This window comes from Bos taurus, chromosome 24 (genome assembly GCF_002263795.3).
Source record: "Bos taurus isolate L1 Dominette 01449 registration number 42190680 breed Hereford chromosome 24, ARS-UCD2.0, whole genome shotgun sequence".
Lineage (NCBI taxonomy): Eukaryota > Metazoa > Chordata > Mammalia > Artiodactyla > Bovidae > Bos > Bos taurus.
This window is the reverse complement of record NC_037351.1, coordinates 62,165,387-62,237,475: the sequence shown is the minus strand read 5'-3', so window position 1 is coordinate 62,237,475 and position 72,089 is coordinate 62,165,387.

Here is a 72,089-nt window from a genome sequence, read left to right as displayed (position 1 = left end):
CAGTTCAAAATCATCAATTCTTCAGCACTCAGCTTTCTCAATATTCCGACTCTCACATCCATAAATGACTACTGGAAAGCCATAGCCTTGACTAGACGGACCTTTGTTGACAAGTAATGTCTCTACTTTTTAATATGCTATCTAGGTTTGTAATAACTTTCCTTCCGCGGAGCAAGCATCTTTTAATTTCATGGCTGCAATCACCATCTGCAGTGATTTTGGAGGCTCCAAAAATAAAGTCAGCCACTGTTTCCACTGTTTCCCCATCTATCTGCCATCAAGTGATGGGAGCGGATGCCATGATCTTCGTTTTCTGAATGTTGAGCTTTAAGCCAACTTTTTCACTCTCCTCTTTCACTTTTTTCAAGAGAGGCTCTTTAGTTCCTCTTCACTATCTGCCCTAAGGGTGGTGTCGTCTGCATATCTGAGGTCATTGATATTTCTCCCGGCAATCTTGATTCCAGCTTGTGCTTCCTCCAGTCCAGCACTTCTCATGATTTATCTGCATATAAGTTAAATAAACAGGGTGACAATATACAGCCTTGATGTACTCCTTTTCCTATTTGGAACCAGTCTGTTGTTTTATGTCCAGTTCTAACTGTTGTTTCCTGACCTGCATACAGGTTTCTCAAGAAGCAGGTCAGGTGGTCTGGAATTCCATCTCATTAAGAATTTTCCATAGTTTATTGTGATCAACACAGTCAAAGGCTTTGGCATAGTCAATACAGCAGAAATAGATGTTTTTCTGGAACTCTCTTTCTTTTTCCATGATCCAGCAGATGCTGGCAATTTGATCTCTGGTTTCTCTGCCTTTTCTAAAACCAGCTTGAACATCTGGAAGTTCATGGTTCACATATTGCTGAAGGCTGGCTTGGACAATTTTGAGCATTACTTTACTAGTGTGTGAGATGAGTGCAATTATGTAGTAGTTTGAGCATTCTTTGGCATTGCCTTTCTTTGGGATTGGAATGAAAACTGACCTTTTCCAGTCCTGTGGCCACTGCTGAGTTCTCCAAATTTGCTGACATATTGAGTGCAGTCCTTTCACAGCATCATCTTTTAGAATTTGAAATAGCTCAACTGGCATTCCATCACGTTCACTAGGTTTTAATAGATCATTATTAAGGATTTCAGTTCAATGAAGTATTCAATGGACAAGGCTGGCAGAGAGATAACAGAGCAAAAGGAATTACTTTAATGTTCAGAGATCACATAACACACACACTTTGAGAGAGAGAAAAGGAACAATTAGAATAATGGGCAAAGATAAGTCAATTCACTGAAGGGAAAACATAAGTTTAATATGTTCACTTATGTTACCAATAAGTGAAGAGATGATTAAAGTCAACAGAAGTCAGAGAAATCCAAAGGGAACACAGTAGCACATTACATATATCAGCATAGCAAAAATTCTAGAGGGATCATATTGTTAGTAAGGTTGTGGGCAAACAGAACTCTGAGGCACAGCAGATAGAAGTAAAACAGTGCAGTTGTTCTGGAGAGAGCTTAAGAACCTGTTGAAGTTAAGTGTGTGACTAGCCTATAGTTTAACAGTACCTTGTCTGGATACCTACCCCTAAGAAACTTTCAAAGTCCATGTTTGACATGTATGAGGTTCTTTATTGCAACTTTTTTTTTTCTTTTTTGTATTAGTAGTGAGTTGGAGGTAAACTTGTTAAGAGAATTGATGACTATAATATGGAATATGCCTACAGTCAGTCAGTCAGTTCAGTCGCTCAGTCATGTACGACTCTTTGCTTATATACCAACGATAAATTTTAACTTAGAAATTAGGCACAGTAAGAGATTAAGAATAACTAACAATAAAATAGAACAATTATAACAAAAAAGAGAAAAAATAGTTAAAATCACCTTATTGCAATATGAGAACATTTTCATCTCAACAACTGTTCACTTTTGGCTTTTAAGAATTTTGTGAAATCCAAAAGTCTGGGAAGGTTATGTTTTTCTATCTTGATGTAGATATTTTAATTTTTCTTACCACTTGGTGAAAGGAGCAGGTTCTAAAGGATTTCCTGGTTTCTGGTGCTCTTTCATAGTAAGTATTCTCCCACTAAACTTTTGAATGAAAACAGAAGCCAATATTCAGAGCCTTTATAAGCTAGGTCTCTTTTAGTTTAAATTAACTTGATATTTAATTTCATAACTTTTCCTAACTTCATCAAAGACACTTGGCTTATTTGATGAAGGCAAGTAAAATCAGGTCAATTCTGATGCAGAAAACAGCTGACTCTGGGAAAACATCTAGGAGACAATTTAAGAAAGCCAAAAGAAGTTGGTGCTATACACATGTGGCAGGAGGCTGTGTGTGGAGAAGAGATTATTTTTGGAGTTGTGAAATTATATGATTGGTCTGGAGGAAGAAAGAAATTAATAGGGGACATTTATAGTGCTTATAAATTCTTTAATAGATGAGTATTTGCAAAGTCACTGCTCTGTCCAGTGGGAAATGGGTTCATAACTGAGCCAAAGTGACTCTCTGCCTCCAACCCAATACTTTATTTGAGTTTTCTTGCACCTTTCACAGAAAGAGCTTACTTTCAACCTCTCTTAGGGCTCTTCCTCAGCAGTTTTTCCTAGCCTTAGTGTCCTAGTTTCTTAGGAAATATTTACTCCTTAGCAAGACACATTAATGGAACAAGCTGATTAAATTTCCTCCTTGTTATACTCCTTTGATCAGATGTTTTACTTGCTTCCTCTTTTTCTTAAGTTTCGTTTCAAACTGAAGGGAGGGGATTGAGACTGCACTGTTCTTCAAAATCTTTAACTACACTGTTAGACCCAGGTCAGCAAACTGTAGCCATAAGACCAGATCAGATTATAAAATAAGCTCACCAACAGTTTTTTTTTTTTTTTTTAATGAATAAAGGTTTATTAGAACACAGCCCCATCCATTCATGTATATACTATCTATGACTGTTTTCAGGGCTTCCCGGGTGGCATATGGCATCTGTGTTATCCAGCGTATGTTAATGATGTGAGTTAATCCACATTTAGGATGCAGATATGTTGGGAGGGTACCCTTAGAACTGACAGAAGCAAATGCTATTATTTGGTCAATAGTCTGGTTCTTGGAAACTACTATTTGGGTTCTAGTCATGTACTGCTAAGAGGACAAAGACAGCTTCAGGCTCTAGACACTTTTCCCTCCTTCACAGATGTTTATGAAGATATGTAAATCTGATATGTATGACTAGTCTTTACAAAGTTAAGTTTAATTCAGTTCAGTCACTCAGTTGTGTCCGACTCTTTGTGACCCCATGAATCGCAACACACCAGGCCTCCCTGTCCATCACCAACTCCTGGAGTTCACTCCGACTCACATCCATTCAGTCAGTGATGCCATCCAGCCATCTCACCCTCTGTTGTCCCCTTCTCCTCCTGCCCCCAATCCCTCCCAGCAGCAGAGTCTTTTCCAATGAGTCAGCTCTTCACATGAGGTGGCCAAAGTACTGGAGTTTCAGCTTTAGCATCATTCCTTCCAAAGAAATCCCAGGGCTGATCTCCTTCAGAATGGACTGGTTGGATCTTCTTGCAGTCCAAGGGATTCTCAAGAATCTTCTTCAACACCACAGTTCAAAAGCATCAATTCTTCGGTGCTCAGCGTTCTTCACAGACCAACTCTCACATCCATACATGACCACTGGAAAAACCATATCCTTGACTAGATGGACCTTTGTTGGCAAAGTAATGTCTCTGCTTTTGAATATGCTGTCTAGGTTGGTCATAACTTTCCTTCCAAGGAGTAATTTCATGGCTGCAGTCACCATGTGTAGTGATTTTAGAGCCCAGAAAAATAAAGTCTGACACTGTTTCCACTGTTTCCCCATCTATTTCCCATGAAGAGATGGGACCAGATGCCATGATCTTCGTTTTCTGAATATTGAGTTTTAAGCCAACTTTTTCACTCTCCTCTTTCACCTTCATCAAGAGGCTTTTTAGTTCCTCTTCACTATCTGCCATAAGGTTGGTGTCATCTGCATATCTGAGGTTATTGTTATTTCTCCCGGCAATTTTGATTCCAACTTGTGCTTCTTCCAGTCCAGCATTTCTCATGATGTACTCTGCATATAAGTTAAATAAGCACTTTACAAAGTTCTTCAACACAAATCCCATGTGTCATTTTTGAATAGCAATATCTCCCGAAATATCATCCTTTAAATGCTGCTGTTGTCTTGTTGTGACCATGTCTTCACTCCCTCCTCAGTCAAATATTCTAGTTGACCCATGACAATAACTTGGAGTTCATGGGAGATAAGTCCTGAGTTCTGCCTGGGGACAGTCTGCTTGGTTGTGTTGGTACACAGGCCCAGCATGAGTCTCTTGTTTCCTGCTGCTTGATGAATCCCTGCTTTCATGTTGATTCCTAGCTCCACCTACAACAACAATGACCACCACCACTACTACTACAACAACACCTACCACCACTACTCCAACAACCACCACCACTACTCCAAGAACAACCACCACTACAAGAAGGACAACTACCACCACTACTCCAAGAAGAACCAATAGAAGAAAGAGAGCTGCCACCACTACTCGAAGAAGAAGCAATAGAAGAAAGACAACTCCCACCACTACTCCAAGAAGAACCACTAGAAGAAAGACAACTCCCACCACTACTCAAGAAGAACCACTAGAAGAAAGACAACTACCACCATTACTCCCAGAAGAACCACTAGAAGACAGACAACTGCCATCACTACTCGAAGAAGAAGCAATAGAAGAAAGACAACTCCCACCAGTACTCGAAGAAGAAGCAATAGAAGAAAGACAACTCCCACCACTACTCCAAGAAGAACCACTAGAAGAAAGACAACTACCACCATTACTCCCAGAAGAACCACTAGAAGAAAGACAACTGCCATCACTACTCGAAGAAGAAGCAATAGAAGAAAGACAACTCCCACCAGTACTCCAAGAAGAACCACTAGAAGAAAGACAACTCCCACCACTACTCGAAAAAGAAGCAATAGAAGAAAGACAACTCCCACCATTACTCCCAGAAGAACCACTAGAAGAAAGACAACTGCCATCACTACTCAAAAAAGAACCACTAGAAGAAAGACAACTCCCACCACTACTCCAAGAAGAACCACTAGAAGAAAGACAACTCCCACCACTACTCCAAGAAGAACCACTAGAAGAAAGACAACTACCACCATTACTCCCAGAAGAACCACTAGAAGAAAGACAACTGCCATCACTACTCGAAGAAGAAGCAAAAGAAGAAAGACAACTCCCACCACTACTCGAAGAAGAACCACTAGAAGAAAGACAACTCCCACCACTACTCCAAGAAGAACCACTAGAAGAAAGACAACTGCCATCACTACTCGAAGAAGAAGCAATAGAAGAAAGACAACTCCCACCACTACTCGAAGAAGAAGCAATAGAAGAAAGACAACTACCACCACTACTCAAAGAAGAACCAATAGAAAAAAGACAACTACCACCACTACTCCAAGAACCACTACCACCACCTCCACTACTCCAAGAACAACCACCACTACTAGAAAGACAACAATTACTACTACTCCAAGAACCACTACAACCACCACTACTCCAAGAACAACCACCACTACAGGAAAGACAACCATTACCACTACTCCACGAATGACTACCACTATTCTAACAACTACCACTAATACCCCCAAAACAACAACCACTGTGACTCCAACAACCACCACCACCATCTGCACTACTCCAAGAACAACCACCACTAAAACAAAGACAACTGTTACTACTACTCCAAGAATGACTACCACTACTCCAACAACCACCACTACTACTCCCAAAACAATAACCACCACGACTGCAACAACCATCACGACTCCAACAACCACCACCACCACCTCCACTACTCCAAGAACAACCACCACTATGAGAAAGACAACCATTAATACTACTCCAAGAAGAACCACTACAAGAAAGACAACTACCACCACTACTCAACCACAATGGTCACCACTGCTCCAACAACCACCACCACTGCTGTGCCAACAACAATCAATACCACTACTCCAACCATGACAGTCACCACTGCTCCAGTGACAGTGAGGTCCTCTACTTCTGCTCTTCCAATGCCAGCACCCACAGAGGACCTCCAGCCAGGTAAGCAAAAGTACTTCTAAGCACAGAAGTTTGTAAAGTAAGGATATGCACCATTCAGGACACTGTGTTAAGGCAGGTGTACAATCTAGGGTAGGGATTCTTAATAGGTTTCCAAACCTGGCTTCACAGTTTGGAAACTGTGAACCACTTGTGCCCTCTTATATTCATCTGTTGTATCTGTAAGAATTTTCAGAGTGAGAGGGACCTATGGTTTTTATTGGATTCTCAAAGGAATCATTAATAGCAAAAAAAAAAAAAGCCAGACCACTGGTCATGGACATCTTAGAAGGATGGTGCATTCGGCCCAGTTTAACATAGAATTATGACAAAAATCTGAACAGAGATCATTTAATCCATTTTGAAGCCTAACCCAAAACTTGAGGATAAGATTTCAGTGAAGTTAATGCTTACTCTGTTTCCTGTGTCAGGAAACATGCTAACTGCTTTATACGTATTAAGCCCCTTAATTCTTATGACAACCCCAGGACTAATACTAAAGCTGAACCTCCAAAGCTTTGGCCACCTTATGCAAACAGCAGACTCATTGGAAAAGACCCTGCTGCCGGGAAAGATTGAAGGCAAAGGGAGAAGAGGGTGGCAGTGAATGTGATGGGTAGACAGTATTGCTGACTCAATGGACATGAGCTTGAGCAAACTCCAGGAGACAGAGAAGGACAGGGAAGCATGGCATGCTGCAGTCATGGGGCTGGAAAGAGTAGGACACCACTTAGCAACTGAACAACAAAAGAAGTATAAAAAGTGAAATAATTCTGTTGTTAGGCTCTCAGATCATTATCTAGACCAGATTTATTCATGATAATGAAATGCCTTCATATCAGGGTAATACCTCAAGGACATATATTAATACATTTCTAAGAAAGAGTCAAAGGGTAATTTCTGATTTAGTTTTGTTTGTTCTTTCTGCTGCGGGTGTAAATTTTCCTCCACTAATTGAACACCACTTTTCCATTCTTGTCATTCCTATAGCTTCTTTGTCTTCTCCAACTCAGACAGCAGAAAGCCAGCCTACTACCCTGTATGAAACAAACATAACCAGCTCACCATGGCACTCTTGTTCAACAGGTAACTTCAGTTTCTTTCCTGAACATCTGGGAACATTCAAATTTTGATAAATATTAGCACATTGTTCAGAGCACATATTCTGAAATAAGACAAGCATGACTTGAATACCAACAATGGCTATTCCACTCAGCTATGCAACTTGAACAAATGTCTTATTACCCTCTTTGAATCTGTTTTTATCCTTTGGAAAATGGAGGAAATACTACTTATTCTTACAAGCGTTATTTGAGATAAAGATCTAGTGACACAGTTACAAGATAAATGATAGAGTGGCAACTATGACCGTTACTTAGAATGTCCAGAAATATGTATTTTGAGTGACATAGGCAGGTAGTATGATTTGGGGCCATCCACATGCATATTCACATTTTTCTAAATAAATGAATCAGCCTTGTCTTTAAACTTATTTCTAGGCATACTTCCCTGGACAGAGCCTTAAAACAATTAAATCCAAACTGGTCCAGATGGAACTGGTCGCCTGTTTATGCTTCCTCTAAGCCCCAGAAACTACACACAGCCAGGAGTCTCCCCTGCTGCCTTGTCGAGCTTTCATTTCACATGGACACTTTGAGTTGGGTTGAGGACATGGACACCAGAGCCAAAGAGGCATGGCCGACTAGGATTGTGCTATTTCACTCCAAAAGTCTCCCAGTTCTCCCTAATTTTGGAAAGTCCATATTCTTTTGAGATGTAAAATTAGTTTGTTTTTCCTATAATGGAGAAACATGATATTGAATTGTCATCTTTCCAAGCTAACTCTGTTACCCATGGTGGTAAATTTGGAAAGTGCCACATGTGAACCCCTTTGTAATGCAGAACTGGCTTATTTGTCCATGTACCTGTAAAGCATCCAAACAAGGTCAGATTTTTTAAGACTTGTGCCTATGATTCATCATGCTCAGGAGTTGCTAATCTGTAGCAAACACCCAGAGTGGCCTACTTTGTCAATCATTCAAGGAAGCTCTTAATTGAAAATGGACATGCAGCGGGACTCAGAGAGGGACCGGTTTACTTGAAATTAGCTAATAGTGACATTTGGTTTTGAAAGTGGAATCCTTGGTGTGAAGTGTTTCTTGGCACAGAAACAAGGAGAAAGCAGATAAAAATACAGGTAAGAGCAGTTGGGGCAACTGCACCCCACACTTTTAGGCTAAAAGGAAGATCAAAGTAGAAAATGGGAAATTGTTCTCTAAAATATGTCACTAAAACCTGGTCAAGTAGACTTGGCAGCATGGAACAGACATTGCAGCAGCTGTGTCCCCACGACTTCTGTGACTGCTGCCATCTTGGCAGCATCTCTGAGGCCCTTCAGCTAAATCCTCATAGTGCCTGAGTCACATTTCAGTGGGTAAAAGCCTCACAAAGCCAAGAATGTTAGTCCAGAAGGAATTTTGGTTTTCATAGAGTCTGCACCTACTTTTTCAGATGCATGTGCCAGCAAATTGTTGTGCATTATCTCATTTAATTCTTTCAGGGCAGGTTTATTTCTTGCCATTGCCAGACTGAGGAGGACATTTGTCTACTTTGGACAAACAGCTTCCAATTCAACTGCCCGAGTTTCAAGCTGCATGCCCATGGGCAAGTTGTTTCATTCCTCACTACATGTTTGTAAGGAATGATGGACATGCTATTTGGAAAACCCATTGCATGGTGTCCCTTCCCCTTTGCTCCTATTATTATATAGCAACATAATTGTGATACCTGATATTTGTTTAATATGGTGTTAAGCACCTTACATGCATCATCTAATGTGATAACTTTATGAGACGGGTGCTATCAAGAGCTTGTAGTTCAAGGTTACCCCAGCTAGAAATATAAATACATACATTTACATGCATATATATGTAATGTGTATGTAAAGGACATTGATCGAGGTCACATTGGTAAGTGACATGTCAGAACTGAAGTCAGGTTTCATCAGACTCAAGTCCATGCTATTTTTTTTTACAACATCACTTATTCTATAGCTTAAGGATTTAAGGTTATAACATAAATCGTACACAGAGACTAGACTGTAGACACTGTCTTTGTCTCTTGAAGAAGTAGTGTTGGAATGTTTAAATTGTAGATACAGTAGTGTAAAGTGTGAAAACTTGGGGGGAATATGGTTACTTCATTTTCACTATCATTAGAAAATGATGGTTTTATAGCTCTGTCAGTACGACGGGAATCTCTGAGACCTGCAGAATTTACATTGGATGGGAACATAGTGTGTGCGGTGGTTATGAGCTGAGGCTCTTGTCCTTCAGTAGAGTTGGAAACTTCAACCATTTCAGCACCTCATCTAAAATTTCGGATTAAGAAAATGGGTATAAGGATGTAAAGTGCTTGTGTGTAATAGATACTCAGTAAAGAGAGAATCCTGTATTTGACCTATGGTTGCTTAGAAGGGCCAAAAGTATATGTTCAGTGGGACAAAAGAGATATATCAAAACACTATTAAAATTTGGACATTGAAAACTTTAAGGCATAGTATCCTTTTATATTGGGAGTTTAGGTAGTATAAGGTATACTGGCCTTGGGAGTGATGTAACATATTTTCTAAAGCACGTTTGGATCAGTGTCTGGGCACACTGGCATATAATGTAGGAGTTGGATGCCACCTGTTTGAGGTATCTTAGTGCATTTCATTCACATTTTGAATGTAAAATCAATGTAATGTTCATTTTGAACAGAGTGGTTCTGCTCTTTGGATGTGTAATGACCTCTGAGCACTCATTGCAAGTTTCTCAGTTGCCATGAAAATATTGATTATTTATCTGTAAGTGGTAATTTTTAACCTAGTTCTGAGAATGGGTCACTCTGACTTGTCTAAAATTGTCAGTAAATTTTCTGTGAGCATGCATTTCCCTCTCCCCAATAGGGAGAAAAGAAAAAGGGTTCATTTTCAAAGGGTCCATGACAAAATGGTTAAGAAACACAACCTTACTACTTAAAGTAATAAATTTTATTAACTTGGTATTATTCCTGGGATGCCTACAGCATTAGGCCATATGATTATTCAATGTTCCCTTCATTACCAGAAGGCAGTGTGAATATATTTGGTGCTTGCAGGAAAATTCAATATCTTTTTGTAATTCGTATTAATTTTCTTTCTTGTTGAGCAGATGGAAATGGCACTGTGACACCGTCTCAAGATCCCCACTGGCATAACAATCAAGCTAAGCATATTCCTTCCTATTTTATTAGCCTGATTCACTTATATGTCTCTTCTGGAATCAAGTTATATTTAGAGATTATTATTGTCAGACTAGTCCACAGATTGATTCTTTCTAATTTAAGAAATAAAGGAAGAAAAGAATTTGACTCTTAAATAGGGGTCAGATCAGATCAGATTAGTCGCTCAGTCGTGTCTGACTCTTTGCGACTCCATGAATCGCAGCACGCCAGGCTTCCCTGTCCATCACCAACTCCCGGAGTTCACTCAAACTCACGTCCATCAAATCGGTGATGCCATCCAGCCATCTCATCCCCTGCTGTCCCCTTCTCTTCCTGCCCCCAATCCCTCCCAGCATCAGGGTCTTTACCAATGAGTCAACTTTTTGCATGAGGTGGCCAAAGTACTGGAGTTTCAGCTTAAGCATCATTCCTTCCAAAGAACACCCAGGGCTGATCTCCTTTAGAATGGACTGATTGGATCTCTTTGCAGTCCAAGGGACTCTCAAGAGTCTTCTCCAACACCACAGGTTCAAAAGCATCAATTCTTTGGTGCTCAGCTTTCTTCACAGTCCAACTCTCGAATCCATACATGACCACTGGAAAAACCATAGCCTTGACTAGACGGAACTTTGTTGGCAAAGTAATGTCTCTGCTTTTGAATATTCTATCTAGGTTGGTCATAAATTTTTGTCCAAGGAGTAAGCATCTTTTAATTTCATGGATATTTTAATTAATTTAAAAAGTCTATATAGATGTACTACTTTGTTAGAAATACCTGAAAAGTGATATTTTTCTCTAGACACACATATACACCCAAGACAGAATTTCCCCTGACCAGAAAATAAGAAAAAAAGAGTGAATTATTCAGGCATAGTGACTTAACATTACATACCAAAAAAGACTTAGATCATTGTTAGAGAAATAACAAGCCTTGAATTGATGTAGTGGAATGGGAGCCATCCCCACCAAAAATATTATGTCAGTGAAAGTGTGGTTCCTTAAACATAGGCCCCCTAATATCCTTTTCCAATCCAATTTTCCTCTTATAGAGAAATTTTGAGGCCACTGCTGAGTCTTTCTATATATGATCCTCCCCATATGATGACATATTAAGGTCCTAAGGTCTTTAACAACTTTGTAATCTAATTTGTTCTTCCACTTTTCCCACAGTTAGCTTGGGAAAAATCCAAGGGATTATAGTCTTATGATGTGCATCAAAGCCTCATCTTGTGTGTAAGTTAGAAGAATTTATCAGTGAGATTTTTCACTTTTGGCTCCTTTGGGTGAAACAACTTTCCTTTCACTATGTGCAAATAACTCTTAAAAGCAAAAAAACATGAACAGATTCAGGTATGAGAGTAATCTTGATTGCAAGTAGTGAGAAATTGCAGCATAGACATTGTAAGAGATATTCAAGTTCAAGCAAAGTGGGGTTAATGTGACGTCAAATGGCCTTCTGTTGCATAACTTAGTGACAATGAGAACACTACCACATAGGAATGATATGAAAGATTTTAATCACTCTGATGATATGGGTACTGATTGATCTGATGGATATGAGCTGAATTTGTTGTGTTTGTTAAATAGCAGAACTGCCACCATGTAAATGTTATGTCAGTCAGACTTGTGATAGTTTAAAAAAAAGAAACAAACACTCTGAATGAGAAGATTGTTTTTGACCTCAGTTACCTGCAGGACAGGTATATTCAGTAGCAATTAATCTCTCCTATATAATGTAAGCAATACAGAAGCAAGTTCACAATAGGTGGTAGCACAATCGTGGGCTTTTTGTGTCTTGACCGTGAAGATATCAAGGTGTCTCCCAGGTATCTTGAAACCAAGCAGCATATATTTCCACCCAGTAGGTCAACTTCTTGAGCTGTATCTTAAGAGGAGAATGAACATATATATAAAGATGTATAAAACAAGATACACATTGCTGCTGTTTATAATCATGAAAATGTTATAAACAACCTAAATGTTCAATAATAAGAGATTAATAACTTATCAATTAAGCATGCCCATTTATTGCCACTAAAAATGTTGTCACAGCAGTGTACTTACTGCCATGAGAAGACAGTGTCAATTGTTAAATGAAAAAACTAACTTTTCAGATAGCATTGGGACCTCCCTGACAGTCCAATGATTAAGACTTCATGCCTCCAATGAAGTAAGTATAGGTTTGATGGCTGATTAGGGAACTAAGATCCCACAAGCCATGTAGCATTGCCAAAAATGAAAAAATATATATATTTATTATATATATATTATAGATACAAGGTAAAATGATGTATATACTGTAGTACACATTGGATACAGTAACTGTGTCTGTTAAGAAAACTACTAGAAAGATAAAATTCTAAAAGAGTATGTAATGAAAAATGGTAATAGTAACTATTTCTGGATGTTGAAATTATGGTTGATTTTTGTTTTCCTTTCTTTATCCTGAGCTGCACACTCTAAAATGAACTTCCAGTTTTTATGTAACATAATATTTTTTAAAAAGCAAGCAAAGACTGCTTCCTGTAACCCTGTGTTCCTTCTAACTGCTTTCCCTCCCACAAATAAGGTGATAACACAGCTTTTCCCTCCCAAGGTACTGACTGCTTTCCGTTTAGGCAAGGACAGGTCAGAGGCTAGGTCACCCTCCTTTGTATTCCTCAGAGTGTTTATCAGGAGGTACCTGAAGTACCTTTCCCAAGAACCCTATTTAATCTTCATTTGACAGAAAAAGAGGTTTGGAGAGGCTAAATAACTTGCTAGGGTCACAGAGCAACTAAATAAAAGTTAATCTGGGATTCTGACTCCAGAGATTAAACTCTTATGTAGGAGGAGACTTGAGACTTAATCTTTTTCTCTGATTTTCACTTCCTTTCTATTAAAATACCTACCTGGTGGGACATCTTTAGATTTAAAATTAAGCTATGTAAAGGAGGCAACACAAGAGAAGACTCTACACGTGAACATCACCAGATAGTCAACAATGAAATCAGATTGATTATATTCTTTGCAGCCAAAGATGGAGAGGCTGTATACAGTAAGCAAAAACAAGACTGGGAGCTGACTGTGGCTCAGATCATGAACTCCTTATTGCCAAATTCAGACTTAAATTGAAGAAAGGGAAAACCACTAGACCATTCAGGTATGACCTAAATCAAATCCCTTATGATTATACAGTGGAAGTGAGAAATAGATTTAAGGGCCTAGATCTGATAGATAGAGTGCCTGATGAACTATGGAATGAGGTTTGTGACATTGTACAGGAGACAGGGATCAAGACCATCGCAGGGAAAAGAAATGCAAAAAAGCAAAATGGCTGTCTGGGGAGGTCTTACAAATAGCTGTGAAAAGAAGAGAAGTGAAGAGCAAAGGAGAAAAGGAAAGATATAAACATCTGAATTCAGAGTTCCAAAGAATAGCAAGGAGAGATATGAAAGCCTTCCTCAGCAATCAATGCAAAGAAATAGAGGAAAACAACAGAATGGGAAAGACTAGAGATCTCTTCAAGAAAATTAGAGATACCAAGGGAATATTTCAAGCAAAATGGGCTCGATAAAGAACAGAAATGGTATGGACCTAACAGAAGCAGAAGATATTAAGAAGAGGTGGCAAGAATACACAGAAGAACTGTACAAAAAAGATCTTCATGACCAAGATAATCATTTTGGTATGATCACTCACCTAGAGCCAGACATCCTGGAATGTGAAGTCAAGCGGACCATAGGAAGCATCATTAGGAACAAAGCTAGTGGAGGTGATGGAATTCCATTTGAGCTATTTCAAATCTTGGAAGATGATGCTGTGAAAGTGCTTCACTCAATATGCCAGCAAATTTGGAAAACTCAGCAGTGGCCACAGGACTGGAAAATTCTGTTTTCATTCCAATCCCAAAGAAAGGCAATGCCATTGAATGCTCAAACTACCGCACAATGGCATGCATCTCACACACTATTAAAGTAATGCTGAAAATTCTGCAAGCCAGGCTTTAGCAGTACATGAACCGTGAACTTCCAGATGTTCAAGCTGATTTTCGAAAGGCAGAGGAACCAGAGATCAAATTGCCAACATCTGCTGGATCATGGAAAAAGGAAGAGAGTTCCAGAAAAACATCTATTTCTGCTTTATTGACTATGCCAAAGCCTTTGACTGTGTGGATCACAATAAACTGTGGAAAATTTTGAAAGAGATGGGAATACCAGATCACCTGACCTGCCTCTTGTGAAACCTATATGCAGATCAGGAAGCAATAGTTAGAACTGGACATGGAACAACAGACTGGTTCCAAATAGGAAAAGGAGTACATCAAGGCTGTATATTGTCACCCTACTTACTGAACTTCTATGCAGAGTACATTATGAGAAATGCTGGGCTGGAAGAAGCACAAGCTGGAATCAAGCTTGCAGGGAGAAATATAATTAACCTCAGATATGCAGATGATACCACCCTTATGGCAGATAGTGAAGAGGAACTCAAAAGCCTCTTGATGAAAGTGAAAGAGTAGAATGAAAAAGTTGGCTTAAAGCTCAACATTCAGAATACGAAGATCATGGCATCTGGTCCCATCTCTTCATGGGAAATAGATGGGGAAACAGTGGAAACAGTGTCAGACTTTATTTTTCTGGGCTCTAAAATCACTGTAGATGATGATTGCAGCCATGAAATTAAAAGGTGCTTACTCCTTGGAAGGAAAGCTATGACCAACCTAGATAGCATATTCAAAAGCAGAGACATTACTTTGCCAACAAAGGTCCGTCTAGTCAAGGCTATGGTTTTTCCTGTGGTCATGTAAGGATGTGAGAGTTGGACTGTGAAGAAAGCTGAGCACCGAAGAATTGATGCTTCTGAGCTGTGGTGTTGGAGAAGACTCTTGAGAGTCCCTTGGACTGAAAGGAGATCCAATCAGTCCATTCTGAAGGAGATCAGCCCTGGGATTTCTTTGGAAGGAATGATGCTAAAGCTGAAACTCCAGTACTCTGGCCACTTCATGCGAAGAGTTGAGTCATTGGAAAAGACTCTGATGCTGGGAGGGATTGGGGTAGGAGGAGAAGGGAACGACAGAGAATGAGATGGCTGGATGGCATCACTGACTCGATGGATTTGAATCTGAGTGAACTCCGGGAGTTGGTGATGGACAGGGAGACCTGGCGTGCTGTGATTCATGGGGTCGCAAAGGGTCAGACAGGACTGAGGGACTGAACTGAACTGAAGAGAATTATTTATGAAAAGAGCTTATTTTTTTTTTTACAGTATGTATAATTTATAATAATAAAGCACACTCATTTGAAGCATACCATTTGAGTATTAACAAATCTGTACCCTTCTCTAAATACACCACATGTAAGATGTAAACATTTCCACCACCCCCAAATACATTTTGAATTTTGAGTTGTCTTAGAATTTCATCATAAGGCTATAACTGTACATCATTTTGTCTTACCCCTCATGATCCAGAAGTAGCCAGGGGCCAATAAACAATAATTTATCTGGGTATATTATTTTCTGAAATGTTTTCTGCCTATAACTCTAAAAAGATTGTTTTATTTTTCTGTTTTGTGTTTGATCTGCTGATGTTTCCGTAGGTTGTGGTGCTGGCACAGGAAACATGGATAAGCACCAACACGGGAGTCTACATTGGAATCTTGGTTACTATTTTGGCATTGTTGGTCATGTTTGTGGTATTCTGGATTAGGAGAAGTAAGTCACCTCAGGACTGAAATATTCAGAAATATTCTTGAGCCCACAGGAGTATTCTTGTGGCAAATACATGTGGCTGTATATTCAATATATTATTTTCACCTAACTTCTTGGTTCTTGCCTTGATCTTTTTTAAATTTTTTATTTATCTTAAATTTATCATTCCATAAACATGATATTTAAGTTCTCCATAGGAGAAATTAAATATGGAGAAATAAGCACTGGTTGTGTAAAGTTGAGATTTGGAAGCCAAAAGCCATTGTAATGTACAACATTTGTTCCCTCCCATTTTGTTCTTTTCCCATTCCCTCAATAACAATATTTTATCCCTATCAGGGGTAAAACTGTTGATGGTTTAACACCCACTTAATAGAAGAAGCATAAGAGACATTAGGAGGGTACATGATTTCAGAGCTAGGAGAAGAACAAAGGGTTTCAATGACAGTCATCCAGCACCTCGTGGTCTCCTTCCACCAGTTGTGTGTGTAAAACCTGTCTTCTATGGGAGAAGTGCAATATTCAGGGGTTTTTTTTCAGTGAAATATAATGGCATTAAAGTAAGCTAGGGCATGTAGGTCAATACACTAAACCTACGAATCACAAAATACTCTATACCAAGGGGCTTACTTGGCTCCTTAGAGATTCAAGAGAAGTTACCTGGAATTATCAGGTTAGGGTCAGATTAATTTTGTTTTCTCCTTTTTAAAAATATTCTTTCTTCTAAATTATTTTTTTTTTAGACTCTGAGAGCTGTACTGATTTTGCTCATATTAAAGTAATAATCGTAATAATATACTGGTTTAGAAAAAAAATCTCATGAACTCTTTGGCTTGCATGTTTAATTTTCTCTTCATTTCCCCCTCAATTTAGGATATTTTTGCCTGGGGAGCAAGGCGGAGCTACTACGGTAAGTTTGAAATGGTTTGTGTTAATAATGCTTTTTGATGTTCTTAATCTAGTAAACATAAGGAAAATTTCTCTGTCCCTCTCCTCTTTTCCTTCCAAGTTCTCCATTTTATACTCTGGATCCTGAAAAATCTAGTATATAGAGCACCTCCATTGCTGTTAAACTTTCCAGTGATGATTTTAGCATCTCTATGCTGCTGCTGCTGCTGCTGCTGCTGCTGCTAAGTCGCTTCGTTGTGTCCGACTCTGTGCGATCCCATAGAAGGCATCCCACCAGGCTCCTCCTTCCCTGGGATTCTCCAGGCAAGAATACTGGAGTGGGTTGCCATTTCCTTCTCCAAGCACCTCTATATTTCCCTGGAATTGTGTCATAACTGCTACAGAAATAACACCTCAAACCTTATCTCTTAGAGCAAGAGAACTAAATTGCAGATATTGTTTCAGGGGTCATTTGAATGGGTTGTTTAGTTTTTTATTTGATTTTCATTCAGTGCTTTGTTTATTGCATGTGTATTGAATATTATTTTCCGAAAAGATGAGCAGAACAGACAGAAAACATATAAATGAATAAGCAGGGCCTTATAGAATTTCCTGGAGAAGGCAATGGCACCCCACTCTGGTACTCTTGCTGGAAAGTCCCATGGACAGAGAACCCTGGTGGGCTGCAGTCCATGGGGTCGCTAAGAGTCGGGCACGACTGGGCGACTTCCCTTACTTTTCACTTTCATGCATTGGAGAAGGAAATGGCAACCCACTCCAGTATTCTTGCCTGGAGAATCCCAGGGACAGAGGAGTCTAGTGGGCTGCTGTCTATGGGGTCGCATGCAGTCGGACACTACTGAAGTGACTTAGCAGCAGCAGCAGCATAGAACTTCCAGAGAAATACCATGGGGAATACTGGAGCAGGGCAGTAGGCTATGTGAGTGAGCCTCAAAGAAGCAGAAGGCAGCTCTGCAAAAATCTGCAGGAAGATACCTCCAGGCTGAAGACCCGCAAAAGCAGGGGGTAGGGACATGCCTCCAGCTCCCCACGGTTCCCACCATCCCCTATTATTCCATACCCAGACTGCTCTGTTCATTTACATTAGTTGTCTGGCCTCACAGGCATTTCAATTTACAGTTTTGCAAGTTTACCCCTTCACCCAGTCAAAAATTAAGTCTTCTTTGTATGCATCCCTGCAGTCATTTCCCAAAGCCTCTGTAAAGGTAGGAAACCACTACCTACTTCCAGCAAAATAAACTGCTTCATCTGGTCCAGCTTGGGCTTTAAGCCAAGTCTTTCTTTGATTCCGAATTCGTCCCTCTTTAACTGCCATCCATTGTTCTTAGTTCTCTTTCATTGGATGTTTGTACCCAGTCTTTCCTACATCTGAGTTAATCACATGAGCCAGTGCACCAAATATGCCTTGAATAATCTCCAGCATATTGCAAGTGTTCCATACATGCTGGATTTTATTATTGCAGACATGCCCTTCACAGCAATAAACCTGTGAGACAGGCAGTAGTATTATTCTCAGTTTACTAATTAGAAAACAGGTTTAGAGATGTTAAGTGACATCCAAGGTCATATCACACAGAGGTCTCTTAGAGTCCAAAACCAGACTTTTAGGTGTTTTTGACTGTCTTCCAAGAGGGGAAAAAAAAAGTACTCCCTACAGACAGAAAACCATGAATGATAACATCCTTTTATTTTATTTTTGTTTTTTCAATGTTACGTTTTTAAAGTTTCAGTTTTTAATCAACTAAATAGAAAAGAAAATATTTATTGTAGAAGATGCTGTATAATATAGAAAAGCAAACAAAACAAAACAAAAAGGTGTATTTCCTCATGATGTTATTTCCTCACTCAGCTCTGATTCAGTGCATTTCTTTTCTGAGCAGGCTTAGGTAATAAAAATAGTGCCTACAGACAACCTCTAAAAAAGCCTTGATATCAAAACTCCACAGATGACCTTTGTGTACACTTGATGTGTGAGCATTCATGTTGTAAAACTCATCTAACCCATGGCCTTCTAATTTTGACTGTTAAGGCAGGGTGTGATTTTTGACTCTGGGATCTAGAACATGCTTAGGTGAAGCAATACTATTTTACTACATCTGATATGCTCTGATATTTTGTATTGTTATATATATATATTTATCTTAAATACAGGATACATACCACTAAATAACATTCACTAAAGGGTCATAGTCCTCAGGTAGAAAAACACCAGCCAAACCATTTCCTGGCCATCTTTGAGACTGTGCATCCTGGTTTAATACTTCAATTTGATGTGTGGTATTTGTCTTCTTAGATTATAAATTTTTGTGTTCTATTGCACGAGTGTCTTGAAAGAGACCAGTGTGAGATTTTTGAAACCAAAAGGTGTGACTTTCTACCTCATTATTAAAAATAATTTCCTGTAACTTCATATTCACAATTCTGGAAGCTTCTATTCATTTCATAGGATGTTTGAATGGGGCTCTGAGAAATGCAAATACCCAGGCTTGAATGAATATAAACAAATATGCTGCTCATACCTGAGAATTGATCTTCTTTTTTCTTACTCATGTTATTGTTTCTACAGTGTGATTCCATTGAAAGATACTCGCATTGGAGCTTTGAAAAATGCAGCTCTGAAGCCTATCCAAGCAGAAGACTATGTCTACATTATTGATGACTATCACTGAGTCCTGGATCCGGATTCTAAAGTGTTATGCCCTTGACTATAGCAGACAGTGACCAGATACCATGTAAGAGTCCTGTCAATCAGCTGCAGAATTTTTCAGTCAGTTTCCCAGGCATTCCTCTGAGTCAGGGACACTGGGTAGAGTGATGCTAGGTCAACTGTGTAAAGTCAACCTCTGTCACAGAGTCCTAATTTTTTATACTAAATTGGTTCAAACTTTCTGATCATTGTTGAGGTCTCTTCAAAACATGAAACATACTTCTTAGAATTGTACATTCTCTTTAGACCTCATGAATCCTGTTTTCCATCAAGAATTCTCATTGGCAAGATAGAAAAAACACTTCTACCTCAGTTACCAAGGCTGTCAAGAATACCTGAAAACAACTTAGAATTAGGACATCTAATCTGGGACTTAGAGGACTTAACATGGAAGCATTTCATGATTGTCCCCCTGCCTTTTTTTTTTTTTTAAATAAAGTGACTCCAAATGTGATATTGCATAGGGTCCTCAAGGTTTCAAATCATGGTGTGTACAGGTTTCTATTTGTCCAATAGAAAAATGGAGGTGAATGTGATTTTTCCATTATAGACAAATTTGGTTTCTCAGGGTTCTGGAAATACAGGGCATTAAATGCTTTCTTTGGGAGGAGGATGGTATTTTAGCAGTTAGAAGAAGCAATGGTATTGAGTAGACTATGAAGGCACCAGAAGAAAATCAATAGCCATATAATTTATGATATTTTTGCTACCTCAGTGCCACAGTTCTAGGTACTTATATTGACAACTGGAAGGCTCTGATTTTTAGAATGAGTCAGGGCAGAAATAAATACAAGGAAAAAAGAGAAGGAGGGAGTAGCAAAAGAGGCTTTTTTTTTTTAGAAATTAGAGTTTGCAAATATAATAGTATTGTTTGAGAGTGTTACCAGTTTCTACAAAATGCTAAATTGTCCTCAAACCACTTTGATTTTTAGAATTATTTTGGAAGGATAAAAATTTTAGAATTGTTTTGGAAGGATAAAAATTCTTTTTCATATTGAATCAATACCTGTGTTATATTTCTTTTTCACAACTTAATTAAATTTTGGTTTTCCCAGAAGAATTAGACAAAGGCTAAATGTAAGGATAATTTTAATCATTTAGAAGCATTTCTACATGAACAGTTAAAAGACTGGAGATTAATTTCACTTTGAGTAAACCCTGAAATAACTCATGCTTGAGTAATTTGGGGGACATTCAGAGCTACTCACACCAAAGTGGTCCATGAGGGCTGGATGCTTTTTTTTAAATATAAATTTATTTATTTTATTTTATTATTTTTTTTATAAATCTTTTTTTAAATTTTATTTTATTTTTAAACTTTACAATATTGTATTGGTTTTGCCAAATATCAAAATGAATCTGCCACAGGTATACATGTGTTCCCCATCCTGAACCCTCCTCCCTCCTCCCTCCCCATACCATCCCTCTGGGTCATCCCAGTGCACCAGCCCCAAGCATCCAGTATCGTGCATTGAATCTGGACTGGCGAATCGTTCCATACATGATATTATATGTATTTCAATGCCATTCCCCCAAAGCACCCCACCCTCGCCCTCTCCCACAGAGTCCAAAAGACTGTTCTATACATCAGTGTCTCTTTTGCTGTCTCGTACACAGGGTTATTGTTACCATCTTTCTAAATTCCATATACATGTGTTACTGTACTGTATTGGTGTTTTTCTTTCTGGCTTACTTCACTCTGTATAATGGGCTCCAGTTTCATCCACCTCATTAGAACTGATTCAAATGTATTCTTTTTTAATGGCTGAGTAATACTGCATTGTGTATATGTACCACAACTTTCTTATCCATTCATCTGCTGATGGACATCTGGGTTGCTTCCATGGCATGGCTATTATAAACAGTGCTGCGATGAACATTGGGGTACACGTGTCTCTTTCCCTTCTGGTTTCCTCAGTGTGCATGCCCAGCAGTGGGATTGCTGGATCATAAGGCAGTTCTATTTCCAGTTTTTTAAGGAATCTCCACACTGTTCTCCATAGTGGCTGTACTAGTTTGCATTCCCACCAACAGTGTAAGAGGGTTCCCTTTTCTCTAGACCCTCTCCAGCATTTATTGCTTGTAGACTTTTGGATCACAGCCATTGTGACTGGTGTGAAATGGTACCTCATAGTGGTTTTGATTTGCATTTCTCTGATAATGAGTGATGTTGAGCAACTTTTCATGTGTTTGTTAGCCATCTGTATGTCTTCTTTGGAGAAATGTCTATTTAGTTCTTTGGCCCATTATTTATTTTAATTGGAGGCTAATTACTTCATAATATTGTAGTGGTTTTGCCATACATTGACATGAATCTGCCACAGGTGCACATGTGGTCCCCATCCTGAACCCTCCTCACACCTTCCTCCCCATCCCATCCCTCTGGGTCATCCCAGCACCAGCCCCGAGCATCCTGTATCATGCATCGAATCTGCACTGGTGATTCATTTCACATAAGATAATATACATAGTTCAATGCCATTCTCACAAATCATCCCACCCTCACCCTCTCCCACAGAGTCCAAAAGACTGTTCTATACAACTATGTCTGTTTTGCTTTCTCGCATATAAGATTATTTTTACCATCTTTCTAAATTCCATATATATGCATTCGTGTACTGTATTGGTGTTTTTCTTTCTGGTTTACTTCACTCTGTATAATAGGCTCCAGTTTCATCCAACTCATTAGAACTGACTCAAATGTATTCTTTTTAATGGCTGAGTATTATTCCATCGTATATACGTACCACAGCTTTCTTATCCATTCATCTGCTGATGGACATCTAGGTTGCTTCCCTGTCCTGGCTATTATAAACAGTGCTGGCATGAACAGTGGGGTACATGTGTCTCTTTCAATTCTGGTTTCTTCAGTGTGTATGCCCAGCAGTGGGATTGCTGATCATATCGCAATTTCCAGTTTTGTATTTCCTATTTTTAAAGGAATCTTCACACTATTCTCCATAGTGGCTGTACTAGTTTGCATTCCCACCAACAGTGTAAGAGGGTTCCCTTTTCTCCACACCCTCTCCAGCATTTATTGCTTGTAGACTTTTGGATCACAGCCATTCTGATTGGTGTGAAATGGTACCTCATAGTGGTTTTGATTTGCATTTCTCTGATAATGAGTGATGTTGAGCATCTTTTCATGTGTTTGTTAGCCATCTGTATGCCTTCTTTGGAGAAATGTCTGTTTAGTTCTTTGGCTCATTTTTTAATTAGGTCATTTATTTTTCTGGAAATGAGCTGTAGGAGTTGTTTGTATATTTTTGAGATTAATTCTTTGTCAGTTGCTTCATTTGCTATTATTTTTTCCCATTCTGAAAGCTGTCTTTTCACCTTGCTTATAGTTTCCTTTGCAGTGCAAAAGCTTTTAATTTTAATTAGGTCCCATTTGTTTATTTTTGCTTTTATTTCCAATACTCTGGGAGTGCATCATAGAGAATCCTGCTATGATTTATGTCAGAGAGTGTTTTGCCTATGTTCTCCTCTAGGAGTTTTATATTTTCTGGTCTTATGTTTAGATCTTTAATCCATTTTGAGTTTATTTTTGTGTATGGTGTTAGAAAGTGTTCTAGTTTCATTCTTTTACAAGTGGTTGACCAGTGTTCCCAGCACCACTTATTAAAGAGATTATCTTTTCTCCATTGTATATTCTTGCCTCCTTTGTCAAAGATAAGGTGTCCATAGGTGCGTGGATTTATCTCTGGGCTTTCTATTTTGTTCCATTGATCTATATTTCTGTCTTTGTGCCAGTACAATACTGTCTTGATGACTATAGCTTTGTAGTAGAGGCGGAAGTCAGGCAGGTTGATTCCTCCAGTTCCATTCTTCTTTATCAAGATGGCTTTGGCTTTTGAGGTTTTTTGTATTTCCATACAAATTGTGAAATCATTTGTTTTAGTTCTATGAAAGTACCATTGGTAGCTTGATAGGGATTGCATTGAATCTATAGATTGCTTTGGGTAGTATATTCATTTTCACTATATTGATTCTTCCAATCCATGAACATGGTATATTTTTCCATCTATTTGTGTCCTCTTTGATTTATTTCATCAGTGTTTTATAGTTTTATATATGTAGGTCTTTTGTTTCTTTAGGTAGCTATATTCCTAAATATTTACTCTTTTCGTTGCAATGGTGAATGGAATTGTCTCCTTAATTTCTCTGTTTTATCATTGTTAGTGTATAGGAATGCAAGGGATTTATGTGTGTTGATTTTATATCCTGCAACTTTACTAGATTCATTTATTAGCTCTAGTAATTTTCTGGTGGAGTCTTTAGGGTTTTCTACGTAGAGGATCATGTCATCTGCAAACAGTGAGAATTTTACTTCTTCTTTTCCAATTTGGATTCCTTTTATTTCTTTTTCTGCTCTGATTGCTCTGGCCAAAACTTCCAAACTATGTTAAATAGTAGTAGTGAGAGTGGGCACCCTTGTCTTGTTCCTAACTTTAGGGGAAATGCTTTCAATTTTTCACCATTGAGGATAATGTTTGCTGTGTGTTTATCATATATAGCTTTTATTATGTTGAGGTATGTTACTTCTATTCCTGCTTTCTGGAGGGTTTTTATCACAAAGGGATGTTGAATTTTGTCAAAGGCTTTCTCTGCATCTATTGAGGTAATCATATGGTTTTTATCTTTCAATTTGTTAATGTGGTGTATTATGTTGATTCGTTTGTGGACATTGAAGAACCCTTGCATCCCTGGGGTAAAGCCCACTTGGTCATGATGTATGATCTTTTTAATATGTTGTTGGATTCTGTTTGCTAGAATTTTGTTAAGGATTTTTGCATCTATGTTCATCAGTAATATTGGCCTGTAGTTTTCTTTTTTGTGGCATCTTTGTCTGATTTTGGTATTAGGGTGATGGTGGCCTCATAGAATAAGTCTGGAAGTTTACCTTCCTCTGCAATTTTCTGGAAGAATTTGAGTAGGATAGGTGTTAGCTCTTCTCTAAATTTTTGGTAGAATTCAGCTGTGAAGCTGTCTGGCCCTGGGTTTTTGTTTGCTGGAAGATTTCTGATTACAGTTTCAATTTCCATGCTTGTGATGGGTCTGTTAAGATTTTCTATTTCTTCCTGGTTCAGTTTTGGAAAGTTGTACTTTTCTGAGAATTTGTCCATTTCTTCCAAGATGTCCATTTTATTGGCATATAGTTGCTGATAGCAGTCTCTTATGATCCTTTGTATTTCTGTGTTGTCTGTTGTGATCTCTCCATTTCCATTTCTAATTTTGCTGATTTGATTTTTCTCCCTTTGTTTCTTGATGCATCTGGCTAATGGTTTGTCAACTTTATTTATCTTCTCAAGGAACCAGCTTTTGGCTTTGTTGATTTTTGCTATGGTTTCTTTTGCATTTATTTCTGCCCTAATATTTAAGTTTTCTTTCCTTCTACTAACCCTGGGGTTCTTCCTTTCTTCCTTTTCTAGTTGCTTTAGGTGTAGAGTTAGGTTATTTATTTGACTTCTTATTGTTTCTTGAGGTATGCCTGTATTGCTATGAACCTTCCCCTTAGCACTGCTTTTACAGTGTCCCATAGGTTTTGGGTTGTTGTGTTTTCATTTTCATTCATTTCTATGCATATTTTTATTTCTTCTGTTATTTCTTGGTTATTCAGCAGTGTGTTGTTCAGCCTCCATATGTTGGAATTTTTAATAGTTTTTCTCCTGTAATTGACATCTAATCTTACTGCACTGTGGTCAGAAAAGATGTTTGGAATGGTTTAAATGTTTTTGAATTTACCAAGGCTAGACTTATGGCCCAGGATGTGATCTATCCTGGAGAAGTTTCCGTGTGCACTTGGGAAAAGGGTGAAATTCATTGTTTTGGGGTGAAATGTCCTATAGATATCAGTTAGGTCTAACTTGTGCATTATATCATTTAAAGTTTGTGTTTCCTTATTAATTTTCTGCTTATTTGATCTATCCATAGGTGTGAGTGGGGTATTAATGTCTCCCACTATTCTTGTGTTAATTTCCCCTTTCATACTTGTTAGCATTTGTCTTACATATTGTGGTGCTCCTACATTGGGTGCATATATAATTGTTATATCTTCTTGGATTGATCCTTTGACCATTATGTGGTGTCCTTCTATGTCTCTTTTCACAGCCTTTATTTTAAAGTCTATTTTATCTGATATAAGTATTGCTACTCCTGCTTTCTTTTGGTCTCTATTTGCATGGAATATCTTTTTCCAGCCCTTCACTTTCAGTCTGTATGTGTCCCTTGTTTTGAGGTGGGTCTCTTGTAGACAACATATATAGGGGTTTTGTTTTTGTATCCATTCAGCCAGGCTTTGTCTTTTGGTTGGGGCGTTCAACCCATTTTCATTTAAGGTAATTATTGATAAGTATGATCCCAATGCCATTTACTCTGTTGTTCTGGGTTCGAGTTTATACACCCTTTCTGTGTTTCCTGTCTAGAGAAGATCCTTTAGCATTTGTTGGAGAGCTGGTTTGGTGGTGCTGAATTCCCTGAGCTTTTGCTTGTCTGTAAAGCTTTTGATTTCTCCTTCATATTTGAATGAAATCCTTGCTGGGTACAGTAATTTGGGCTGTAGGTTTTTCTCTTTCATCACTTTAAGTATGTCCTGCCGTTCCCTTCTAGCCTGAAGAGTTTCTATCAAAAGATCAGTTGTTATCCTTGTGGGAATCCCCTTTGTGTTATTTGTTGTTTTTCCCTTGCTGCTTTTAATTTTTGTTCTTTGTGTTTGATATTTGTTAATTTGATTAATATGTGTCTTGGGGTGTTTTGCCTTGGGTTTATCCTGTTTTGAACTCTCTGAGTTTTTGGACTTGGGTGATTATTTCCTTCCCCATTTTAGGGAAGTTTTCAACTATTATCTCCTAAAGTATTTTCTCATGGTCTTTCTGTTTGTTTTCTTCTTCTGGGACTCCTATGATTCGAATGTTGGGGTGTTTAACATTGTCCCAGAGGTCTCTGAGTTTGTCCTCATTTCTTTTAATTCTTTTTTCTTTTTTCCTCTCTGTTTCATTTAATTCTAACATTCTATCTTCTACCTTACTTATCCTATCCTCTGCCTCCATTATTCTACTGTTGGTTCCCTCCAGAGGGCTTTTGATCTTTTATTGCATTATTCATTATATATTGACTCTTTTATTACTTCCAGGTCCTTGTTAAACATTTCTTCCATCTTCTCAATCCTTGTCTCAAGGCTATTTATCTGTGATTCCATTTTGTTTTCAAGATTTTGGATCATTTTCACTATCATTATTTGGAATTCTTTATGAGGTAGATGCCCTATCTCTTCCTCTTTTGTTTAGTTTGGTGGGCATTTATCCTGTTCCTTTACCTGCTGAGTATTTCTCTGGCTTTTCATCTTGTTTATATTGGTGTGTTTGGGGTGGCCTTTGCATATACTGGGAGTTTGTGGTTCCTCTTTATTGTGGAGGTTCCTCACTGTGGGTTGGGTTGGATGGGTGGCTTGTCAAGGTTTCCTGGTTAGGGAAGTTTGTGTCAGTGTTCTGGTCGGTGGAGCTGGATTTCTTCTCTCTGGAGTGTAATGAAGTGTCCTGTAGTGAGTTTTGAGATGTCAGTGGGTTTGGTGTGACTTTGGGCAGCCTGTATATTGAAGCTCAGGGCTATGTTCCTGTGTTGCTAGAGAATTTGTTTGGTATGTATTTCTCTGGAGCTGTTGGCCCTTGGGTGGTGCTTGGTTTCAGTTTAGGTATGGAGGCTTTTGATGAGCTCTTATTGATTAATGTTCCCTGGAGTCAGGAGTTCTCTGGTGTCTCAGGATTTGTACTTAAGCCTCCTGCCTCTGGTTTTCAGTCTTTTTCTTACAGTAGCCTCAAGACTCCTCCATCTATACAGCACCAATGATAAAACGTCTAGGTTCATGATGAAAAGTTTCTCCACAGTGAGGGACACCATAGAGGTTCACAGAGTTACATGGAGAAGAGAAGATGGAAGAGGGAGATAGAGGTGACCGGGAGGAGAAAAGGGGGAATCAAAAGGGGAGAGAGCAAGCTAGCCAGTAATCATTTCCTATGTGCTCTCCACAGTCTGGATCCCTCAGAGATGTTATGGAGTTACACAGAGAAGAGAAGAGTGAGTAGGAGACAGAGGTGGCCAGGAGGATAAAAGGGGGAATCAAAAACAGAGAGACAGATCCAGCCAGTAATCAGTTCCTTAAGTGTTCTCCACAGTCTGGAACACAGAGGTTCACAGAGTTAGGTAGAGAAGAGAAGGGGGAGGGAGGAGATAGAGGTGACCTGGTGGAAAAAAAGGAGAGTCAAAAGAGGGAGAGAGCGATCAGGCCAGTAATCTCACTCACAAGTAAAAAATAGGTACTGAAGATTGGATTCTTAAAGGTACAAAATTGATAACAAATACCAAAAAGCAAAGATTAGAAATCTAGAGTAGAGGTTAGATTCTCAAAAATACAATATTAAAAAAAAAAAAAAACAGTAACAAAAATTATAAAATATATGTATATGAAGTTTGCTTTAAAAATAGGGTCTTTTTTTTTTGCAAGGTAATAGTAGGTTATAAAAATGAAAATTAAAGGAGTAATAGAGGACTTTAAAATAAAAAAAAATTAAGAAAATTTATAAAATGATAATAGTAAAAAATATATCTAGGACTTTCTCTGGAGCTGTTGGGGACAGTGTGGGGTCAGTTCATTTTCAGATAGTTCCTTCATCCAGCTTATACTTCTGAAGATTTATAGACCCCCTCCTAAGCAGTTGGTGCTAACTACAGGGTTTTAATCTATTGCACCTGTCACTTCCAAAGCAGTTCCCTCTGTTTATTTTAGCTTCTTCTGTTTGCTGGCCTCTTCAGTGTCTAATTTCTGCCCTGACACAAGGGGCCGGTGGAGGTCACTTTTTTTAGGCTCACTTGTTCAGTCGTGCTGTGGGGAGGGAGGAACACTGCAAAGAAATATCACTGGCATGTGTGGGGTGTGCTCACAGTGTCTCGGCCACACTGGGTTTGCCCCTGCTCACAGCATGTGTGCTTTTCCAGTCTACACTGCTCGGGCTCTAGGTTGCTATGTGGGGAACTGTCTGTGGCAGGCCCTGGGTTGCAAGCACTTCCCAGGTCTAAGCCGCTCAGGTTCTCGGGTAGTCCACAAAGGCTCAGACTTGGTTGGGCCTGCGTTTTGTGCCCTTCCCAGGTCCGAGCAGCTCAGGTGACCAGGTGTTTGTTGAGCTCAGTTCCCACCCCACCCCGCCACGGCCCCGCCATTGGAGGCTGCGTCTTATCACCTCCCCTGTCCCAGTCGCTCAGTTTTCTGGATGTACAAAGGCTGCACCTTCTCAGGTATGCTATCTGTGTCTTCTGGGAAGCTGATCTCTGGTTGTGACCCTCCCAGTGGATGTCAACCATCCAGAATCCCAAGAAGTCTTGGAATGCAGTGAAGCTTGCTTGCAGTTTGGTAGAGGATGCATCTCTGGGATCGCAATTGCCCTCTTCCGGCTCTGCCTGCCCTCGCCTGCTTGTCTCCAGTGGGGGATGGGCCAGTCCACAGCTGGCTAGTACTGCTCAGTCCTTTGTTCTTGAGTGGTGGTGTCTTAGGTTAGGGCTTTTTGCAGGATAGCTATCCCACAGTCTGATTTGCTATCTCAAGCTAGATCCCTCAGATTGCCCTCAAGGCATTCAGGCCCATTCCTTACCCAAAGCAATGCAGCCTGAGCCTCCCTGTCCAGCACCTGCTTGCTGTGGCCAATGCGAGCATCTGGGTTGCTTTTCTGCTGGGAGTTGCCGTTAGGCACGTAATCTCCTTCCAAAGAAAATGGGCTGCCTTTCTGGGTGCTTGATGTCCTCTGCCAGCAATCAGAAGTTTTGTGGAATTTGCTCAGTATTCAAATGTTCTTTTGATGAATTTGTGGGGGAGAAAGTGGTCTCCCTGTCCTATTCTTCTGCCATCTTAGGACCACCTCCCAAATTTTTTTTCCTGGCTCTGATTCTTAACTCTGGTGGTTTAATTCTCAAATGAAAGTTATTTGATGGTGCTTCTTTCTCCCTATGATAAGGAGCTGTTAATATAGGAACCAACCCAAAACTAGGTATTATAATTATTAGGTTTAATGATTAGAATGAATACTCTTTAGTCCTTTCAAACCACAGGATTAATAATAGCTCGTTTTTATTCAGTGCTTACTATGTAACAAGCATGTTTTTATATTTATCATCGTCACCATCTTATAAGGTAAGTAGTACTGTTATCCCCATTTTTTACAGCAGAGGAGAGTAACACTTAGAGACGGTAAACTATCAAGGTTTACGGAAGGTTTCAGAATCAGTAAGTGGCAAAGCTGGAATTCAGAGTCAGGCAGGTTGATTCTAGTACCTGTTTTCTTATTTTGTAAAAAACATAAATCTTTTAAATTCATGAATCAACAATCACTTCTTTCTATGCATTTTCTATCTTATTTATTTCTTAAGTGTGGTTCTTTAAAGATAGGTAGCAGGTTCCTTTAACCCTGGGTCATGGTCAAGGTTGCAGTATTTGTTATTTTCCTCCATTGTGGCACTCAAAAAACTTTTTGCTTCTAAGTTGCTTATGTTTATTAAAAAAAAAAGTATAATTTATATGTGATAAACTGTATATTTAAAATGTGTCCAATTTAATGAACTTTTGTAGATAATTTCACTTAGGAAACCATCACCAAAATCAAAGACCAAACACTTCCATCACTCCAAAAACCTCACATACTTTAATAATTGTAATATACTCTCTTCTCTTTGGGGCAGAGGCCAAGGCCTTATACTGCTATTATTTTAGTAGCCTTTCTTACTCATCTGTAAACATTAACTGTGTGTAGCATTACAAACTATTACAAAATTTCCCAGGACTGAAGGGGATGGGGGTCTGACTATGTGGGTTTTCAGTGCTAAAACTGGGACAGTCCAGGGAAAACTGGGATGAGCTGCTCATCCTGTGTGGCTTATGTGCATTATGCTTCCAAGTGCTTTATGTGCATTAACCCTCGTAATTACCCGGTTGAGAAAGATACTGATATTGTTCTCATTTACCAGTTGGAGAGCCATTGTGTTGAAAAGTTAAGTAACTTTTAGTCCAACGTGACACTGTTAATTGATAGAGGATTTGAAACCAGGGCTATCCTGCTTACCTTTTTGTTATTCTGCCTTTAATGGTAAATGAATTGCTCAGAGGAAGAAGCTACTCACTCCCACTTACCCAAGTTTATGGAGAGGTAGCAGTGGAGTTTGAGAATTGACCACACAAATATGGAGTCTACAGGTTGATAAGGAGCAATGATAACACCCACTTTTTGAGTTCTGCCAAAGCCTGGATATTAGGGACCATTATGGTTTGTTTAAAAGGGTGTGGAAAGAGGTTGATGAGGAATAGAAGTCATGTTTTGTACACACATATGATTACTGCCAAAACTCAAAACATGACTACTTAGAAGAATAGATGGGAAAGTTGTGTACAATTTGCAGTCTTTCCCCTAGAAGCTGCTAGAGAAAATCACACAACGAGGGTAACAGGTTCTTAATCATGACATCAAAGCCATAAATTGGCACTCAGAAATGTGCAGCAATCTTGTATCTTCCTAGTGCAGTGTCTGAGATGAGCATCACATATTTCACTGCTGCTCAAACCTCTCTCTCTTCTCGCTGCACTGATGAATTATTAAAAGCCTGTTTCACCTACTTTGCCATAGCCATGACTTCTTTCTTCCTTTGATCGCTTTCTCCAGAATCATCTCTTTCTCCATTCCTATTTATGCTTTTTTATTAGCATAAAAATAAGATCTAGTTCACACATTTCTCTCCAGCTACTCCCGTTTCTCTCCTCTTCTTCACAGGCATATTTCAGATGAGTTATTCCTACATTTCATTCCTCTGTACTCTTCAAACACCCCCAGCCCCATTTAGCTTCTACACCTGAATTGCCATGGAAGTAGTTTTAGTTCAAGCTCAGTGATCTCCATTTTGATAAACCCAATAGATACCTCTGTCTTCATTGCAGTACATCCATCTTTCAGTAATATTCAACTAAGTTGACCCTCACTCATTCCAAAAAAGTCTTCCTTCTCTTGACTTCTGAAACACCACTCTCACTTTGGCCGCTCCTTTTCAGTCATTTTTATAATTTTCTCTCCTTCAGCATGATCTTTAGGTGTTAAGATTCCCCAGAGCTGGTGTTTTTCCTCTCTCCATACCCTCTGGATGATGATAACCTATATTTCCATAGACTTAAATGTCATCCTTAGTTTCTGTCTTCAGCCCTCAAGGGTGTTGGTACTGACTGTACAGCTGTTCAGGTGTTATCTCCACTGATTTGTCTCCCACCTTACCGTGTCCTAAAAGGAACTCTGGAGTCTATATTCCACCTTTTTAAAACCGTACCTCCCCTCGCTGGGTCTTCATCATAATGTTTCAGTACCACCCAACTAGTTGCCTGAGCTAGAAGCCCTCCTTGAATTCTCTTCTTCTTCACTCCTAACACACAATCACAACTACACACAATCCAGCTTCACTTCCTGCACTTTTCCCAAAACATATCTAAAATCCATTCATGATCTGTGCCTCTCTGTCACTACCTTACTCTGAGGCGGTTCATGCCTTACCCAGTCTCTTTTTCATACCTCCTTTTAGTTCATTCTGCACATAGCAACCAAAGTGATTTTCTTGAAACCCAGTTATATCATATTTCTGGCCTTCAATTATTTCTTATGTCTTAGAATAAAACCCAAGCTCCTGATTATGACTTCTAGGGTCCTATAGTATCTAGCCCAGCCTCCATTTCAGATCTTATCTTGTGCCACTCTTTTATTCCAGTCATGCTTTCAGTCTCAGCCACTTATCACCATCTTTACCAGGGCTTTACTCGATCCAGATGCTCACCCTGGTTCTTCATTTGGCTGACTCATTCTCTTCTTCCAGAACTGAGCTTAAAGATCATCTTAGTGGTATGTATCTGTTCATTCCATACTCCTAATTCATCTCTGCTCCCCTCTCCCCTTTGGCAACCATAATTTTGTTTTCTGTGTCTGTGAGTCTGTTTCTGTTTTGTAAAGCTATTTGTAATGTTTTTAGTTTTCGCATATAAATGATACCATATTTGTTTTTCTCTGTCTTATTTCACTCAGTATGATAATCTCTAGGTTAATCCATTTTGCTGCAGTACTTTTCCTTCTGTCACATCACAGTCTGAACTTATTTTATTTTTTCTATTTAATTTTTTTTCTTAAGTGCCTCCCCACTGGAAGACAAGCTTAATGATGTCAGGGCTCATAATTCATTTTTTGTGTCCCTGGTGCTTAACATACTACCAGATATGTAGTAGGCACTCCCTATATTTGTTAAATATGAAAATACATCTTTATTACTTTCTACCACAGTTTATGTAATAAACCAAGACACACATCAGTGGTTTGATGTAATTCAATCTTAACTGGTAGACCAGATTTCCCTAAACAATCTTGCCTCCCGTTAGCCTGTTTTGTTTTTTACCTCATTTATTTTATTAAAGCATTTTAAATGGACTTTTCTTTGCCTTTCTACTTAGGGTATTCTGATAGAAAAGAGAAGATACAAAATTCAAGGTAAGAATCATGAGTAGGGTAGGATAAGGTGGGGATCTTGAGTGACCCTACAGCTGATTTAGCACCTACTCCACCCAGGTCCTAGGAGGCTGTTGGTTACAGAATTGAACGAGAAGCTCAGCATCTACTCTCAGAGCTTTTCATAACCCAGCCTGGTTCTCCTGAACTCTGTCTGTTAGAATCATCTAGGGCACTTAAACATATTTGTCTACCCCAGAGCAAATACGTTAGAATCTTTGGGGATGAGATCTCATCATAGTGAAAAAGTGAAAGAGTTAGTTGCTCAGTTGTGTCCAACTCTTTGTGACCCCATGAACTGTAGCCCGCCGGGCTCCTCTGTGCATGGAATTCTCCAGGAAGGAATACTGGAGTGGGTGGCAATTCCCTTCTCCAGGGGATCTTCCCAACTCAGGTATCAAACTCAGGTCTCTTGCATTGCAGGTGGATTCTTTACTATCTGAGCCACCAGGGAAGCCTTTATTGTTCAAGAAACTTTCTAGGTAATTGTACAAACAGAGCTGAAAACTGCTTGTCTTTCATATTGCAGAATTAGTCTCCATTCCTAATTACACTACACTACACACACACAAAGGTTATATAACTTTTACTGGGTTACTATGACATTTGGGACATGGGCAGAATGAAATATATTTTAAGAAAAAAATGATTCTGTCCACTGAATACTATCTGAACCACTAATAATTTTAGACTAAGTCTAGGTGGTGCTAGTGGTGAAGAACCTGCCTGCCAGTGCAGGAGACATAAGAGATGCAGGTTCACTCCGTGGGTCAGGAAGATCCCCTGGAAGAGGGCATGGCAACCCACTCTTGCCTGGAGAATCCCATGGACAGAGGAGCCTGGAAGGCTACAGTCCCTAGGATCGTAAAAAGTTGGACACGACTGAAGTGATTTAGCATTCTCACACACTAGATGTTGTAATTATGAAGACAAAGTAGTCTGCAGTAAAAAAGTCAAATAAGACCAAATAGAACATCTAATCATCATGGCTCTATATGATCTATAACCAGTATTTATTAGAGCTGAAACCTGAAATATTATAACATCAATAGGTAATATTTACATTTACATTTACTACTAGTTCATTCTTTATGAAATTATTGGCTTAGTGTTTTATCTCTACTTATAAATGTAAACTCCATAGAAAATTAGGAACTTATCAGCCACATTAACAACTGTATCCCCTAGTGCACACCTGATTCTTCATACACACTTCATAAATATTTGAGGATTGCAGCCTTACAGCAATCCTCACAGCAGCCCTGTGAGAGAAGAGTACTTATTCCCATTGTATAGGTGAGGACCCTAACACCCTGAGTTTACTAATATACAGCCTCCAGGAGCTTTTTGTGTTTTGTTCACTGTTGTATCTCTTGATGCATGGGCTCAGTGTGTAACACACTAAATAGTTTTTGAATGAATAAATGGAAAAGGCAAATCTGACTTAGCCTAGATCATACGGGTGGTAAGCAACAGAGGTAGAATTCAAACTCAAGTCTCACTGGATCCATAACACATTCCTTTTACTTTTTGGAATTGTTTAAACCCACATAATAATTGAAATAACAGTGCAATTTGTGCATGTTATTTGATATTTTGTCACATTTACTTTGTTTCTCTCCTTACATATACAATTTTGTTTTTTTCTGAACCATTTGTACAGGTGTTTCAGACATCTTGACACTTCACATAAACACTTTAGTCTGTACTTACTCAGAATAAGTATATTCTCGCAGATAACACAATTCCACTTTATACCTAAGAAATTTCAGATTAATTTGAATTTGTACAGAATATTCCCCAGATTGTTTCATTGCTATTTTATGTTTTCCCTTCCTAGTCAGTACCTGATCAAGGATCGTATACTGCCTTGGTTGCTAACTCTTCAGCAAAGCCCGTTCTCTCCATTCTATTACATGTTATCCAGAAAATGCTTAACTGCAATACTTTATTTCCACAGCCTCATCACTTTGGCCAACCTTTCTCCTTCAGGGTAGGCAAATACAGCAGCAGAGGGGATGCACCCAGAGGAAAACATCTATATCAATGAGGAAAATGTATATGAAGTGGAGGATCCATATGAGTATTACTGCTCCATCAACAGGGGGCAGCAATCCTAACAACCTCTGGGCTGCTGTCACCTTTCAATGCCACCAGATTCAACCACTTCATTTAGGGGCTTGGTGTTGTCTTTGAAAACATGAGATGGCTCAGCTGACTGATTTGAGAAATTCTGTGCTTGGCCACCGAGCAGAGTTTTTCCATATTTTAAAGATAACTAGCTCACTCGAGGATTGAGCTGGGACCTGTGTGGTAATACACAGACACTACACTGCCTCTGTGTTCCATCCACCCAACTCAAGAGACTGCTAATTGGGACATTAGAGCTCCAGTGGGCTTCTATAGAGAGTAAGAATTCTTAATATGGGATCTCTGGAAATCCAGATATTCAATTACATGGTGTGTCCATGAAAGTCCTGAAAATACAGGGGAAATTATGTGCTGAGATACATGTGTATATATTACACATATTATATATGTGTGTATATATTACTCTTTTTCAACACAGGAAGTTTAAAGGAGTCAGTGATTCTCAAAGAGCTCGGTGATCCATGGAATGGGTTAGGAAACTACTGGAGTAGGACTAGATAGTCTTGATTCCCTCAAAGCCTCAAGGTTTATACTTCTTTGAATGTTGACTCTCCAACAGTAAGTGCCAATGCACATCTCTCCTTGGCCTCAGTTAGGAAGATGACCCAGCAAGGCCTGTGGTGTGGCAGATGATCCTGGAGAAAAAGGAAGTACGCTCAGTGTGTGTTGACCAGTTTTGCTTGGGGGGTACTCAAAGGGGAAGATCTCTAACTGACCTCTCCATTCATGGAGAGAAATGGAGCAGTGTTTTTCATAAAAGAAGGAGCAGTGACTGGGCCACAAGTTCTGTTCCCTGGTGCAAAGTAGGTGAAGGTCTCTAGCCATCTTTATTTGTCAGAGTCAGACCCCTTCATGCTTTGACAATGGTCCTTAAGCTTCAGTGCCAAGATGGTGGAGAGTAGGTCCATCTTGCCTGTTCTTTTCCTCCCCAGTTATGGCACAACTCTGACACATAATAGAGATTTACTTAATATCTTTGCAGTGAAAAAATTAAATAAGTAGAAAGGTAAATTTCTGGAAAAACTTTTCCATTGGAGAGTTCAGATAGAGCTCTGTACCTTCACTTGGAAACTCAAAAATACTCTTAATCCTCTGTTTCTGGTCTTGTCCAGCTCTTAGTTTTTCAGCATCTTCTTCCACCTCACACCCTGGAAGTCTATTACTCTCCTGTCTTCTTTCTCTTTTCTGCTGAATGAATCAACAGTAGAGACCTGCCTGAAAACGGCCTTCTCCGGGTGATGACTAAAGTGCTACTGTGTTGCATGCAGGAGCTGTTGGTCACCAAGGATGCAGGCCTCCTGTTGGTTACAGTGTTCAGGCTGCATCCAGATAGGATTGGGAAGCATTCCTTTTCTACTGGAGATCATTTTGCAGAGTTCCAGGCAGTGGCTTTTAAACAAGTTGGAAAATTAATCTTAAGTGTTTTTAATTTATGAAATTCTGGAGGGAATCAGTTTCAGAACGTATTTATACCAAGTCAATGACTGCACCACAAAAGGGATTCTTATCCTAAAAAAATCTTTAAACAAGTATATATATATAAACAACTATTGCAACAGTGTTTGTGAGAGACTTTTTCCATGAATTGGGGAATAGCTGGTTATTATGGTATTGCCAACACATTGGAACAGTTAAAAAAAAATTAGGTGGTTTCATCACTGAGTTGTTTTGCTAGTTCAACAGATACAAGTGCTTACCTTGTGGCAGGTACTCTGGTGCTGGGATCACAGAGACCAAATAGACACATCTCTGACCCCATGGAACTTCTGACTGATCTGACAGGAAGGAGGATCTGATTCATTTATTCAGTGAACATTTTTTGACACCTAAAATATGCCAGCAAATTTGGAAAACTCAGCAGTGGCCACAGGACTGGAAAAGGTCAGTTTTCATTCCAATCCCAAAGAAAGGCAATGCCAAAGAATGCTCAAACAATGCCACATAATTGCATTCATCTCACATGCTAGTAAAGTAATGCTCAAAATTCTCCTAGCCAGGCTTCAGCAATATGTGAACCATGAACTTCCTGATGTTCAAGCTAGTTTTAGAAAAGGCAGAGGAACCAGAGATCAAATTGCCAACATCTGCTGGATCATGGAAAAAGCAAGAGAGTTCCAGAAAAGCATCTATTTCTGCTTTATTGACTATGCCAAAGCCTTTGCCTGTGTGGATCACAACAAACTGTGGAAAATTCTGAAAGAGATGGGAATACCAGACCACCTGATCTGCCTCTTGAGAAATTTATATGCAGGTCAGGAAGCAACAGTTAGAACTGGACATGGAACAACAGACTGGTTCCAAATAGGAAAAGGAGTACATCAAGGCTGTATATTGTCACCCTGCTTATTTAACTTCTATGCAGAGTACATCATGAGAAACACTGGACTAGAAGAAACACAAACTGGAATCAAGATTGCTGGGAGAAATATCAATAACCTCAGATATGCAGATGACACCACCCTTATGGCAGAAAGTGAAGAGGAACTCAAAAGCCTCTTGATGAAAGTAAAAGTGGAGAGTGAAAAAGTTGGCTTAAAGCTCAACATTCAGAAAATGAAGATCATGGCATCCGATCCCACCGCTTCATTGGAAATAGATGGGGAAACAGTGGAAACAGTGTCAGACTTTATTTTTCTGGGCTCCAAAATCACTACTGATGGTGACTGCAGCCATGAAATTAAAAGACGCTTACTCCTTGGAAGGAAAGTTATGACCAACCTAGATAGCATATTCAAAAGCAGAGACATTACTTTGCCAACAAAGGTTCATTTAGTCACGGCTATGGTTTTTCCTGTGGTCATGTATGGATGTGAGAGTTGGACTGTGAAGAAGGCTGAGCACCGAAGAATTGATGCTTTTGAACTGTGGTGTTGGAGAAGACTCTTGAGAGTCCCTTGGACTGCAAGGAGATCCAACCAGTCCATTCTGAAGGACATCAGCCCTGGGATTTCTTTGGAAGGAATGATGCTAAAGCTGAAGCTCCAGTACTTTGGCCACCTCATGTGAAGAGCTGACTCATTGGCAAAGACTCTGCTGCTGGGAGGGATTGGGGGCAGGAGGAGAAAGGGACGACAGAGGATGAGATGGCTGGATGGCATCACTGACTCGATGGACGTGAGTCTGAGTGAACTCCCAGAGTTGTTGATGGACAGGGAGGCCTGGCGTGCTGCGATTCATGAGGTCGCAAAGAGTCAGACACGACTGACCAACTGATCTGATCTGATCTGATCTTGTGCCAGACAGTGTTTTAGTTCCTAGAAATATAGCAGTGAAGGAAACAGAGAAAATCCCTAGTTTCACAGAGCTTGTGTTACTTATCAAAGGAGAAATCTATATTGCTAATAAAAAGAAAAAGGTTCTAAAATAGTATAGTTAATTCTATTTTTTTCTTTTACTGTAAAATATTCCAGAAGCATATTCCAAAGTTAATATGGTTATTCCACAGGGGCAAATAGTCAAGAGTTTCACTTTTTCATTTTATGTGCTTCTATAACTGTTTGAATCATTTTTTCCATTTTTTTGTAACAAAGAGATTGATTTAAGTATGATCACAACGTTTTCCTGTCCACCCTCCTCCTCACAGAAAGAAATGAAGACTTTGGATAAGCTCAGGTCACAGCCAGCGGTAGTGTGCAGCATCACTCTGGACGTGTCAAGAGTGGTTCCAGCAGGGATTGGGACCCTGGTTTTCATGGTAGGATCAACTCTGAATCATTGATTTGTAATGAGGAAGATGGCAGAAAGATAACAAACTATCAAGGAACCCCCAAAGCGTCTGGGTGATGACAAGTGGTAACTTAATTAAAAACAACATACAAAGATTGATTGTGTGGGTTTTCTCTTAGAAGTGCCTTAGAAATTTTTCTTCTAGATCTCTGAGCCCAAAGAGGCTCCCTGATCTTTTCAGACTGAAAATTTAAGATCTTGCCATGTTTTATCTGCCTATCACTTTTAGTGTTAGAATTTCCAAGGCAGAAATTCCAAGCGGTTTGACTTGTCATTCATTTATTTGGGAACATCCCCTTATGCTTATTTCCATTTAAATTTAATTTTCACATAAGTTTTTTTGAACTGAATACAAATTAATTTTTTCTCCAGATTTCTACTGAGAAAGTCTTTCCAGAGATAAGTAGAGATGCCCTAGATCTGTAATTTTAAAGATTTTCATCATTCTTTTCTGGAACTCAGCTGGAAAGGGGAAAAGGAGAGAGAGGCAGCTAGGACACTTGGTTAGAGATTTCTCAAGCTTAAGGGGAGCTCAGATTTTAACCAGTTTTCAGTGGAAAAGCTGTGCAGTAGAGAATGCATCAGAAATGTGACTTTCAAGATTTTAGATCCTCTACATCTTTTTTTCAGTTGTATTGCCTGTAATTATAAAGGTCACTCATTTACATAGTAGCATTTTTCTTTCATAATTCTTAGTTAAGCTCCTTCTGCTTATGGTGTGACTCTTTTTCCAGAGAAAGTAGTGATGTTTTAAAAAATGATTTAAGCTCTGCAGGTGTGGTTGTGGTAGTAGAATGTCTGTTTAAATACCCACATTATTTTTAATATACTTGTTTTGTCGGTGGGTCACCTTTGGAAAATATTTTGTTGCAGCTTTATACTTAACAACATGCCTTATGACAATCTGACATGTTGTCCTTTGTAATTTCTACATTTCATGCTTTTTAAACCTACTTCATGTAAAATGAAAGTATTTTACACTCCAATGCAGTGTTTAAAATTATCTTCATTTGGCCAGTTCTGAAATAGCCATGTATCTATATATCTATATCAAATCTGTTTTAAATTTTGTTATCCAGTTTTACCTGCCATTCCTACTCATTTGCATGCTGAGTTTAGTTCTTGTTCTGGAAACCTTTAAGTAAGTAGTAACACCTGCACAAATATAGGTGAAGGTTGTTATACTAATAATATTGATTTTTGATTCATTTTTTTAATCTCAAAGTTCACGATGAGATCTTAGCAAAAACCTCTTGACCTTAGTGTTGGTTTAGTCTGAGGGCTGAAGCAAGGAGCCGATGAGGGAGCAAGGAGCAAGTGAAGGGGCTTTGAAAACTTCTAGCTGCCCAGGCCTCAGTGAAGTCCTTGGAGAGGTGGAAGCTTTCCTCTTCTCTGAGCAAGCCTCCTACTCCAGCAAAAATCCCTGGTACCTAAGCAGCAGCCAGGCAGCTTCTAATCACCAAGGGAGAAGGGAGTTTTCTGAATTGATGGAATTTCAGGTGGGAGCTAAGGAATATGATATTTAGTAATCCTAGCTGCCTTGTTTCAAGCAAACGTGTTTACAAGGAACTGTGGGTAGGTGAGTTACTTTACAGTAAGTACTTTGAGACTCCAAGTAAGAATCTCTAAGCAGAAGATACATCTTGTTAGAGTGCTTGTTTCCCTCAGTGTTGTTTTTTTTAGGTTTTTATTTTTAAATACTTTGAGATTTGCAGAAAAATTGCAATGATAGTACAGAGTTCCTGTATTCAGCAGATTTTTTTGGTTTTATTTTGGTTAACAGCTTACATAACCATGGTACCATTTGTGAAAACTAAGACATTAAGACTGACACATAATATTAACTAAATGATAAATTTTGCTTGGATTCCTACTCTGATTTTTAAAATTTTAAATTAAGTGCTTTCTGAAAAATAATTAAAAGTGGAAATCCCCATTCCCTGTCCTCTTCATCAAAAAATTTCCCCAGTCCCACTCCCCAGGAACAGTCCTAGGTCAGTACTGTCCAGTAGAAATGCAGTGTTTTTGTTTTTTCTTAGTGTTGTTATATATTTTTTTTTTCTTCATTATGTCTTTACAGTTCAGTGAGTATTTTCCATTTAGAGGACATCTCCATTCTGACTAGTCACTTTTTTAGTGCTCAATAGCCACATGTGGCTAGTGGCTCTAGAGTTAGTAAAGTTCTGGGCTATTCTCTTGTTTTCTCTCTCTCTTTTTCACTCACACACACACACACACAGTAACCTAATTTTTCCACTACTTACAAAAGCTCATCATTCCCCGTGAGAATGGGACAACAGCCTTTACTTAGACAGCTATGTAGTACTAAGTATAACAAATGTGCTTAATCTATTAAATCACTTCCCCACAGATAGATGTTTAGGTTTTTTTATTTTTTCCCCCATTTCAAATATACAAAAACCTATGTGCATTTGTATACTTCCAACATTTATGCTTGTGGACATGGAATTGTTGTGTCAAAGGATGTGATTGTATTTGAACTCTCATGACAATAGAACAGTAGTATATTTTTAAAGAAATATACCATTCAGTGTATTACTAAATGTATGTTTTTTTCTCAAGGCAGTCAGTTTGGAAAGCAATTTATTTTGGTAGTATTCCTTTCACTAGAAATAATTCGTTTTTGATTTTTGACGTTTGAAGTTTTGAAATTTTAAAATGTCAACATTCTTTAGCAACATAGCTAGTTAACAGAGGGTTCTGTTATCAGTGTGCTAAGTCCCAATGCTCACTACAAATGCAGTGCCTTGACAAAACTTTTGACAAAGCTCAGCATACATTTTGAATAACTTCTACTAGCACAGGAGTTCAACTGGTGCCCAAGTCTTGCAGTGGGCTTGGTTTGGAAGAGTACTGAGTCCTTCAGAAGATTCCCTTAACCTTATCTGATGAAAGCCAAGTGCTATCATGCTTTTTTTTTTTTTTTTTCTGATCCAATCATCTTCCCTCAAATGGATGCAGAGGAAATGACTTACAATCATGTGACAATGCAGCAAGGCACATAGCTAAAAGTGAAAGTTTTCATCCCCAAACAAATCTCTGATGTCAGTGTTTTTAAGTAGAAAACATTGTTTTGGTTTTGGGGATGAATAAAAAGGACCCATCGTTTCATAAATTGGGGAGATGTTCTGTTTTACACTAGGTAGTGCCCTCTAGCTGTGTGAACAGGAGCTCACTTAGCTCACATTCCATTTTCTGACATCCTCTCACTCACAGCTTCGAAACCTGGAACATCAATGGATGTGGTATTATATGTGAGAGAGGTATATAAATTATATTGGGGCACAGTGTAACTCGACTCCTTTATTTTAAATTGAAGTACAGTTGATTTACAGTATTATGTTAGTTTAAGGTTTATAGCAAAGTGATTCACATGTGTGTGTGTGTGGGTGTATTTCTGATTATTTCCCATTATAGTTTATTGCAAGATAATGAATATAGTTCCCTATAGTGTGAAATGTAAGTCACTGAGTCTTGTCTGCCTCTTTGAAGCTCCATGGACTGTGGCCTGACAGGATCTTCTGTCCATGGGAAGAATACTGAGAGTGGGTAGCCATTCCCTTTTCCAAGGAATCTTCTCAACACAGGGATCTGCCCTGGTTCTCTTCCTTGCAGGCAAATTCTTTACCATCTGAGTCACCAGTTTCCTATGCTATACAGTATATCTTTGTTGCTTGTTTATATTATATATCAATTGAACTGTATCACTTCAGTCGGTCAGTCGTGTCTGACTCTTCAACCCCATGAAGTGCAGCACGCCAGGCCTCCCTGTCCATCACCAACTCCCAAAGTTCACTCAGACTCACGTCCATCGAGTCAGTGATGCCATCCAACCATCTCATTCTCTGTCTTCCCCTTCTTCTCTTGCCCCCAAACCCTCCCAGCATCAGAGTCTTTTCCAGTGAGTCAACTCTTTGCATGAGGTGGCCAAAGTACTGGAGTTTCAGCTTTAGCATCATTCCTTCCAAAGAAATCCCAGGGCAGATCTCCTTTAGAATGGACTGGTTGGATTTCCTTGCAGTCCAAGGGACTCTCAAGAGTCTTCTCCAACACCACAGTTCAAAAGCATCAATTCTTTGGTGCTCATCTGTCTTCACAGTCCAACTCTCACATCCATACATGACTACTGGGAAAACCATAGCCTTGACTAGATGGACCTTTGTTGGCAAAGTAATGTCTCTGCTTTTGAATATGCTATCTAGGTTGGTCATACCTTTCCTTCCAAGGAGTAAGCGTCTTTTAATTTCATGGCTGAAGTCACCATCTGCAGTGATTTTGGAGCCCCCCAAAATAAAGTCTGACACTGTTTCCACTATTTCCCCATCTATTTCCTTTGAAGTGATGGGCCCAGATGCCATGATCTTAGTTTTCTGTATACTCCTACTTTTTCTCCCACCTTCCCCTTTGGTAACCATAAGCTTGTTTCCTATGATGACTTCCTTCATACTGAAAGTGGTGGCTTGTTTTCCTAAACTTTCAAGGGTGGAGACTGTGGGTTTGCTTTATCTACTAAAATGTTCCATTGCTTAGTATGGGATGCTTGATGAATATTTGGTGAAATAAATGGGAATTCCCTGGCAGTCCACTGGTTAGGACTCTGAGCTTTGATTGCAGAGGCTGTGTGTTTATATCCCTGGTTGGGGAACTAAGATCCCACAAGCTGAGTGTTGCAAAGAACAACAACAAAAAACATCGGTGAAATACTGTTTCTTGAGGAAAAGGAACAGTAGAATAGGGGTAGGTGAACCTGGCTTTCACTTCTGCATTGGTTGAGTGACTTCTGTGGGTCCTCTCGTCTATTTCTCTCTGGTCCTCAGTTTATTCACATAAAAATCAAGAGGTTTGGCCCCAGGTAGTTAAAGTCCCTTCTTATATAAAGAGTCTCAAAATTCATATGACTTTTCAGGCCTAAAGTCTGACCCTAAATCAAGACCTGTACTGAGTTTTTAAAAACAGCCTACCTCAAAAAGAATAAATTTCCTAGAATAAAACTGCCTAAGGAGGCGAGAGACCTGTACTTGGAAAACTACTGAAGATAATATGGATGGAAAATTATACCATGTTCTTGGATTGGAAGAATTAATATTGTTAAAATGACTGTTAAAATAATTAATATTTTTAAATATTAAATTTAATATTTACTAATATTTATATAAATTTACATTTTAAATTTTATATAAATATATCAATATTCATATATTTTATATATTATATAATATACATATAATGTCGTATGTCAGATCAGATCAGTCGCTCAGTGGTGTCCGACTCTTTGCGACCCCATGAATCGCAGCACGCCAGGCCTCCCTGTCCATCACCAACTCAAGGAGTTCACTCAGACTCACGTCCATCAAGTCAGTGATGCCATCCAGCCATCTCATCCTCTGTTGTCCCCTTCTCCTCCTGCCCACAATCCCTCCCAGCATCAGAGTCTTTTCCAATGACTCAACTCTTCACATGAGATGGCCAAAGTACTGGAGTTTCAGCTTTAGCATCATTCCTTCCAAAGAAATCCCAGGGCTGATCTCCTTCAGAATGGACTGGTTGGATCTCCTTGCAATCCAAGGGACTCTCAAGAGTCTTCTCCAACACCACAGTTCAAAAGCATCAATTCTTTGGCACTCAGCCTTCTTCACAGTCCAACTCTCACATCCATACATGACCACAGGAAAAACCATAGCCTTGACTAGACGAACATTTGTTGGCAAAGTAATGTCTCTGCTTTTGAATATGCTATCTAGATTGGTCATAACTTTCCTTCCAAGGAGTAAGCATCTTTTAATTTTGTGGCTGCAGTCACCATCAGTAGTGATTTTGGAGCCCAGAAAAATAAAGTCTGACTATGTTTCCACTGTTTCCCCATCTATTTCCCATGAAGTGGTGGGACTGGATGCCATGATCTTTGTTTTCTGAATGTTGAGCTTTAAGCCAACTTTTTCACTCTCCACTTTCACTTTCATCAAGAGGCTTTTGAAATCCTCTTCACTTTCTTCCATAAGGGTGGTGTCATCTGCATATCTGAGGTTATTGATATTTTTCCCGGCAATCTTGATTCCACCTTGTGTTTCTTCCAGTCCAGCGTTTCTCATGATGTACTCTGCATATCAAATTTTATATTAATAAATTATTATTACTAAAACATTTTATTAATATTTAACAATAATTAATATTGTTAAAATACTATTGTTAAAATTACCCAAGGCAATTTATTGATTCAATACAATCCCTATCAAAATACCAATAGTATCTTTCAAAGAACTAGGAACAATTTTAAAATTTATATGGAAATACAAAAGACCCAAAAGGCCAAAACAATATTGAGAAAGAGAACAAAGGTGAGGAATTCACACTCCCCAACTTTAGACTATATTACAAAGCTATGGTAATCAAAACATTGTGGTACTGGCTCACCAGACACACAGATCAATGGAAGAGGATGGGGAATTCAGAATCATATACTTTTGGTCAATTAATCAATGACAAAAGAGGCAAGAATAGACAATGGAGAAAAGACAGTCAAAAAAAGCGGTGCTGGAAAACTGAACAGCTACCGGTAGAAGAATGATAGCTCAGCAGGTAAAGAATCCGCCTGCAATGCGGGAGACCTGGGTTTGATCCCTGGGTTGGGAAGATCCCCTAGAGAAGGGAAAGGTTTCCCACTCCAGTATTCTGGCTTGGAGAATTCCATGGACTGTATAGTCTACGGGATCGCAAAGAGTCGGACACGAATGAGTGATTTTCACTCCCACACTTAATATCACATACAAAAATAAAATGGGTTAAAGATATAAATAGACCAGAAACCATAGAACTGCCGGAGGAAAACATGGGCAGAGCACTCTTTGATATAAAAAGTAGCAGTGTTCTTCTTCAAGAACCATGACCACCTAGAACAGCTGAGTGATGACTGAGGTAGCAAGACAGTCTATGAAAAGTTCCTGATGCAGCTTCTGGCCATCAAGGGCATGCTACAGAAGTTCATGGATGCCTTCTTCCAAACCATCTTCAGCATCACTGGGGCTCAGCCCTGCTGCTGGCCATCGAGTACATGTTTGATTTCCTGGATGAGCAGGCCGATCGGCACCAGGTACATGATGCAGATATGCATCACACCTGGAAGAAAAACTCCCTGTTCCCGTGCTCCTGGTTGAACATGATCAAGAACTGACAGGTTCTATTCAACATCTACAAGAGCAGCAGCACTGACGTCTGGCTGTCAGTGGTAGCCTAGGCCTTCATGGACCCCTGCTCTACATCTGAGCACAAGCTGGGCAAGGACTTTTCCTCCCAGAAGCTGCTCTACACCAAGGACATCCTTAGCTACAAGAACTAGGTGGAGATTAACTATGCCTACATCACCAAGATGGCCTGCTATCAGCTACCAGGACACAAGTGCATATCTCATGTTGGACCTGAGTCAATTCAATAGCACGAGTGTCCTGCATGAGATCTACTCTTACATCACCAAGTACAAGGGAGAGGCCCCAACACAGCCCTGGAGAAGGATAAGCAGACCTGGTGGCAGCTGCTTTGGAGCAAGCTGGAGCGAGTAGTACACACCATACCCTTGAGTAGCTGAGTCATTGGCCTATGACCATCTGACCAGGGGGACTTGAGTGAATTTGGGGCCGGCCCTTATCTAGCAGCCAGAGCTGGGAGATCTGTAGAAGAGGCTTGGTCCGAACTGTGCCAGGTGCCCTGTGCTGGGGGCCGTGTGTCCAGTCCCTGTCTGCTTGGCACTAACCTTCCCCTTGGAGCCTACCAAGGTGCCAGTTCTTAATTGGTGTGGATGAGACAATGCCTGAAGCACCCTTCATGCCCAGAATTGCTTGCCATGGAGTTGGGGAATCCAGGTATGATCAGGATCCTTCTTGGGACAATAAGGTGACTGTTAAGGCCCTGGAGGTGAGGCTGGACCCTCTGGAAGGGAGAGACCAGTTTGCCAAGGACAGGACTATGCCCAGGGGCTGGGAGGGTTCAGCTGTGCCTGGCTTCCTAGCAGTGTCTGAGGACGGGGGTCTGGCTGATGGCCCACGTTGGGAGAGTGAATGCCCAGGGTTCAGTCATGAGGAGCTAAAGTCTGTCTAGGCCATCACCACACACCTGCTATGTTTCAGCACTCCTATGCTCACTACTACACACCCACAACCACCATCCTCTTGATTCACCACATGCTGTCCATGGCTGAGGTTGGAGTGACACATCGACCTCACCCAGAGAGAGGCCCTGGGTCCATCCTATGGAGGGGTTGCAGGATGGTTCCACCCAGGGCCCAAGTGACTTCCTGTTCTGTCTTCAGGGCTGTGCCTCTGGGAGCTTTTGGGGCCTAGGGCTCCTGGTCATGAGTGTAAGTTTATCTCATTTATTCTCCCTCACCATGCCCACCATCCCCCACACCCTGCCTCAGGCTGAGCTCTCAGCTGTAGAGGTCCAGGAGTAGTCATGACCACACTCCTCCCCACTCCCTGACCTGCCACCAACCTTTCAGAGGCTTCAGTCTGGCTCCCCAACAGCATGCTGGCCCCTTGCAGCAAGGGAACATCTGGGGGCCATTGTTCATTTTTTAGGGGAACAATGGACTCCTGCTTGCTTTGTTCAGGCACCTGGCAGTGTTGAGGTCTCAGGTCACACCCAATGGCCTGGTTGGCATCAGGATGCAGTGACCAGAGGGTATGGAGGTTGGGTTTTACCATGTTGCAGTCAGCCAGCAAGAGAATACATGTTGAATTACAAAACCTGTACATTAAAAAAAAAAAAAAAAGTAGCTATGTTTTCTGGCATCTGCTCCTTTTAAAGCAAGAGAAATAAAAACAAAAGTAAATGGGAACTAATTAAACTTAAAAGCTTTTGCACAACAAAGGAAACCATCACAAAACAAAAAGGCAACATAATGAAAGGTAGAAATTACTTGCAAATGATATGACTAATAAAAGGCTAATATCTCAAATATACAAATAGTTCATACAACTCAATGTTAAAAAAACAACCATGTTACAAGATGGACAGAAGACATGAGTAGACATTTTTCCAAAGGGGTCATGCAGATGGCCAACAGGCACATGTTTGACACTGCTTCTCTTCAGGGAAATGCAAATCAAAATGTCAAAACCATAATGAGGTATCACCTCACAGCTGTCAGAATGGCTTTCATAAAAAAGAACACAAAACCAATTGTTGGCAAGGAAATGGAGAAAAGAGAACCCTTGTACACTGTTGGTGGGAATTTAATTTAGTGCAGCCTTAGTGGAAAACAGTATGGAGGTTCATAAGAAAACTAAAAATGGGACTATGACTCAACAATTCCACTCCTGGTTATATATCCCCCCCCGCCCCCCGCCAAAAGCAATAATTCAAAAAGATACATGCACCCCAATACTCACAGAAGCCATATTTACAGTTGTCAAGATAGGAAAGCAACCTAATTGTCCATAAACATGAATGGATAAAGAAGTTACAGTGTGTATACATACATGCACAATGTTGCCATTTGCAACAGCTTGGGTGGGTCTGTAGGGTATTATGCTTAGTGAAATAAGTCAGAGAAAGACAAATCCTGCATTACTCAAATCACTTATATGTGGAATCTAAAAGATAAAACAGACTAGTCAGTATAATTGATGAGGAAATAGACTCACAAATATAGAGAACAAGCTAGTGATTACCAGTGGGAGAGGGAATGGGGGAAAGGAAACAATGGTAGGGGGTTAAAAGGTATTAACCACTAGGTATAAAATAAGCTACAAGGATATACTGTACAACACATATTGTACAACAGCCAAGCTTTATAATAGCTGTAAATGGAGCATAGCCGTTAAAAATTGTGAATCACTACATTATACACCTGTAACTTCTTTTTTTGTTTTTTTTGTAACTTCTATAATATTGTACATCCACTGTACTTCAATTAAAAAGTAAAAGCAGCCTGCTGCTGCTGCTAAGTCGCTTCAGTCGTGTCCGACTCTGTGCGACCCCTAGATGGCAGCCCATCAGGCTCCACCATCCCTGGGATTCTCCAGGCAAGAACACTGGAATGGGTTGCCATTTCCTTCACCAATGCATGAAAGTGAAAAGTGAAAGTGAAGCCGCTCAGTCGTGTCCGACTCTTAGCGACCCCATGGACTGCAGCCTACCAAGCTCCTCTGTCCATGGGATTTTCCAGGCAAGAGTACTGGAGTGGGGTGCCATTGCCTTCAGAGAGCAAATTCTATTCCAGCTCACTAAAATCTCCCGGTAATCTATTTAGTGACTGGATTAAATCCAGCAAAAAGACTGGCAGACTAGAGAAGTTTAAAGAGACACAGATGTACAGAACAGTCTTTTGGATTCTGTGGGAGAGGGAGAAGGTGGGATGATTTGGGAGAATGGCATTGAAACATGTATAATATCATATAAGAAATGAATTGCCAGTCCAGGTTTGATGCAGGATACAAGATGCTTGGGGCTGATGCACTGGGATGACCCAGAGGGGTGGTATGGGGAGGGAGGCGGGATGGGGGTTCAGGATGGGGAACATGTGTACATCCGTGGTGGATTCATGTTGATGTATGGCAAAACCAATACAATATTGGCTTGGGATAGAAGGAAGGGTGTGGCTATCTTGGGAAGTCTCTTTTGGGCAGTTTTTAGAGTTTCAACTTTGGTCTTAGAAAACGCCTGAATGCTTTAAGAAGGGGAAGATAATTGATGGGATTATTTAAATACTGGAGAAGATTTAAAAAATAGCTATCCTCTGATGTGGGTTCTTCCTCATAGTTGGCAATTGCAGACAGCTGGAGAGCATTGGCCTCCTGGGCTTTGCTTTCATGACCCCTTGGTTTCCAGTGGCACCTCAGCACTTCCAAATGGTCATGTTTGAGTCCCTCATCCATTTGCTTTCCAAGATGTGCTATCCCCAGTCATGTCTCGGTAGAATCCCCTAATTGGACAGTGAATTCTGTCCCTCTATTGCTCCATGCATTTTTTCCTTGCCCAAATCAATTCTTCCACTCAGTCATCTCCAGATCATACAAACATGCTGTTATTTTATCATCTGTCTCTTAACCCTACTTCCAAACTCTCCCTTCATTTTATTTTTTGTTACAAAATTCCTTGAAAGAGTTCTCTGACTTCAATTTTTAATTCTCTTTTGATTTTCCCTTTCCTTGTAAACCCTTTTCTTGAGATGTAACATAGATTGGGAAAGTGAACAGTCATTCAACTATTCTTTACTGAAGCTGCTTTTATTAAGGTCATTAATGATCTGCAGGTTGCTCTGTCCTACAGGCAAATCTCATTCCTTGCCTTTGTGGCGTTTGATTCATGATCATTGCCTCTTTGTTAATGCATTTGTTTCACTTGGCTGCAGTAGGATCCCATTTACTTTTACCTTTCCTCCTGCTTCATTGGCTTGTTTCTATGTGTGTGATGGTGCCTCTTCCACCTCCTACATTTGCACAAGGCCCCAGGGCCTAGTCTATAAACCAAGGACATTCCCTGAGCATCAACTCTAGTTCATGGCTTTAAAATCCCATTTGTATGCTGATGTCTCTGAAATAAGTATTTTCAGTGCAGATCCCCTCTCCTGAAAAATTTTCACTTGGGTGTCTGAGAAATCTGAAACTCAATGTGTCTGAAGTCCACAATATTTCCTCCGAAACTGTTACACACAGCTACCCCTTTCTCAGTTGGTGGCATCTCCACCTTTATGGTCCAACTCTCACAGGACTACTGGAAAAACCACAGCTTTGACTCTATGGACCTATGGTAGCAAAGGGATGTCTCTGCTTTTTAATACACTGTCTAGGTTGGTCATAGCTTTTCTTCCAAAGAGCAAGTGTCTTTTAATTTCATGGCTGCAGTCACCGTCCACAATGATTTTGGTACTCAAGAAAAGAAAATCTATCACTGCTTCCACTTTGCCCCCTTCTATTTGCCATAAAGTGACGGGACTGGATGCCATGATCTTCGGTTCAGTCTCTCAGTTGTGTCTGACTCCTTGAAACCCCATGGACTGCAGCACACCAGGCTTCCCTGTCCATCACCAATTCCCAAAGCTTGCTCAAATGCATGTCCATCAAGTCTGTGATACCATCCAACCATCTCATCCTCTGTTGTCCCCTTCTCCTCCAGTCCTCAATCTTTCCTATCATCAGTCTTTTCTATTGAGTCAGTTCTTTACATCAGGTGGCCAAAGTATTGGAGATTTAGCTTCAGCATGAGTCCCTCGATTGAATATTCAGGACTGAATATTCATTTCTTTAGGATGGACTGGTTGGATCTCCTTGAAGTTCAAGGGACTCTCAAGTGTCTTCTCCAACACTACATTTAAAAAGCATCAATTCTTCTGCACTCAACTTTCTTTATGGCCCAACTGTCACATCCATACATTACTACTGGAAAAACCATAGCTTTGACTAGTTGGTCCTTTGTTGGCAAAGTAATGTCTCTGTTTTTTAATATGCTGTCTAGGTTGGTTATAGCTTTTCTTCCAAGGAACCAGTGTCTTATAATTTCATGGCTGCAGTCACCATCTGCAGTGATTTTGGAGCCTAAGAAAATAAAGTCTGTCACTGTTTCCATTGTTTCCCCCAACTATTTGCCATGAAGTGATTGGACTGGATGCCATGATCTTCATTTTTTGAACATTCAGTTTTAAGCCAGCTTTTTCACTCTCCCCTTTCACTTTCATCAAGAGGCTCTTTAGTTTCTCTTTGCTTTCTGCCATAAGGGTGGTGGTGTCTGCATATCTGAGGTTATTGATATTTCTCCCAGCAATCTGGATTCCAGCTTGTGCTTCATCCAGACCAGCATTTCACATGATGTACTCTGCATGTAAGTTAAATAAGCAGGGTGACAATATACAGCCTTGATGTACTCCTTTCCCAATTTTGACAATCTTAGTTTTTTCATGTTGAGTTTTTATTAATAGTATTTTAAGTTTGCCAATCTATGGGATGCTAATGTAAAAGACAGTATGTAATTGCTTGCTTCTCAGTTTTCACTAGAGATTAAGATTTTTGAAAGTTGATAATTCAGGACTTCTCTGGTAGTTCAGTGATTAAGACTCTGAGGTTTCAATGCAGGGGCCTGGGTTTGATCCCTGGTCAGGAAACTAGACCCCATGTGCCCCAACTAAGAGTTTACATGCTGTGACTAAAGATCCTGCATGCCCCAATGAAGACACAATGCTGTCAAATAAATAAATATTTTTTAAAAATTGATAATTCTAAGTAGTTAGACTATAAAGTTAATATGGAAAATATATTTGTATGCAAGTAAGAAGAAGATATAAGAAATAAAAATGCATTTTTTAAGGAAAAAGAAAATAATTTTGTTCTGATGCTAGTTATTTCTAAATATGAAAGAAGAGACAGATTATTATAAGTATAGAAAACTGTAGGTTTGAGAGGAAAAAGAATCTTTAGAAAGGATTTTATGTTTGGGCAGAACTAAGGTTAGAATTAATTTAATTGAGCAAATGAATTCCAATATTTTACCTTTTATAAAGGTAAAATGGTACAAAACCTGAATTTGGTTTCTCTCTATTAAGAGGGGAGAGTTTTCTTAAGAATATTGTCAACTTTTTGTAACAGATTGTTAATTTTTTTTGTATTTTAAGTAATTTTTTATAACTTTCTGTATTTGCCTTTGAAATACTTTATTGTTTCTTGGTTAAGTCAATAAGTATTGTTTCACAGTGACCTGTAATGCCACCTGACCAAGTGTTTTTTTAAAGCCTTTTGATATTTTTGGCAAACTTGCCAGAGATCAAATTCTACTTGAAGTTCATTTGACCTTTAGCTTACTTTGAGATTTTCCAAAAGGTCCTGAAACACCTAAGGGAATCATTTTCTCTCTTTATCAAAGATAAAAATATTAAACTAACTAGGCTTATGTTAAACTGCATGGGAAACATTTCAAAGGGATGGTGATAAACATCCTTAGGCTATATCGTTTTAGATACTCTAGAAATTATTGGAATTCCTAAGAATCTGGTATGTCATAGTAAAATGTTATCAGTCTTAATTCTGATTATCTTAAAATGTTCTGTCACAGCAGTAAAGAAGTTTCTTTGTCAATTGCATCACAATCGGATCTTTAATCATGTCTTTAATAATCTTTGTTGTTCACAGACAGTTATTGTTTGATCCTGATGCCTTTGCAAAAATGCTTCATTATCAAGAAGTTTCACAGAAAGGATTTTTGACAAGTGCAGGTTTTTAAAAGCTTTATAAAACTGTTATAAAAGATCAAAGATTAGTTACATAGGAATGAGTGAACTGATGAACATGGTTATAGATTTTATGGTTTTTCTGGTTTGAAATATTACTGCTTTTTAATCTGTTTTCCAGATATAAGGAAACCTTTCCCCTTAAACTAATTATGACTTACAGCAATTTGGATAGTGCTACAATTGTAAGCAAAATTGAAACATGTATCTTTTCTTTCTACCTGATCCCTCCAATATTGTAAACCCTTAGGTTGCTAGCAGACTTATCAAGTAAATAAGAAAGTCCACATCTTGACAGTTGTGGGAATCTGAAGACACTTTGGAACACTGAGAAGAGAGAAATTAATCCAGATCTTTAGGTATCACAGGTGGGATCTGATGGCATGCCCTTGGGATGACTTTTCTCACTTTGAGAAAGAAGCCTTTTAAAAATTCAATCTGAGATTCTTTATAAAAAGGTCTACCTAAACCAATATTTTAAAGGATTGTATGTTCAATTACACTTATATAAGTAATCAGGCCAAGTTTACTGAAAGCAGACTTATTTTTGCAAACAAATTACTCTTAATTTGATAGAAGTCAGCATAATTTTAGAGAGAAAAATTATATATATGGATATTAAATTCTAGTATTGTTAATTTAGGTCTGTATTTACTGCCTAAGACTCACTTCTGAGATAGACCCCTGTTGTTAGGTTACATTATTGTAGAGTTTAATTGAATTACTAAAAGGACACTCTAAGTTTGTCTGTGAAGCTTATTTCTGTATATTCGATGCCCCATGACCTATAACCAGAAGATTATGCATTTTGGAAAGACATCATTTAAAGAACTGTCTCCAACCTACATCAAAGGGCACTTGTCAGATAATCTTGATTAGCTCATGCACAGAACAAACAAAAGAAATTGACTTTCGGATTTGTATTTTCCACTTAGAAAGAATTCTTGCACTGGAGCCCTTAGCCTCACCTTAAAACAAAGTTCAAACAGAGGAGAAACTACACTCCCACCAAGACAAAGAGAAGACAACATCAGAAGTGGACAGCTATCCCTAGATTCTCGATGTGACCTGTATGATTAGTTATACTACTTTCAGTATAATAGTTACATTAGATAATAATGTCATATTATATAATTATAATTATAGAAATATGGATATAATTATAATTATTTTTGATAATTTCTTGGACTTTTTCATAAATCCAAGTTTTTCTGTCATGGTGTAAATCTTACACAGAATTTAAAAATTAATCCAATTGTTAGGCATATGATTAGTTACCTACATCTAGTACTTCTGGGTTACCTTGGTGGATTTCTCCTCTCCACGGGTCTAATTGGATGACCCTTAGGAAATTTATTCCAGAAGAGAGCTATAGTTCTGTTTGAGCAACTATTGATATTATTAGTCTTGACTCCCTCACTTGGCCAATTAATGGTGCTTTCTCTGCCCATGGCTACAGCATGAATTTTCTTTTAAAGTTACTCAAGCTCGATGATAACAAACAAAATTTCAGTCAGCAAATCTAACTTCCTGATTATTAGGAGGGAGCCTCCTTCAGTTACAGGGTGGATTTATATGACTCCCACCAGATTATTTGAATCATTTAAGTTTAAAAGCTCCCTTACATTGGGAACAGTTAAGCTAAGGATTATCAGCCTAATAACACTAGAGAATTAGGCTGGATTCCTTTGTGAACAATACAAGTATTTCATTACCTTTGAGATAGTGATTTGTACAGGACAGATTGAGTCAGATGAGCTGGTAATATACTGGATCACATCTAATTAAAACTCTTGGCCTAAATATTTACTTATGACCCTATTAATGCTACTAGCTATGTTACTTGCATTTGACCTATTTTACAAGATTGTGATTTCTGGCATTACTAAGTGTGTGACTAAGCCTCTGATAAAAATGATGACTAAGCAACTTGCACATATATATTTATTTAAGAGCTGTACATGTATATATTTATTTATGAACTCAAGATTGTAATAGTGTAGCTCTACATATGGGAAGAAATAGCACAGAGTATTTTGCTTGGGTCAAAACAGATTTGAAAGACATGTGGTCCAAGACTTTTGGCTACTATTAGCAGTGCCTAGGATGTGGAAAAACAGACTGGTTCTAAATAGGAAAAGGAGTACATCAAGGCTGTATATTGTCACCCTGCTAATTGAACTTATATGCAGAGTACATCATGAGAAACGATGGGCTGGAAGAACCACAAGCTGGAATCAAGATTGTGGGGAGAAATATCAATAATCTCAGATATGCAGATGACACCACCCTTATGACAGAAGGTGAAGAGGAACTAAAAAGCCTCTGGATGAAAGTGAAAAAGGAAAGGGAAAAGTTGGTTTAAAGCTCAACATTCAGAAAACTAAGATCATGACATCTGGTCCCATTACTTCATGGCAAATAGATGGGGCAACAGTGGAAACAGTGGCTGACCTTATTTTGGGGAGCTCCAAAATCAATGCAGGTGGTGATTGCAGCCATGAAATTAAAAGACGCTTACTCCTTGGAAGGAAAGTTATGACCAATCTAGATAGCATATTGAAAAGCCAAGACATTACTTTGCCAACAAAGGTCTTTCTAGTCAAGGCTATGGTTTTTCCAGTAGTCATGTAAGAATGTGAGAGTTGGTCTGTGAAGAATGCTGAGCGCCGAAGAATTGATGCTTTTGAACTGTGGTGTTGGAGAAGATTCTTGAGAATCCCTTGGACTGCAAGGAGATCCAACCAGTCCGTTCTGAAGGAGATCAGTCCTGGGTGTTCTTTGGAAGCAATAATGCTAAAGCTGAAACTCCAGTACTTTGGCCACCTCATGCGAAGAGTTGACTCATTGGCAAAGACTCTGATGCTGGGAGGGATTGGGGACAGGAGGAGAAGGGGATGACAGAGGATGAGATGGCTGAATGGCATCACTGACTCGATGGATGTGAGTCTGAGTGAACTCCGGGAGTTGGTGATGGACAGGGAGGCCTGGCGTGCTACAATTCATGGGGTTGCAAAGAATCGGACATGACTGAGTGACTGAACTGAGCAGAGTCCAGTAAGAACACACTGAAGATTATCAAAATACTGGCCCGACTGAGAAAAAGGTATTCTCTACATTATGGGATCGGAGAAGGCGACGGCACCCCCCACTCCAGTACTCTTGCCTGGAAAATCCCATGGACAGAGGAGCTTGGTAGGCTGCAGTCCATGGGGTCGCTAACAGTCGGACACGACTGAGCGACTACCCCTTCACTTTTCACTTTCATGCATTGGAGAAGGAAATGGCAACCCACTCCAGTGTTCCTGCCTGGAGAATTCCAGGGACAGGTAGCCTGGTAGGCTGCCATCTATGGGGTCGCACAGAGTTGCACATGACTGAAGTGACTTAGCAGTACACTATGGGATAAAGTGGCCATGAACTGCCTCCTAAATCATGACTGAATTTACAACCATTAGGGGGCACTGCCAGCTAAGGAGTGTCCCTAGCCATCTTGTTCTGTAAGAATTAAGTCACTAGCCATTGTAGTCACTGATACTCAATATACCCTGAAAGGAATTCAGTGCAGTGATCCAAATGAAGCACTCTGTGCTCTGGGAAAACTGGTAAAACAAGCCTTCAGATAGATGTTTACAGGAGAAAATTTTATGAATCCAAGTTTCATCTTCTTGTACTTAGAAAAACGCTAAAGGCATTAATTGAGCTATTTGTTTCTTGTACCTAGTGGCAACCTCTACTGAGACATTTGATTGTACTTCTCCAAAATCACATATAAGCTTATCTCTCCAACCCTCTTGGGTGTGGTTCATCAGAGCTATCTGAGAGGCAGTCTCCTGAGCCATAAGTAAAACTCACAACTCTCAGTTCTTAGTTCAGTGGACATTTGATAATTTGACTAAGGCTGGGGACTAGCCGTTCTGACCACAAAGGAAGAAGTACCCTCTTCTCACCAGAAAGCCAGGTGACTCCTCTTCAAGGCTAAGGATAAGTGTGCCTTTGCCATGGGAAGTCTGGCCTTTGCTCTGGCTTTCCCTGCTAAGCCTTCCTCTTATTTCCTCTGTGTTTGCTCCCTCATCTCCTCTGTCAGCACCTAGAGTTAGTTTGGACTCTAGGTGTAGGAAAGGAGCTAGGTAAGTAGGCACTGTTTCAGAGGACAGCTTTGCCTGTCTGTTGGAAGGGGCAGAGCTCTCAGTCACCTGGAGCAGACAGAGAGCTGAAGCATTTGCAAGTGTGCTCCTGCTTCCTGCAGGCAGGCTTATGTGATTCACCCTGTAAGGGTGAAAGGAGAAGTTGAAATCTGAGAATTAAGACTTGTTCTGATACCATCTGATTGAGGACCACACCAAGCAGTCTGCTTTCTCTTTCCTTCAGGCCAATAGCATCATGCATCCTTGGGTAGCCATCCTGGGCCTCCTACTCCTGCCAGGTAAGTGAATAGGTGGATTGTGCTTTGGAACCCCAAGGATGTAGGGGGTGTGTGGGCATGGTAGAGGGGGGCTTTGTCAAAGGTAATGGGATCAACTAGTGAGCAAAGAACCAAGCTGAAAACTTAAGCCAAAGGAATTGCTTAAATTCTAAGAATTAAAAAATCTATGGGTAGGTTTATAAGGCATGCTGCAGTACAGTACAGCTTATGCTGCCTTTTGTGTTTAAATTAAAAAAAAAATAGTAGGTAGATGGTTGTGTATGCATGAACTACTCAAGTATATGTAAGAAAGAGTAACCGTGGACGAGGGTGGGAGGAAGCAATGGGGATGAGTAGGAAGGAGATAAGTCCTTTATTGTACCATTTTGTGCTTTTTGATTTTTTTAACCATGTGTAACTGTTTCTTTTAAGAAGAAAATATTATAACTTCCCTGGTTTTCCAATGGTAAAAACTTTGTGTTTCCAATGCAGGAAGCATGAGTTCTATCGCTGGTTGGGGAACTAAGATACCACATGTGGTGCCATGTGGCCAAAATTTTTGTTTTAATCAATAAACAAAAAATTTAATGTTTAATAGACAAAATTATTTAATTTATCTCATATTTTAACATTCTATGAGATAAGGGAAATTTTTAGGAATAGACATAATCCTAAATTAAAAAAAAACAAAACTCTCGAAGTAGGGATATGAGGAAAAGTACAGTTTTAAATTATATTCTGTAACAAATTTATATAATCAGCATAAATTACCTTTATAATTCAAAAATGATATTAAGCAAAATTAAATATAATCAGAATTTTGGTAATAAAAACTAGACTTGTTTTATATAACAATGAGTGTTTTATTCCCAGAGCATTTCCCAGACTTACAGGCCAGTTCTAACTATGACTGGTTTTTGAATCAAAAATTTTTGATTTTTTTAAGGACCACTCAGACTTCATTTGGCAATACAGTTTTTTAAACCACTGCTGCAGGAGACAGTTTTCCTGCATGTTTGTTTTTAAGAGGTAAAGTTTAACATTTGATTGAATATTGTCCAATTTTTTGGTTTCACCTGGCCAACTGGACAGTGCTCCATTGCAGGACAGTCATCAACTCACAAGAAGGGATCCCTGCTTGAAGTTTTTTAATCGATCCTAAATCCCATGATGGGCTTCCCAGGTGGCTCAGTGGTAAAGAATCCACCTACCAATGCAGGAGACATGGGTTTGATCCCAGAGTCGGGAAGATCCCCTGGAGAAGGAAATGGCAACCCACTCCAGAATTCTTGCCTGTGAAATTCCATGAACAGAGGAGTCTGGTGGGCTACAGTCCATGGGGTGGCAAAGAGTCCAATACAACTAAGCAACTAAACAAAAACAACAAAGCCCATTATAAGTCTCAGTTCCTTCTGAGAGTACTATAAACCCTTTTTTCTAAAAACTGATTTCTAAAGACTTTACTAGACTTCTGCCTTCTAGCCAATGATGCTGAAAGTAGGGTATTAGCTGTTTTTTCTTTAACTTAGAGAAGATTTGTGAGGTGAAATTTTTTGTATCGTCATTTTAAAAATTGCAATAAAATTGAAAATCAAAATTTTAAATGCAACTCTGTTTTAAAATCAGATTTCAACAGAGACAGTGACTGAATCTAGGGGAGAGGAAAAGCCACCTGTGTGTATTAACATTTAGTAAGCAGATACTTGTCAAACACAGGATAAAATGCACACACATTGATGGATTACTGGAGTGTCACTTGTTTCAAACCTTTTGGAGAGGAATTTGAATCATATTCACCAAAAGACTGAACATATTTCTGCCCTTGATCCTTGTCACGTGAGTGTATGTTCCTCGGTTCTTTGTCTCGTCACAACAAAGATTTGGAGCAACGGACATTAAAGCCCTCGGCGTGTCACAGTTCTCAGGTCTTGGACAAACCGTGCTACAGCTCTTAGGCAAATCAGTGTTACACCTCTATTTTATTTAGAAGATAGCAAGAGAGAGAGAGAGTGAGAGAGAGAGAGAAAGAAAAGAGCTCATGCATGCGGGAGAGAGTCCTTGAGAAAGTGCTTTGGCTCCTCCTTTTATATGTTTTTCCTCCACCTGGGCCTGCCCTATGCAAATTGGGCTTAGCCAGGAGTGCTGTTTGTTCTGTCTGAAGTCTTCACTCTGGTCCTCAGACCTTCCTTTGACCTTCCTTGTCTTTTAACCACTGCCATTTTGGACTCCTTTTCCCTATTCTACCTACCTAACATTCCCCCCTCAAGACATGGGAGGCCCAATTCTTTGGGAATAGGGGTGTCGAGGTCTTTCTGGCTACTTCCTGCTGAACTGGGACAGTGAGGGGTATTGCACCTCCCCCTCTTGCTAGTCTCAAGCCTCAGAGTCCTTATAGCGGTGTCCAAGGGTGTGTGATATTTTCCATGGTCGGCTGTAGTTTTATAGCTTTGTTGAACTGGCACTGCATGTTGTAGCTCGTTGACTTCGGCAGAGACAAAACAGGTTAGCCAATTGACAGTACATGGAATAATCATAAGCATCATGAATATAGCATAACAAGGACTAGTAGGGACATTAGTAAATTTTAAATTCACATGTCCAGGATGGCTCAAGTCCCTCCTTGTTCAGGGATCAGAAGATATATCTCCTGTCTGTTTTGGAGTACAGTCTCTGTCAAGCTGTGTTGGCTCTTTAGAGTTATCCTGAGAAATTTTATCCCCAGAAACCAGATTTTGGGGGTTTTCATTAGAATGACACTCATTTATAGTTCTGAATAGGTATCTGAGATGTCCCAGGGGCTCACAGGTGTATTGAGTGTCCTCTTCTGTTTTCTTCCATGGCTTGACTCGTGAGTAGTGAATTCAGGAGTCATGTCCTGGTACCTTGACTGCTGTGGGGGTAGAAAGTATTACAGGGTAGGGGCCCTTTCATGTGGGCTGGAGTTGAGCCTTTGGGGACCCATCTTTCCAGACTTTAATTAGGACTTGAGTCCCTGGAGCATATAGTGGTGACTCTTTAGAATCTTTTGGGTCCTGGTTCATACCCCACAAGCGTATATCCTGTTGGACTTGCCCACTGGCCATGGTATAAGACTGGAGGGTCTGAACCTCTGGATCTAGGAAGAGGTCATTGACATAAACAAAAGGTCTCCCATATAGCATCTCATAAGGACTAAGACCAACCTGTTCCTTAGGGGCAATGCAGGTGTGGAGGAGAGCTATTGGTAAAGCCTCCTTCCATCCCAGGGAGGTCTCCTGGGTTATCTTTTTTATCACTGATTTTAAGAATTGATTGGCTCTTTCTACTTTTCCTGAAGATTGAGGCCTCCAGGCACAATAAGTAATGCCCAATGCTTTCGAGACCGCTTGGGTAACCTTAGAAGTAAATGATGTCCCATTGTCACTTTGTAATGACCTGGACAGACCAAATCTTGAAATGATTTCATGGATCAGTTTTTTTTACCACCTCCTCAGCCTTCTCAGTTCGGGTGGGAAAGCCTTCAATCCATCCTGTGAATGTATCTATCATAACTAATAGGTATTCATACCCTTGAGAAACTGGCTTCTGAGTGAAGTCCATCTGCCAGTCCTCTCCTGGGTAGTCCCCATGTCGTTGGATGGCTGGGCCAGCTGGGGTCTTCGAGCTCCTTGGGGGTTGTTTAATTGGCAAGTGGGACAAGAGGAGACCACCTGTCTTATAGTTGTTTGGAAGCCTGTTCCTCTGAAGGACCTTTCTAGTAATCTGTGGAGGGCCTTTTCTCCTAAATGAGTAGTTGCATGTAGGGAGTTAACTAACTTCCATTGGAGGTTCCAGGCAGAAAAAGGAGTCCCTCCTTTTGGAACCACCCCATATGATCTTCTTGGAAGCCCTTGCTCTTAGCTTTAAGAGTCTCACCTTCAGTACATGAAGGAGTTTCTGGCAAATTAGTCTGTGGAACTAAGGTGGCAATCCCTATTAGGTCATGGTTCTGTAATGCTGCTCTCCTAGCTGCCTGATCAGCTGCTGGGTTCCCTCGTGCCACTTCCGTGTTCCCTTTTTGGTGTCCTTTACAGTGGGAGACTGAAACCTCAGTGGGCAGGTGGACTGCCTCCAAGAGTCGAAGAATCTGATCACCATATTTGATTGGGGACCCTCGGGTGGTCAAGTGGCCCCTTTCTTTCCAAACAGCCGTATGTGCATGTAGCACCAGAAAGGCAAACTTGGAGTCAGTGTAAATGGCTATTCTTTTTCCTTTTCCCAGCTCTAAAACTTGAGTCAGGACTATGAGCTCAGCTAATTGGGCTGAAGTACCTGGTGGCAGAGGCTTAGCCTCTATGGTCTCAAAATTGGAGACTACTGCATATTTGGCTCTTCTTTTTCCATCCAAGACAAAGCTGCTTCCATCAGTGTACCAGATTTCCTCAGGATTGGTCAGAGGATCTTCTGACAATCCCTCTCAGGGTTTTGTCCAGTGTTCCAAGGTTTCTAGACAAGAGTGAAAGGGGAGAGAGCCCTCGGGGGTAGGGAGGAGGGTGGCTGGGTTAAGAACCTCACAAGGGGATATAGTGAGGCCTGGATTTTCCACCAGCATTACTTGATATCTGAGGATTCTTTGATCAGACATCCATAAATGGCCTCTCCCATTTAGGAGTTGTTTTACTTGGTGGCTGATAAAAATAGTTTGCCCACAAAGGAGAGTTTTAAAGCATCTTCTATCATGATTGCAATAGCTGCAAGATTTCGAAGGCAGCGGGGCCAACCTCAGGTAGTTGGATCGAGCCTCTTGGATAAGTAAGCTGCAGGTTGGGGCTCAGATTCCAACCTTTGAGTTAACACCCCCAAGGATATTCCCTCTCTTTCATGGACATAAAGTTGGATGCTTTTTCTGGGTCTGGCAACCTCAAGGCAGGTGCCTGAGCTAAGGCCTGTTTTAGTGTAGCCTCTGCCTTCTTTTGAGGAGTTCCCCACATCAGTGGGATTGAATCATCTCATCCCTTTAAGCTTTCATATAAGGGCTGGGCAATTAGACCATAATTGGGTATCCAGATTCTACAATAACCAGTTAGCCCCAGGAAAGCTCGCAATTGTTTTCGAGTTATGGGGGAGGGCAACTGGAGCATTCCTTGTACCCGATCAGAGGACAGCCTCCTGGACCCGTGTGTAATCTGAACTTCCAGGTAAGTGACCTTTGTCTCGACCATCTGTGCCTTAGCACGGGAAACTTTATATCCCCTTTCTGCCAAGAAGTTTAGAACCTGAATTGCATGTTGTTGGGCACTTTTCTCATCTGGAGAACAAATTAGTAGATCATCTATGTATTGTAATATTTTCCCATTAGGTCCCAGGTCCAGATCTAGGAGATCCTGGCTAAGGGCCTGTCCAAACAGGTGGGGGTTATCTCTGAACCCCTGAGGTAATACTTTCCAAGTCATCTGTTGGTGTTTTTCTCCTGGGGCCTCCCACTCAAAGGCAAAAAGATATTGGGATTCTTTAGCCAGTGGTATGCAAAAAAAATGCATCTTTGAGATCCAAGACTGTAAACCACTTGGCACTGGGTGGGATTTCTCCCAAGATTACATAGGGATTGGGTACTGTGGGATGGAGGGGGACTACAGCTTCATTTATGATCCAGAGACCTTGAACCAGTCACCAGGTTCCGTCTTTTTTCTTTACTGAGAGGACTGGGGTGTTACATGGCGAACTGGTGGGGACCAATAGCCCACAAGCAAGGAATTTATTTATTAAAGGCTGTAGTCCCTCCTGAGCCTCTCTTTTGAGAGGATATTGTTTCCAGTTAGGAAACCGAGTGGGATCTTGGAGGACAATGATGACCGGTTCAGCTTGGTGGGCTCGTCCAGGAATCCCCTGGTCCCACACCTGGGGGTTAATCTTGTCTTCCCATAGTTTTTGGTCCCTCTCTATTGAAGGTGTAATGGGTTCTTCAGCAGTAACCAGGAGCTGTAGAGCTCTAGGGGCTGAAAAACTTCCCATCACAAGGGTGGTCCCCAGTTTAGTGAGTATATCTCTTCCCAATAAGGGAGTAGAACACTCAGGGACCACCAGAAACTGGTGGGAAAATATGTGTCAACCAAGAAATTCTCGGACCTACCTGCCACATCCAGTTGCACCCTTGGCTCCAGCCCCATGATGGTTATCTGTGACAGGCTGGCTGGAGCGGGCTGCTTCAGTCCTCTTGAACCATCGTGAGGGTAGGCTTGTTGCTTGGTTTGAGGCTCTTGGGTCCCCAGGTCAGAGTGCTGCCCAATGTCCCAGTTGATGGCATTTGTGGCAAGCCATTCTAGGAGACTTGTCACGGTTTGGACACTCTTTGGCCCAATGCCCCGCCTGTCTACAGATCAGGCATCTGTCTCGTGCCTTGTCCCTCAAGGACTCGGGGTTTGCCATAGGGCTTCTCTGGAGGGCGGCCAGCATCTGGGCATGGCTTGTCTCTTTCTTTCTCTCCTTCTCCTGGGCCTTGGCCTCCTTCTCCTGTTCTCTGTTATAAAAGGTATTGGTGGCCGTCTGGACCATCTCATCTAAAGAGGCAGCAGGGTCCTGCTGTTGTAGCTGCTGTAACTTAATTCTGATATCTGATGAACATTAGGACAGGAATTTGTCCTTTAAAATCACCCGTCCCTCGTAAGAGTCTAAGTTCAGGTTGGTAAACTTTTGGAATGCCTCTTTTAGCCTTTCCAGAAAGACAATGGGGTTCTCATTGGGCTCCTGAGTTATTGCTGAGACTGGGCACAGTCCCACAAGTAATAGGCTTCTTTATGTTTCCATGGGTGGACTTCCTTAGGGGTGAGTTTTTCTGAAGCTTTTCCTACCCAGAACTGTTGCAACCTGAGAGCCAGGCGTCCCCGGGTCAGGGTGCAGATCCCCAGGCAGGCTGAGGCGTGACAGCCTCCTAGAGATCGGATCCCAGGGCAGGTCGAGGGGTGATGACCTCCTGGGACCCCTGGGACTAGAGGATCCCCAAACAGGTTGAGGCATGACAACCTTTCGAAGACCAATCCCTAGGCAGGTCAAGGTGTGATGACCTCCTGGGATACCCCAGACTGGAGTTTGGGCATCCCCAAGATCTCCAGTGTGACCAGTATTGGGTAGGATTAGGGGGTTGAATATTACAGAGTATTTCCCTCCTAAGGCCAGCTATTTTCTGGTTGTCTCTCCAGAAGATTGTAGAGGCAACCTTGTGGGTCTGGATGGGGCTCAGGAAAAGAGCATGAAACAGGAGGGAAGGGGGCAGAGCACAACCTTTGAAAGAATGACATAGCACAAGGGTATAATGTAAACCAATTAAAATCAGTTGGGTCCAAGATGACAAATCAAATTCAAGTAAACCTTACTCCTCAATCTATAAGCCAACAGACACACCCAGAGGTGGCAGGACAGCTCCAAGTCACAAGGGAGGACAGAGTTGTTCCCCAATGGCTGGGATGATTCTCTCACTTATTAGCATATGAATTCCATCCCTTCACAAAACCTAGCCAGGCCTAATTCCATGGCCCCAGCCCTTGCCCTCCGCAATGGTTCACACCCTGAAGAGTGGCTTTTCTCTGGATCCTAACAAATCCATCTCTTATCGCTTTGTTTCTCAATGAATTTTTGCAATGAGACATCAGAGCCTGAGTTTCATTAGTTTTGGCTGGGCTTGAGTCCCGGTAGAGAGCTGAAGGACAGGAGGAAAAAGCAGTGGGGAAAACGTGCCAAGGAATCCCCTTCATAGCCCACCGGAAGATTTGCTAAATATCTGACCTGTGCTCACACTTTCATTGGTCTGATCCTTGGCACAGAGAAGAGGAAGGACAGAAGAACCCCCACCGGCTTGTGTAACAGCTACTGGGGCTCAGCAGATAGCGCCTTTGGGACATGCTGAGGAGTAGCTTCTCCAGAGTCCCTCAATTGTGTCTCCTGCTGCCCGCCTATTCTCGGGAGGTTTGAGGAAACAAGAAATGAGAGATTGTAAAAGTCCCTCCAGCCATAGGAGTGAGGACCTCTTACCTTAACCGGAGGTCTTCTGGAATCTGAGACTGGACCTCGTGAGCTTTCTGCTGAGTTCGTTTTTCACTGTCCTGGTTTCCAGCACGATGGGCCTTCTCCTGTGCTGGGTTTCTTCGCCTTCCACTTCTAGCTCAGGAGCTTTGCTGAGTTGGGCTCCTGTTGTGCTTGGCCTCTTCCATGCAGAGGTTGTTTCAGCTAGGTTAAAACCGAGTCATGGCACCATAGATGTCACGCGAGTGTATGTTCCTCGGTTCTTTGTCTCATCACAGCAAAGATTTGGAGCAATGGACATTAAAGCCCTCATTGCATCACAGCTCTTGGGTCTTGGAAAAACCGTGCTACAGCTCTTAGGCAAATCAGTGTTACAGCTCTATTTTATTTAGAAGATAGCAGGACAGTGAGAGAGAAAGAAAAGAGCGCACGCACATGGGAGAGAGAGTCCGTGAGAAAGCGCTTTGGCTCTTCTTTTTATATGTTTTTTCCTCTACCTGGGAGGAAAAAACATATACCTGCCCTATGCAAATTGGGCTTAGCCAGGAGTGCTGTTTGTTTTGCCTGAAGTCTTCACTCTGGTCCTCGGACCTTCCTTTGACCTTCCTTGTCTTTTAGTCACCGCCATTTTGGACTCCTTTTCCCTATTCTACCTACCTAACATCCTGATACTTTCTCTCATAAATCTGTCCTATTAGGAAGTAATCCTGAATACAGAAAGACATTTATCTGATGTTTCATCCTCAAATATATCTGGTTAATAATAATACTGCTAAAGAATATGTTTACCAGAAAAATGCATATGTTAAATTTACAAACTCAAGATATAGTTAGATAATTTCACACAGCATAAACTATATAAAGAACAAAATGAAAATAAAATAAAAGCTAAAATTTTGAGACCTTATGCTCTGGTTTCTCTTTATTTACAGATGGTGTAACCTCTTACCATCAAGTGACTGGAGTGGCGGGTCAGAGTGTCACTCTACCCTGCTACTATAATGGAGAAGTCACAAGCATGTGTTGGGGCCGAGGGGCATGTCCTTGGTTTGATTGCGGAACTAACATCATCTGGACTGATGGATACAGAGTCACCTATCGGAGAGATGGACGTTATCAGCTAAATGGAAATATTCGTGGAAGGGATGTGTCTTTGACCATAAACAATGCTGCCGTGTCTGACAGTGGCTTGTATTGTTGCCGAATTGAGGTGAGAGGGTGGTTCAATGACATAAAAACCACCCTAGAGTTGAGGATCAATCCAGGTGAGCTTATCTTCCTACTTCTTTGATCACTTCCTGTGGGTTCCCAGAGATAAGAGTTTTCTGTTTGATATTAACTTTCTTTTCCTTTAGTAGGGAAAGAAAAGTTTCCTATGATCTTGTTTTCAAATAACTCTTCAACAGAATATCTTGTATTTGTGTAGCTGTTGCTGTTGCTGCTGCTCTAAGTCGCTTCAGTCGTGTCCAACTGTGCGACCCCATGCACTGTAGCCCACCAGGTTCCTCTGTCCATGGGATTTTCCAGGCAAGAGTACTGGAGTGGGATGTCATTGCCTTCTCCATGTTTTTGTGTAGAGTGAAGTGTTAAGACTAACCTTGATTCAAGACCGTAGGCTAGAGGATCTTCCCAGTCAGCAAACTGTCTCCTGAAGCAGTGCTTCAGGAACACTAGTTGGTTCATGAAAAAGCATTCACTGTTCCACACTGAAATATAGTGAGTATTTTTATGGAGCTGAATTTCTTCTTCTTGAATATCTGACCTTTTCTCTGAGGTCATTTATTTGGAGAATTTTCAAATGTTCTTTCTTAACATTTTAAGACTCATAGAGAGTTTCACACATATAAAACAGGTAATATAAGGTCCTGTCAAATAGATGTATTATTTGGTTTTGACAATTGTCAACTCAATTTTGTTGCATATACGTTGAAAGAGTCTATGTAGTTTCATCCCCTCCCTCTACCCTTGGAATTTTTGAAGCACAATTCACACCATATCATGGCTCAGCTGGTAAAGAATCAGTCTGCAATGTGGGATACCTGGCTTTGATCCCTGAGTTGGGAAGATCCCCTAGAGAAGGGAATGGCTACCCAGTCCAGTATTATGGCCTGGAGAATTCCATGAACTCTATAGTCCATGGAGTCACAAAGAGTTGCACACAACTGAGTGACTTTCACTTTCACTCACATATCACTAAATTGCTTGTTTAAAAATTAAAATTGCCCTATTGCAAGATGAGAACATTTTCATCTCAATAACTGTTCACTTTTGGCTTTTAAGAATTTTGTGAAATCCAAAAGTCTGGGAAGTTTATGTGTTTTTATCTTGATGTAGACATTTTAATTTTTCTTACCACTTGGTGAAAGGAGCAGGTTCTAAAGGATTTCCTGGTTTCTGGTGCTCTTTCATAGTAAGTATTCTCCAACTAAAGTTTCCAATGAAAACAGAACCCAAATCAGAGCCTATATAAATCTCTTTTTTAGTTTAAATGAACTTGATATTTTAATTTGATAATTTTTCCTAACTTCATCAAGGACACTTAGCTTATTTGATGAAAGCAAGTAAAATCAGGTCAATTGTGATGCAGAAAATAGCTGACTCCAGGAAAACATCTAGGAGGCAATTTAAGAAAGCCAAAAGATGCTGGTGCTATATACATGTGTGTGGAGGCAGGAGGCTGTGTGTGGGGAAGAGATTATTTTTGGAGTTGTGAAATTATATGATTGGTCTGGAGGAAGAAAGAAATTAATGGGGACATTTATAGCGCTTATAAATTCTTTAATAGATGAGTATTTGCAAAGTCACTGCTCTGTCCAGTGGGAAACGGGTTCATAACTGAGTCAAAGTGACTCTCTGCCTCCAACCCAATACTTTACTTGAGCTTTCTTAAACTTTTCAGAGAATGAGCTTACTTTCAACCTCTCTCAGGACTCTTTCTCAGCAGTTTTTCCTAGCCTTAGTGTCCTAGCTTCTTCCTTAGGAAGTATTTACTCCTGAGCAAGACACATTAGTGAAACAAGCTGATTAAATTTCCTCCTTGTTATACTCCTTTGATCAGATGTTTTTCTTGCTTCCTCTTTTCCTTAGGTTTCGTTTCAAACTGAAGGGAGGGGATTGAGACAGCACTGTTCTTCAAAATCTTTAACTACACTATTAGACCCAGGTTGACAAACTGTAGCCATAGGACCAGATCAGATTATAAAATAAGCTCACCAACAGTTTTTTTTTTTCAATGAATAAAGGTTTATTAGAACACAGCCTCATCCATTCATGTATATACTATCTATGACTGTTTTCAGGGCTTCCCAGGTGGCATATGGCATCTGTGTTATCCAGCGTATGTTAATGATGTGGATTAATCCACATTTAGGATGCAGATATGTTGGGAGGGTACCCTTATAACTGACAGAAGTGAATGCTACTTATTTGGTCAATATTCTGGTTATTTGGAACTACTATTTGGGTTCTAGTCATGTACTGCTCAGAGGACAAGACAGCTTCAGGCTCTAGACACTTTCCCCTCCTTCACAGATGCTTATGAAGATATGTAAATCTGATATGTATGACTAGTCTTTACAAAGTGCTTCAACACAAATCCCATGTGTCATTTTTGAATAGCAACACCTCCCACAATATCATCCTTTAAATGCCACTGTTGCCTTGTTGTGACCATGTCTTCATTCCCTCCTCAGTCACAGATTCTAGTTGACCCATGACAAGAACTTGGAGTTCATGGGAGATAAGTGCCGAGTTCTGCCTGGGGACAGTCTCCGTGGTTGTGTTGGTGCACAGGCCCAGCACGAGTCTCTTGTTTCCTGCTGCTTGATGAATACCTGCTTTCATGTTGATTTCTAGCTCCACCTACAACGACAACGACCACCACTACTCCACCACTACACCAACACTACACCACCACTACAAGAAGGACAACTACCACCATTACTCCAAGAACAACCCCCACTACAAGAAGGACAACTACCACCACTACTCCAAGAACAAGCACTACAAGAAAGACAACTACTACCACTACTCCAAGAAGAACCAATAGAAGAAAGAGAGCTGCCACCACTACTCGAAGAAGAAGCAATAGAAGAAAGACAACTGCCACCACTACTCGAAGAAGAAGCAATAGAAGAAAGACAACTGCCACCACTACTCCAAGAACCACTACCACCACCAGCACTACTCCAAGAATAACCACCACTATAAGAAAGACAACCATTACCACTACTCCAAGAACGACTACCACTATTCCAACAACCAGCACTACTACCCCCAAAACAACAACAACCACGACTCCAACCACCACCACCACCACCTCCACTACTCCAAGAACAATCACCATTACGAGAAAGACAGCCATTACTACTACTCCAAGAACCATTACTACCACCAGCACTACTCCAAGAACAGCCACCACTAGAAGAAAGGCAACTGTTACTACTACTCCAGGAACGACTACCACTATTCCAACAACCACCATGGCTACTCCCAAAACAATAACCACCATGACTCCAACAAGCACCACGACTCCAACAACCACCACCACCACCTCCACTACTCCAAGAACAACCACCACTATGAGAAAGACAACCATTACTACTACTCCAAGAACCACTACCACCACCAACACTACTCCAAGAACAACCACCACTACGCAAAAGACAACCATTACTACTACTCCAAGAACCACTACCACCACCAGCACTACTCCACCCACAACCACAACTACAAGAAAGACAACCATTACTACTACCCCAAGAATGACTACCACTACTTCAACAACTGCCACTAGTACCCTCAAAACAACAACCACCACGACTCCAACAACCACCACCACCACCTCCATTACTCCAAGAACAACCACCACTACAAGAAAGACAACCATCACTACTATTCCAAGAATGACTACCACCACTCCAACAACCACCACTACTACCCCGAAAACAACAACCACTACCACCACTTCCACTACTCCAAGAACAACCACCACTACAAGAAAGACAACCATTACTACTACCCTAAGAACGACTATCACTATTCCAACAACCGCCACTACTACCCCTAAAACAACAACCACCATGACTCAATCAACCCCCACCACCACTACTCCAAGAACAACCAAAACTACAAGAAAGACAACCATTACTACTACTTCAACAATGACTACCACTATTTCAAGAACCACTGCTACTACCCCCAAAACAACACCCACCACAACTCCAACAACCACCACCACCACTACTCCAACCACAATGGTCACCACTGCTCCAACAACCACCACCACTGCTGTGCCAATAACAATCAACACCACTACTCCAACCATGACAGTCACCACTGCTCCAGTGACAGTGAGGTCCTCTACTTCTGCTCTTCCAATGCCAGCACCCACAAAGGACCTCCAGCCAGGTAAGCAAAAGTATGTCTACGTGCAGAAGTTTTTAAAGTAAGGACACACCATCCAGGGCACTGTGTTAAGGCATATGGACAATCTAGGGTAGGGATTCTTAACAGGTTTCCAAACTTGGCTTCACAGAATCTGTGAACCACTTGCACCCTCTTATATTCATCTTTTGTATCTTTAAGCATTTTCAGAGTGAGAGGAACCTACGATTTTTATTAGATTCTCAAAGGAATCATTAATAGCAAAAAAAAAAAGCCAGACCACTGCTTGTGGACATCTAAGAAGGATGATGCATTCGGCCCTGTTTAACATAGAATTATGAGGAAAAAATAAGAGTGCCAGAACAGGGCCAAGTGAATGAGATTCTATCTTACAAGGAGCTTTGACTAGAGATCATCTAATCCATTTTGAAGCCTAATCCAACACTTGAGGATACGATTTCAGTGAAGTTAATGCTTACTCTGTTTCCTGTGTCAGGAAACATGCTAACTGCTTTATAAGTATTAAGCCCCTTAATTCTTATCACAACCCCAGGACTGATGCTAAAGCTGAATCTCCAATGCTTTGGCCACCTTGTGCAAACAACTGACTCATTGGAAAAGACCCTGCTGCTGGGAAAGATTGAAGGCAAAAGGAAAAGAGGGTGGCAGAGAATGAGATGGGTAGACAGTATTGCTGACTCAATGGACATAAGTTTGAGCAAACTCCAGGAGACAGAGATGGACAGGGAAGCATGGCATGCTGTGGTCATGGAGTTACAAAGAGTCAGACATGACTTAGCAACTGAACAACAAAAGAAGTATAAAAAGTGAAATAATTCTGTTGTTAAGCTCTCAGATCATTATCTAGATCAGATTTATTCATGATAATGAAATGCCTTCATAGCAGGGTAATACCTCAAGGACATCTATTAATATATTTCTAAGAAAGAGTCAAAGGATAATTTCTGA